The 72089-nt window shown below is 40.5% G+C and overlaps 1 protein-coding gene across 1 annotated transcript; it reads left to right on the top strand.

The window, feature by feature from the left end:
* Positions 1-31774: 31774 nt before the first annotated feature.
* T265_15548 (hypothetical protein) lies at positions 31775-65798 on the top strand (the record flags this gene model as incomplete). Its single annotated transcript, XM_009178578.1, has 4 exons — positions 31775-31887; positions 33590-33722; positions 35464-35505; positions 65721-65798. Coding segments are annotated over 4 exons (366 nt in total), but the record flags the coding sequence as incomplete, so codon positions are not given.
* Positions 65799-72089: the final 6291 nt, after the last annotated feature.

Below are 72089 nucleotides of genomic sequence, written 5' to 3'. Positions count from 1 at the left end.
AGTTGTTGAAGTTCTTAAGCTGATCTGCCAAAGCGTTCTATCGTATGTCGTGCCAGAAAAACAAAAGTTGATTGTGAATTTTAGATGTCACAGAAGCGTCAGGCGCAACGATCCCCACTATGGGTCAAAACACAACTGAATCCGCTGGTGAGTATATAATGTTTATAAAGTGAGGACCAAAATTGTTTGTTACGCCTCCAGAGTAGGAACAACTTAGACGCACAGGTTAGAAGAACACTGCATCTTCATGTTATAATAATCAATATTGCGTTACCGGTCGATGCTGGAACTTTGTTCGTTTTCTTTGGAAATCGTTTGCGCGATCGAATGTGTTTTTGACATCGGTAATCGGGGTGTATCTTTTGAGCATATATGTACTCTTTTGCGCCTTGCAAAACTATACCGAGTTTACAGCAGCTGGTATTTGCTTATAAATAAATGCAGCCTCAAGATTATTAGAACTTCTAGGAAACACTATGCCGAAACGCGTCCCAATGTATGATTATTGAACAAAAGAGAATTATCGGACAACAAAACTGCTCAAACATGTACTGCTTTCAATGAGATACTGATATTAGAAACAACGCAAATGTCCACCAGTGCGTTCCGCAACTTTTACTGATTGAGGTTTATTGATCAGAGTAGCCATAAGTCGACATGCTTATTTTTTTCTACGCAAGTCATTACTCTGTGCAGAATTAAAGCACGAGGCCGTGAATTTTAATGGCTGATGGTTAAATCATGCAACATGATGCAACTAATCCTTGGAGTACACAAGCTGCAGGAAATTAAACTGTGTTGCACGCTATTGGCGTTCGTTTTGTCTGATTCCAACAAAATCTTTAAGCATGCAGCCAGTATGGAGAAAGCGCGAAAACAATTGCGTTTACATTGGTTAGACAAAATCTGACAGTCATAATGTCAACGTCTTTGTTCATGTACTTCAGCTGTTCTGTGAAAATTGCATCTGATAACCGAACATATCTTGATTGATGAAACCTTGGTCTTTGAAGTACACATGTTTTTCCTTGGTTGTCTAGATATCGGCGTGTATTGGTAATTATCTACTCCTACTTCCAGGGCATTGACAAATACAGTGAAGCTTCCGAATTTCTTGTGATATCTGAAGAAGCCTGTCGATCGTTGAAGATAGTTTTTAAAATGTTCACCAACTTCCACATGTTGAGATTCGAAATGCAGAAAACCAAGATGCACCTGATTGTAGTACCACCTAGTACCATCTTGTCTCCTCAGAGGCTGTCTAATAGATTCACTTTGAACAAAATTAACACCGAATCAAATCTGAATTGTTTATCCCACGTAGATCATAATTAGGAATAATAACGATGAACCAAAAATAATTAAATGTTTATCGAGAATTGGTTTGGCAAAAACACATCGCTTGCGTAGTAAACATTTGATCACGTATGAGTTGTTTTGTACGCATCTGATTTGATTCAACGTCGCCGCCTCCATTCAAAGCACGTTGCGTCTGTGAAATATTCTTCTCTTCCACTAGAAGCGCCATTTGATAACTGTTTTCAGGGGGGTAAGTTGTTGCTTCGTTTACCTGCGGCAATTAGAAAGGAAATATACAAAGCTTTTCTTGAGATTGATGCATGATTTATCACCCTAAGTTGGCTGGGAACACTGTGCACTCAATAAAATTTAGTGTGTACAGTTTTTCATAGGCCTTGGGTAATTCTCTCTAGCATTTATTGTTTGCACTTCATTAGGTAACACAATCCATTCTTGCCACCAAATGCGTTTGCTGCGAATGGCAAAAATTATTTTCCAGAAATTACCTATTGCAAATGTAACGCACAATACCTATATATCGTGTTTAAAATATAACATCAAATATAGCCATAACATTAGTGCTGAAGGTAAACAGACGGCCTATATTGCAATGGACGATTTATGTTCGAACGTCCATGGACACATGTCGGTCGATTTGTCGATTTTTCCGGTTTAACAAATTGAACTTCACAGGTAAATCAGAATAGGTCGCTAAGAGTAACTCTGGTGCTTTAACGTGAACACATTGAACCATTAAAAGCGAGAATAATGTTCTATAAGAAACCTTTGGAATAATGCTATCCTCGTCTACGACACTGTTGTTCAGGTTTAGTATGGTAATCCAGTGACAGAAAATATGTTCTTTTATTATATCATGCGTCGCTCACGAGCAGCTATTTATGATAATCTAGAGACTGTCGATATGAGAAATCTTTTCAGATTATTTTCCGATCATAATGCCTGTAGAATGTTGAGGACACGGCCGATAAGGTTTGAGGGTTTTTCCTCTCTTATCAAGTAAGAAGCTAAGGAGTATTTTCCCACTATTATTTTGAAATTTTGCTAGAAAGTCATTCGTGTAAGGATTTGTAAATATTATTAGAAACGGTGGAAAAACTTTATGAGAAATGAAGGACTGTGTGGACGTAAAACAGTTTGTCTTGTCATACAAACTAATCAAGTGCTCTCATGCCTAAGAAACTGTAAGTAGTCTGTTGCTATGAATACCAATATGACCTCCACGACTTTACAATATTGACGATTTCGGTGTGAGGTTTTAACAATTCAGAGTAACAGTTAATATAACCTGCAAAATTCGTCTGTTGCCTATAACGTTGCAGTCCACATCGCAGAAACCTACATTATTTTATTGCCAAAAGTGCAGAGTTGTTCGGCTGTTATGCAATCAGAACATTTGCACACTTTCGTTTCTAGAAAACTCGCCATTAATACACCTTATTTTTTCATTGTCAGGTTTACTCATATATGCTTTACCACTAAATATAGGGTATTATTCTTTATGTTACGGAGCAGCAATAATGAATAATTATGGTAAACATTTAGAGCACTGCATAGACAACCATTCAAACTCCGTTAAGTTATAGAATTATAACAAACTTCTTACGCGTTCTTCTGTTTTTTAATGAAGACTCCGAAGAGCTTCCGGTTTTAAAAGAAGGTAAGGCCAGCTATTGCACAAAAGCAGCTCAGAGATAGCAAACGCTGAAGGGATTACGTTCGCTGGCAGATTAGAAAAACAAAGTCAAAACCAGGAGTTTTCCTACAACTTCGGTGTAAAAAAGAAGATACATGAGCGCTTCTGCTTGGCGTATATGTTCACCCGAGCACAATGGACGCAAAATGAACAAATTCACTGATGAAGCACAAATAACTCCCCTTCTGGCGACGTGCGTCCCAGCTTAACGAATTGCTGATGAACAATATTAGTGAAACCAATCCAGAAAATGTTTCTATAATGTAGCTGACTTTCATTTTACACCGCTGAGATCAGGGTGTTTAACGTCTAAATCAACTGCAAATAGTAAGAGCTAGCGCATTTCTTATGCCTAAACTGAAAGCACACCTTGTAGTCAATGGGTGTAGAGTTTCCAGGGACGTTAATGCTCGGATCCAAGTAAAACAGTAGAACCAAATATCGTATAAGGTTTACATATAACTTGATGTACAAACGTGATGCACACAAACTAATTATAATATGGGGTTTGCTCGCCGCCTAATAAATCAGTGAATAAGGACGCTTCCATAATGGTTTGCTTCCATGAACCCAAGTGGAAACGTGCGTGATGAAAAGTGAGTTTTTCTCAAAAGTTGTTTCCGTGATTTGCGAGTGGCCGGGCAAGTCTCTTTCAGTTTGTAGTCAAATGATATCCACATAAAAAGATTACTGTTTGTAGATAAAGTTAGTATATTATAACTGTAAAAATATTTTCATGTCATGGTACGTGTTTGCTCCAGAAATTGTAGAATGAAGGAATGGGACCAAAGGATGTACGATATGCTCGAAACAGAATACTAACTCAAATTACTTTTGCTAGAACTATCCGTGTTATTCGGCAATGCAAATGGTACCAGGTGGAAAGCAGTCTAAATCTAAAAACCAGCTCTGCAATCCCGGAAACCGAGCAACCTAAAATTTAGGGATTGGGTTGCACAATTCGGAGTCAACAATTTAATAAACCGAATTAGATCAGCCCAGATTGTGGTGACCAAACTATAGAACTGTGTACAACCTACAATAAAGGTGACAATAATTTTGGTCTACCTGACTATAGAATCATTGTCCGTCTGGTTTATAACCCCATGATTTTTACATCCACTCAAAATTCTACATTCTTAATATAGTATTGTTTACGCAAGAGTTCTTCAAATAACATTTTGACAAAATCCTCAAGGCCCTTGGGCTAATTACCCGTTTAACTTGTCCCTTGCAATAAAAGACGGTATGCTTTTAATAATTTTGATTTTTTTTTCTGGTTAGGTTTTGAATAGTTCAGCAGAACATAAAATTAAAAACGATCACGTGGGCAGAATGACGTCAACCCTCTCGTAAAAAATATTGATCGATTTGTAAATAGTATCTCTAAACTAAAACAATAATGTGTAATTGCTGAATATTTTGGCCAAAGATTCAAAATACTTTTCTCCTATATTTAAAAAGGAAATGATTGCAGGACCTATGGTAAATGTCAAAATACTTCTCTCCTATATTTAAAAAGGAAATGATTGCAGGACCTATGGTAAATGTTTCTTGTTTATCTTTCGTTTTGAAGCATTTTATCGCCTAAACGATACTCGTGTAATCATGGGATATGTATAAATCGCTTTGTCATACACCTGCCAATAAATCCCAACTAAATTCCTTCATTAGGTGGTGAGTTCTGGTTGTACCGGGCGTACAGAATACGAGCAACCATTCGAATTAAAAATAAAGGGGATGAAATTATTTCATTTCTATTCCTCGAGGACAGATAAGCAGATTAGCTCTGGCTCCAATGACCCGAGTGAAATCTTCCTTCACCTCATAAGGAACGTTCATTGGGCTTCCGGTATGTAGTGCTTGATAAAAAATTGAGCGTTGTTCTCTTCAGTTTTCATTACAGAAAACTTCTGAGTTGACGGCTGAATGTTACAAAGGCCACAATGTTTTCAGCTATTGAAAAATCAAGGTTTGCCATTGCGGCACTGTTATTCCGAATCAGATGTCTAAATTGCAACCCTTCTCATCATATTTATAATTACCTTCCTTAAATGTCCGAAACCACGCCGCAAATGTGCATACATTTTTCAACTATTTTAGTCGAATCTGTGACAATTTCACACCTGCTTAGAGAATCCGTCTCCATAGATCAGCAAATCTTGTTGAATTTCACCTGGCTAGACTTGCAAACGTTATTCATTGGTATTATTATTATCATCATTATTATTAATAAGCGCTAGCAATAACGCAAATTATTATTCTACGTCCCGAATTCGAAATTCAAAAACCATTAACCGTAACAAAAATTCCTCTACTTTGGCCAACTGATAAGGTTTTCCCTGACACAAAACCGTCAAGGACTAAACAATTCTGCAATTTGCATACATTGTTGTTTTATTCTAGTTGGCCAAATTATTAAAAAAAATTACATTTTCTCAAGTATACTTGACTTGATTTATCATCTTCTCACATATGTCGCTCACATGTCTCGCGGGGTCTCGTCGTTGCTCCTCAGTTTTGCTGTGTATTCACCCGACTGTTTCAAATTGTATTGTGCTATTCTTGCTTTAGGTTGACATATACATTATAATATGCTAAACGGGTACTTTGTTCACCAATCGGAATCCAGCCCGATTTAACTTGCATCCAAAAATTCATCTTATTTAGGAATCAACCCCGTTTCCCGAACCCACAACGTTCATAATTCATTTTCCCTGAACTTAGCATTGCGATCGTTTAAGACTCAATGAAAACGAATAGCCAGGACGATACAACATTATTATTATTATTATTATTATTATGTTTCGATAACTGAAACACAAAATGTAAATTGGGAAAAGAAACCAAAACCCTGTCACATGAACACGGCGTCTTTGATAATGTAACATTATATGGTACTTTCAACCAATTGCTGAAAACGCAAAAAGATCGTGAGTCCAACTTGATTGCTAAATGAATTGCACGACAAACCGTGTTTTGCGGTTTTGAGTTTTGTGGCAAAACGGTACAGGGTGGAGCAGTTTCAAATGAAATGAATTATTTTGTATTTACATACGTGATCCCTAAATAATGAAAAATAAACTGGAATGGAATGCTTTCATAAATATTCATGTTTATCTTCGTTTGGGATTGTCCACCAAAAACACTAATGATGCTGCAATGCGCGTTCTTTGCTACTCGAAATAACAGGGGAAATGTTTAAATACAATTATGCGAAATATTACATGCAAACAATGTGAAACGTCATTCTTATGTCGAATACGTAACTGTAAATGTGCCCTTTAATGCGTTCTTTATTGGGAAAACTAGTATAATGAAAATCTGTACAAATTGTTTCATACTGGCCCACTTTGAATAGAAAATGCGCTTAGGTACTTGGAAATATTCAAGAGTAAAAATCAAACAATCTGATGAGCTTTTATTCAAGCTAATTTATATTTAATTTTATTTCAAACTTGATCCCCAATTATGCTGATGTACACTACTGCACATACGTCCAAAGAACGTGTGTGTTTGGCAGCAGGTGGGTAATTTATTCACACAGATATGTACGAAAACCCCCTTTCCAAGAATGCAACTGTTCTTCAACCTGCGCTTTGTACGCGAGTTGTAAATGCACAATTTTGAAATATGTAACCACGGTGCAGTTTACTTGGAAGCAAATTTGTAAATCAAACACCGGGTAATGGATGTTTTGATGATAGAATGCAAATGGTGAATGCAATTTGTAGAACCGCAGAGAGATCCGCACAGTTTACGCAAAATATCGATCTCCACCATTTTGTTTGATCTGAAAAATTTCTGGAAGATATATACGGCGGCTCAAAAAGCCGTTCGTTTGCATTCAGTTTTATATTTATACTGGACAAACTATGAATTGGGGACATTATAATGATAAATTTGACATTGACACGGCGTACTTTCGCTGTTCTGCAATTAACAAAGCGGACGGTTTAAGTCAGTTAACTTTATGACTACATTACATATTCTGCCGTACTGTCGCCGTCTAGCACATCAGTCTGATCATTTCAAAAAGTTTGGAGGATTCCAACAAATTACAATGCATGCATGAAGCAATGATGCTGATTGACCCAGAAAGTAGGTTCCAAAACCTTTGCGGTTGAAAAGCATTGACATTCCGGTTTTTTGAGGCCACTTTTCCGCTTGTAAATTTAACCACGCATCCCTAATATCTGTGCAATGCCATTTGAACACTTCATGCTGGTCACAAAACAGTGCGTAAGTTTTTTAAATGTTGTACTATATTGCTCAAATTTAAATTCCATGAAGTATCCGCCTTCAGCTCTAAGCTCGAAAGGGTATTCCTTAGTCTCATCGAGTGTTGAAGTAAAATAATAACGTAATCAACCATCCGATTTACTTCCCAAATTACTGCACGCAAGTGGAGGAATGTCTAAGCATATGTGAGCCTTTTTCTATGTTTGCTACAAATGGTGACAGGCAAATGGCAGACATTGTTTGATTCATCTTTGATCCATCTCTTTGTAGTTTGGTTGATTTTTGGCAAGAAATTCTGTGCGCATGAGCTGCTCTTGCTTTGTCACCTGAACTATAACCAAGAAATTAGAATACCATTCAGGGTCGAGGATTACAGCAGTACTTTTTCATATCCGCTTTACTGCGTTTCTCATGAGATTTTTGCACGGCTTTTAATGTAGCGCAGGATTGTTGTAAGACTTTTACTAAGTAGTAAACATCACAGAAGTCTTGGTTATGGCGGGTTTTTTCTGGCCGTTTATTTTAATGAACATAAAACTAATAAGCAATCCAACCGTTTCCACTGTGATGATCTTACTGCGACATTTATGAAAGGCAAACCGCAGCTGTCCAGCCCATAGTCATCCGATTCACGCTTAGATTGCTATTCAAAACTCACGTTGTGATACAAAGCGTAAAATTTTTCAATATCGAATAATTTTGCAGAAATTGGGAAACACCTAAGCCATCGAATAACGTGTGACGATGCACAAGTTGTCCTTTTTCAAATCATTTCTGATGCGGATTTTTTTGTATTTACTGACACCAATATTAATTTTTCAAAAGAAACTAATTAATTTCCAACGCAAAATTTCTGCAGCGATCTGTGAATGTCCAAACGAGCCAAATATCGCATGACGCATAAAAAGCCAATAAGTATAGCGCATAACTAATATGTTGAGCAATGCTCCGGCAACCATAAATTCATCAAGACCTTCCCAGGTAATTGTCGGTAGTTTTCCACTTTCTGGGTGTCGTCAAATTTTGTACACTGCTTGGTTGGTGTAGGCGAAAAGTAAGGAAAATATAAATTTCACTACATTTCAGCAATTTCAGTTGTTCTAAATGAAAGAAGTTTAAACTGATTAATTTGCAAATCCAATTGATCCAAAACATGGAGCACGTAACACACGAAAATGCACGCTTCATTCGAGTAAATCTGCATCATATTATGATTCAACTTTGAACATTTGCCCCCAACTTTACTCAAAAAAGCGATAGTTACAAAGGCTAAAATTTCTCAATGGAATTGTGTAAATTTGCAGGGAAAACGGGTATTGATATATGTTTTCACCTGCTCCTGTTCACGGTAAACAGAACAGGCTTTCCGTCGCAAAACATGTCGCTTGAAAACAAACCCCAGATTATGTTATCATGCCAGTTTACGATTTGTCATATATATGTTAATTGTGACGCACTTTTATGAGCTTCGTCTGTTACTTCATTAGCCAGAGCTACGAGCATTATTTGTGACTGCGTTTACCGACACAAAGCTTCTGCGGTCGATGAAAATTCCGGACGCAAAGATGTCTTGGGTTTTAATGTATGATCGGGCAGAATATCCACCCATTCATTCCTATATTTAGCGGTTCGCCACTAGATGAACTAGTGATTTTAAACGAGCCAGCAAATGCTAGCTTTCACAGTTACACTGGATGGATTTATGATTAAAAAACTAGGTTAGGATATGATGATATTCTACATTTTTCAATCACGCAGCATTCAAAACTACACGTTAGTTAACCAAATATTATTTTGGTATCTCTGCACTGACAGCCGTCGTTGATATAATTCATTGATATCTAGCTAGGTTTTGGCTGCTCACATTATTCGACATTTATTTGACAAACGATAAGGCTACGCTTAATTACGGTAGAGCATTTCAATGTGCACACAACGCTGTCGTTTCAACGGTCTTTATATCATCAGGATACATTTGATCTCTGCGTTGTTTCGGTCAACATTTCTATAAAAAATAATATTATAATAATATTATAAGAATGAATAATGCTGAGAAAAATATATAATAATAATTACTGGTATAAACGTAAAAAAACAAATAGTGTATAAATAATATTAGATTGATATACTCACATAAATCACCTTCTATGATCTATTGTCCACCAAGCATTCAAATAAATTGAGCGCAGGCGCGCAATAATTCACCTGCAAAGTTTAAACAAGCATTTCCCATTTTATAATTATCATAACGTTTTTGGCTTCCCCAATCGCAAATTATATAACGCATTCTTTTCTAACATTGACGTATTCAGGCTTCGTGACAACCACTCGTGCAACAACCAAGCCTTCAGGACATGGTAGGTTTCGGTAAACATTGTTTGCGAAAGCTGCTCTTTGCATATATCAAAGCGGAATGGTGACCCACTCATTCTGAACGATATAAATCAAAGGCTCGTTGACTGGCAAATTGCATGGGATTCTACTCAACGAGTAATTTGCACCCAGGATGCGTACAGTAAGCAAAGTACACAATCATTTGTGGTTAACCTCAGATACCAGAAAACGTCTTGTTTTTGGACAACCCCTGCTTTTATGTTTATCACTGACGAAGAGTTACGTAATAAAGGAAGCAAATTCTGAATGTAATACAATTAAGATAGTTTCGGCACAGAGTATTAAATTCCGAAAATGACAACAATCAAAATGTGCAGATTTCTTCATTTCAAACGGAGCTTTGTTGCGTTTATTATTCAGTCTTACTAGGCTTAAGGTTGAACCAAAAAAATAAACAATTGAAGAACCGCGTTCTCACAGTTCCAGGAATTAACGCCTACACCTCTAGGACCGTTGCATTTCCATCTAAAATCTGTACTCATAATTGTGCTGAATTGCTAATGAAATGTTCTCCTGGCTATGGTCTTTTGACTAATTCGAAGCCATACGTTTCTCTGCATGATGTTGCTTTTTTAACCCAGAATCCCCAGTGTTCGCTCAATTGATTAGCTCAAACCTGCCTTATAAACTTTCTGTAATTCCAGGATGGCACTTCCAGGTGTGTGGGATAAGGACCGTTGCTCTCTCCTGGTTTGCCATCATGTAAGTTGAAAAGTGCGTTGAATCTGGCAGAACGACTTTGATTTATCATTACAAGTGACTACCGCAAAACAGTAGAGTGCATTCTGCTCGAAAAACCACAAGAAAGAAGCTAAGTCCCCGAATATTGTCTTTTAATTTCTTGAAAAGTTTAAGTGAAATGTTGTCTTCAAGATTGTTATCGGATATTCTCTTTTTGGGACACATATAGAACAACTACGAATCTAGAAACACGCAAAAAATGACGATTTTGTGAAAAAAAGATCATATTATATGAATCATGCTCTATGAGTACCGGTTCATCAATACTACCACCAAAAATTGGCACTTAATTTATAACAAACGGCAATGACAAATATGTATCCTGGCTCGTGAATACTTCAGTGCGCCTTTCCGGGGCGATCTAATCACTTAATGCAGAAAAAATCGATTTATTTGGTGATTCTANACGGTAAACAGAACAGGCTTTCCGTCGCAAAACATGTCGCTTGAAAACAAACCCCAGATTATGTTATCATGCCAGTTTACGATTTGTCATATATATGTTAATTGTGACGCACTTTTATGAGCTTCGTCTGTTACTTCATTAGCCAGAGCTACGAGCATTATTTGTGACTGCGTTTACCGACACAAAGCTTCTGCGGTCGATGAAAATTCCGGACGCAAAGATGTCTTGGGTTTTAATGTATGATCGGGCAGAATATCCACCCATTCATTCCTATATTTAGCGGTTCGCCACTAGATGAACTAGTGATTTTAAACGAGCCAGCAAATGCTAGCTTTCACAGTTACACTGGATGGATTTATGATTAAAAAACTAGGTTAGGATATGATGATATTCTACATTTTTCAATCACGCAGCATTCAAAACTACACGTTAGTTAACCAAATATTATTTTGGTATCTCTGCACTGACAGCCGTCGTTGATATAATTCATTGATATCTAGCTAGGTTTTGGCTGCTCACATTATTCGACATTTATTTGACAAACGATAAGGCTACGCTTAATTACGGTAGAGCATTTCAATGTGCACACAACGCTGTCGTTTCAACGGTCTTTATATCATCAGGATACATTTGATCTCTGCGTTGTATCGGTCAACATTTCTATAAAAAATAATATTATAATAATATTATAAGAATGAATAATGCTGAGAAAAATATATAATAATAATTACTGGTATAAACGTAAAAAAACAAATAGTGTATAAATAATATTAGATTGATATACTCACATAAATCACCTTCTATGATCTATTGTCCACCAAGCATTCAAATAAATTGAGCGCAGGCGCGCAATAATTCACCTGCAAAGTTTAAACAAGCATTTCCCATTTTATAATTATCATAACGTTTTTGGCTTCCCCAATCGCAAATTATATAACGCATTCTTTTCTAACATTGACGTATTCAGGCTTCGTGACAACCACTCGTGCAACAACCAAGCCTTCAGGACATGGTAGGTTTCGGTAAACATTGTTTGCGAAAGCTGCTCTTTGCATATATCAAAGCGGAATGGTGACCCACTCATTCTGAACGATATAAATCAAAGGCTCGTTGACTGGCAAATTGCATGGGATTCTACTCAACGAGTAATTTGCACCCAGGATGCGTACAGTAAGCAAAGTACACAATCATTTGTGGTTAACCTCAGATACCAGAAAACGTCTTGTTTTTGGACAACCCCTGCTTTTATGTTTATCACTGACGAAGAGTTACGTAATAAAGGAAGCAAATTCTGAATGTAATACAATTAAGATAGTTTCGGCACAGAGTATTAAATTCCGAAAATGACAACAATCAAAATGTGCGGATTTCTTCATTTCAAACGGAGCTTTGTTGCGTTTATTATTCAGTCTTACTAGGCTTAAGGTTGAACCAAAAAAATAAACAATTGAAGAACCGCGTTCTCACAGTTCCAGGAATTAACGCCTACACCTCTAGGACCGTTGCATTTCCATCTAAAATCTGTACTCATAATTGTGCTGAATTGCTAATGAAATGTTCTCCTGGCTATGGTCTTTTGACTAATTCGAAGCCATACGTTTCTCTGCATGATGTTGCTTTTTTAACCCAGAATCCCCAGTGTTCGCTCAATTGATTAGCTCAAACCTGCCTTATAAACTTTCTGTAATTCCAGGATGGCACTTCCAGGTGTGTGGGATAAGGACCGTTGCTCTCTCCTGGTTTGCCATCATGTAAGTTGAAAAGTGCGTTGAATCTGGCAGAACGACTTTGATTTATCATTACAAGTGACTACCGCAAAACAGTAGAGTGCATTCTGCTCGAAAAACCACAAGAAAGAAGCTAAGTCCCCGAATATTGTCTTTTAATTTCTTGAAAAGTTTAAGTGAAATGTTGTCTTCAAAATTGTTATCGGATATTCTCTTTTTGGGACACATATAGAACAACTACGAATCTAGAAACACGCAAAAAATGACGATTTTGTGAAAAAAAGATCATATTATATGAATCATGCTCTATGAGTACCGGTTCATCAATACTACCACCAAAAATTGGCACTTAATTTATAACAAACGGCAATGACAAATATGTATCCTGGCTCGTGAATACTTCAGTGCGCCTTTCCGGGGCGATCTAATCACTTAATGCAGAAAAAATCGATTTATTTGGTGATTCTATTTAGGCAAAGAATAAATAATTCCCAATGGAGACAAAATACGGAATGTTGTCAAGGTTCAACATCCTTCATATGATCAAATAAACAGACTGGCGGATTTCCATGTGTTAGGCGCGAGAGTCTAGTGACATGCTTAAATTTCGGACAAAGTATTCCTTTTTAATCCTGTGTCGTTTTACACGAGTGGCGCATAATATTTACTCTGAGCTTCACGTTCGTGCTCAAGATTCAACGATGCACCACGAAAAGCAACAGTAGAAATTTATGCTTCGATGAAATGGTTACTACTAATTTAAGATTTATGCTTTAAAAACCCTGATTTAATCGCCTTATGAAACTTTCTGAACCACAAGCATTTCCATAGTTTTTGGGCTGTTTTCAGTTTGACATGCTTAACTCTGTCCCGAAAGTGGAAGCGCAAAACGTATTTAGAATGGACATCCATGCACTATTCAGATACCCACCAATTTTGGCAAAGTTGATCATATTGATACTATTTGCGTTTTTTAGAAAATCAAGATATTCTTGAGGATTTCCTTGGAAACCGGCTTTTGGTGTCCGAAAACCTCCGTTTGTGCGCATTCAAGTCATCGGCTAATTAATAGATGTTTCACGCCTAGTTTGCTCGTCTCTAATGTGTTCTTATGGCTTCACTGTACCTCGTTTAACGAGTTTATCTCAATTGTTTCGGAACAATAAAAGACTGGTGGACGTTCTTCACCTAACAACAATTCATGTCTTGTTTTGCTATACGAACCCCGGGTTTTTGTAGGCTCAAATATTGTTTTTGTGTTTGATTGTTTATACTCAGCAATCACGATATAATATTCATTCTGCTTCGCGGTGATTGGCAAATTCATTCGTTTGGTAGAAATTTGATTATTTGAAGTTCCAAGGAATACAGTCAGGAATATGTGTATTAATTTTGTTATAATTAGCTCAACATGAATTTCAATAAATATGAGAGTCTTACTACCGAATAAATCTATACAAAGCCACGCTCAGGTGTTTCAGAGTTTTTCTATTCCCCTTAAGCCTTTGCCAGCTTCAGGTCACAAACGCTTTCTAGTAGAATACTACGTCGGATTATTTGTTGACGAAAGCTCATTGTAGGCAAATCGTTTATCGCAAGGAGGTGAACGGTTATGTTCTGGCATCAGATAGGATGAACGTATCGCATTTGATGGCTCAAATGCTACCGCGGGATGATTTCCGTTTAAATCTTAGTGGAAACGCTTTAATCACACTTGCCTGATTAAAGTAAATAAAAGCCAGCTGTGACAGGTCATTGCTGGCGAAGTCGCTGACATACGTTGGCGCTTCGGGCCACGCATTCACCAAGCGAGGATACCAACGCCTTTGAAGAAATCCAAAGTGAACATAGTGAGCAAATGTCACTGCAGTATCATTGGGTAGAGATGCAAACTTCAGTGGGCATGCGCCACGCTGTAAAACTTGCAAATTACGCGTTATTGAAGAAATGGTTCTGCGTATGCGGCAGCATTATATGCGAAGTGGAATCTGATGTTCCGAATGCACAACCTTACACATTGGGGTCTATACTATCCAGGACTGGGAGTCCCATTCGGTAGACGAACGCCAAATAATCACCAGGAATTTTATCACTAAATTACTAAATACTAATACTAATACTAAATTAGGGTGCACCAACTCACCGCGAACGTGTAATCCATCTACCTTACTTATGAGTTACAAGTGTACTGCTTATTTTATATCATACTAGGAAAAATGTTCTAGTACCAGAAAGCGTTTGCGCGGTTACAATATCTGTACAACGGTCTCAAAAGATGTGAAAACATCATATCTGTGCGCATGCTTTGTTGTTCATTTTGATGTTTAAAATATCTAAGACAAATAATATCCTCTCNCAAGTGTACTGCTTATTTTATATCATACTAGGAAAAATGTTCTAGTACCAGAAAGCGTTTGCGCGGTTACAATATCTGTACAACGGTCTCAAAAGATGTGAAAACATCATATCTATCTGTGCTCTTTGTTGGTCATTTTGGTGTTTAAAATATCTAAGAAAAATAATATCCTCTCGATAACTACTTAAAACACTCAGTTCCGAACGGACACCAAAGGGTTTTGAAGTACTGATTTATGTTCGTACCGATTTCTGGTGCTTAAAATCAATCCAAACAGTGCTTGTCGGTATCTTCAACTCAACTGCTATGATTCACACCCACCATAATCACTGTTTCACGTTTAAGTTGCCCAAAACTAATGTTAATCATTACCGACCCTCGTAAATTACATCAAAGTTAGCACATTTCTTAAGCGCAATGTTATGCAACTGACCAAATTAGCAAAGACTAATGCTTGGTAGTTGGAGTTCAGGAATGTTTTCATGGAGAACTCTCCCGGCTTGAATAAGCTGTTGACAACATTTATTAACCTAGTTAAATTAGGAGATCCGTTGTCGATGGTTTGTCGGCTTGAGCTAAACGTTGGTTTGTGTAGCATGTGTGGTACCCCAATTTTAACACAGATGTATACTCAAGTGGCAAATTGAATTTGTGTAGGCACGTTTATCGGCAGCATTATTGACATTTCTTCAAACACTTCGTAATATTGACAGAAAAATGTCTTCGTCAGAATACACACTTTGGCGTTAATATTATTTTCCTCCATTAAACGTTTGGGGATGACTCGATTGACACTGATAATCGTCACTCTTCCAAGCTGAATGAGGCACAGAAATTCCTGGTAGGTGAACGCAGATGAGAAAAATGTACTGGTTTGAAGCAAGCACTCCGTCTGTCACGCGTTCAACTAAGTCCACCCACGCATAATCACAACACCGGATGTGTGGCTAGTGCTGCACGAAATCAGCCTCAATTTTCGAATCGATTGAATGAAGTCCCTTCTGTTAATTAACACCTCATGCCGTCCGTGTATTTTTGCTTGTTTTCTTTCGTACTGCATATTGGTACTCATGAAATACGCACTAAATCATATTATAGTTCGGGAACGATTGTAGGAGAACGGAGTCAAGCATGAATAAATAAAACAAAAAGATCGCAGAACACTCAGATGGATGCATCTGAAATTGATCGTACCTCTTCTCAGTTGCAATGGGACGATGGTGCTAGCTAAAATTTGGCAACAACAAGTCGTCAGGGCGGTAGAAGACAACTGGGTCCGACTACTTTCCATTGGCAGAATTTGAAAACAGTCAAATTAAAGAATGCACCTTTTGGCACTGGGGAAGGGGCGTGTTTGGCGAATATAGAAATCACCATTGTATATACTTTCATCAAACAGATTTATGTTTTCTATTGAACAAGCATGCAAGATCCATGTCCCACAAAGCTTTCTTCAGCGCACTATCACCTCGATTACCATAGTTTGCGGAATACCCGATTCAGGTTTCATTTTACAGTTTTAATCACTTGCGTCTGATAAACCCTGATGGTTCAGAGCGCGTCCAGGTTAATTAAATGGTGTGATGGATTTTTGGGTTGCCCACCTTTACGCACTTCCTAACCGTCCCATTGCCGATAAATTTTGCGCCGCTTCAATTTTCGTTACTGTAGTGATCAAACCAGGGAAATTATGATGGACATATCGCAGTATGAATGCACAGACACACGCTGTCAATCTTGGTTTGGTTGGTCATATCCAAGGGTATTCAAGTTCTCCAGTTCAACCTGAAAATGGTCAAATTCATCCAACCTAAAATGAAAAACTAGTTTGTTCTTTAGACCGTTGACTTCGAAGATTTACACCATCTATGGTGGTATGTTGATGGTAAGAACGTCGCAGTCCGCCATAGTTTCCAATGAAACCTACTCTAACAAAACAATTTTGTTGGTTTTGATTACCATTCTAGAGTTGCAAAGGTGCTCTTTTTTCCGCTGTGGTTCTCCATCACTCCATACAAGGACCTGAGGCCATCTTGCTAGACAAAAAGTCTTTACTTGTAGGAGATTTGTTGAAAATTCAACAAAATGTCTAACGTTCACAGGCACTCAAGGTAATTTCTGAGATTTACCTGGCTGAATGCATCCGTGGCAGTTTGCCGCAATATCAAGTCCTGTTTATAAATGCGTGAAAATACAACCATCACTCAATTCGAGTCAAAATCTAAGGTTCCCAGGCCTGAAAAGCACGGGAATCTTACTGCCAGGATTCATGTCATTTGGGAACGCCTATACATTAGGTTCGGAATTAAAAACAGTGCGGCTACATTCAATGAAGAGTATACGGAAACTGTCTTATTATGATCAGCTTCAAACCATAGCTATCAGAACGAACTCAATATAGCAGGAGGCGCACACAAACGACAAATGTAGCGAGGTGAAGTCCAGTTTCCCTATTGTCTGTTGATATTTTGTAACCAACACATTCTCGACCGCATTACCCAACCGTGTGATAACGGAGATGTTCTAGAGGCACGATGTTTTGTGCTCGAAACCTGGACATCCGGCAGACAAGGAGATTCTCCATGTAGTGATTTGGAAGATCAAATGGCACGTATTTGTACTGCAAGATATTAATCAGCAAAGCTGACACGTTACTGTACACTGCTACCTCAATACAGTATCAGTTAGCCGCCTACACTCAGTCCTGATGCTAATGAAGAAAGCTCCTGGATCTTTGAACTTCAAATGCGTAATGTAAACGGGATAGCCCAAGTTGCGGATTATTCACATGATCACGCTGGGAAGGAACTACCACTGACAAAGGGTACGCGCCATTGCCTCAGAAAACAAACGATACCTGAAAATCATGCCTTAGTGCAGATGTTGCTCAACGATTACTGTGCTATCGATAATCCTTGATTAGGCAGGAAACAATTTTGTGAATGCCTCCGGAGCGGTGCTTAAAAGTAAACCGTGGAGAAAGCATCAAAATGACGTATAACGTAACGCTAATGCGTTTTAGATTAATCTTTTCCGTACCATCGAGCAGTCGCCAAAAACGTTTTTCGGTTATGTGTGAACTAGATATTCTGGCTACTAATTTGTTTTATGCAATGTGTAATGGGCTTTCCACCTTTCAGCAGGTAAATATATCTCTGGCGGTGTGTTCAAAAATCAAATCATCCAGCGGAATTCTAAACTCAAATTTCTAAGTGATCAATAATTCCGTTTCACTTGCTTGCGAGTGCTGCAGGGAAATATGAAATACTTTCACGTTTAGCATTTTTTTCTCGTTTAGTTCCATTCACTTAAAGCTGGCTAAATTACAACATATTCCAACGCCTTATAGGATGACCTAAATTCAGGATGTCGGTTATGAATTTCATTGCGCAATTCGTTAATTCATATGCAAATATTATCGGCCGTTTGGTTTATACTTCATGAAGTGAGAAGATGCGATTGCCGATTATCATGAGGAATTTCCTTTGAACCTTGAATTTGTAAATCATGCGTGCTTAACTTTTATTGGACGGCTAAATTCAATAATGCAAAATATTCTCAGGGCCAATGCTCGAATATATATATATATATATAATGTTTAAATAAATCTGCATCGATTTGAAGGAGAAAGTCTCGTGGGAAGCACCTTTTTCATTAGTGAATTTTAATTATTCTCGGAGGAATTCTGATCTGTTGTAACTCTCAATCTATGAATTATCTGCACAATATTGAACAATATCTTGATCTGGTTTTCGAAAATCCTGTGTCCCGTTTGTGCTCCGCAGGTAGGTACTCAGCGCTGCCCAACTTGCCCCTGTCAAGTAACATAATCGCAGGTGATATCAAAGTAAATTTCGTACCGAACCCACAACAGTAGATTTTATCCAAGGCATTCTTGAGCTAGGATGCCTGATTGTGATGCACATGCGTTCTGAACAAAGGGTTAACGCTTGAGAAGCTTTGGGGCGATTGGAGTGAGGTATATAACAATTTGGAAATTGAAGCTGCGCTGCCTCAAAACTCCGCGGGCCTTCTGATATAGCAACTGTTTTCCTCAGTGAAATGAATTATGCTGTCGTGTAAAATACTTTTGAATGTTTCCCTGGCAACTTTAATGAGGACCGTTGACTAGGAATGCTATGTTCATAATAATTACATTGATGGTATTAATTATAATGTTTATTCCCCCGGCGTGACAATACGTTTACAGTAAGAATAAAGTATGGCTGGGGGAACGGCGGGTACTAGAAATTGGACGAAAGAGAGGATAATGTTATTAACAATGAGCAATATCAGATGACATGGAACAAGTGGAATAAACAAAACAAAAATGAAATCAGATGTTGAAACAACAACATAAGTTTTATTACCCACCTGGTTGCAAACATGCCGAATGAGGCCTAGGGGAGCCGTTAAAGGCAAAAAGCACAACGTGAGGTGAGGTACCACCAACATGGTTCTAACATGGAAAGTCATTGCCATTGCGGGAACCGAAGAAAAAACTAAGATATTGTCTGCGAGGTCCGACGAATTCAAAGGCGATGTCATAAATTGAAAGCTGAAATCATTGTTGAACACACGTGACCTTGGGCGGTTCAGCAAATGACCAGGGTCTCGAGAAAATTGAGGCGGAGAAGAAATAGTTGCAAATGGAAGCAAATGGCAAGTTTTGTCTCGAAAGATGGTTTAACATGCGACTGAATGGACTAGCTGATGCCTGCTTTGTAGGAATTTCAGGTTCAAAACATAAGTCTGATGGCAAGATAATGCTAATGTAAATGGCCAAAAGAAGATCGTAAATAGAAGTTAACTCGTGAAACAACCAATCTAAATTGAGCGGAATAAAGGTTTATCGAGTTGAAAGGAATAGTTTCATCGGGTTAAAAATAACCCTTGCCAGAGGAGTTTGGACCAGGTGAAAAACGTGTTCGTAGTTGCAGTTAGGGCATCGAGTGGGCGAGAGCTTGCAGTCAAGATTCCCAAGTAGTTGCGAGAATACCACCACATCGAATATTGCACTGCTGGCCATGGGACTGTCAAGATGACATTTAATTTCAGCTGAATTTGGTCGAATTAAAATAACAAGACAAAAATTCCGGAACGTATAGCTTGATGAACAGGGATCAAGTGCACAAAATAAATGGATAACAATTCAAGATTTGAACGTCTGTGCCTTATTTGCACAATAGAAAATTAGATCATGCAAAGTCTTAATAATTTACCTATTCAGTTCTTGTTGCCCCTGCTCCCCGCCAAGCATGTTATATGAAGACAGATTACAAGGTATGTCTTGAATCTGAACTGGTGGTGCCGGAAAGGTGCCGGAAAGGAATTATCGTGGATTTTAAACGAACATTGGATGATGTTAATCCCTTATTTTTTCATGACATGGCCTTTTCTGATATAAAAAAGCATGTATCGCTCGCGTGTTATTAACACGGTGGTCGGTTAGCGCATTGGCTCTCGCAAACAACAGGACGCCTTTGGTCGATTTTAATGACGCAAAAACATAGTTGGAACTGCACGGTTCATTTGCAGTTATTAGGAAAACTTGGTTAAAAAACGTGTTTACTTGATCAGGTTACGGTGATACGTGTATGCTGTAATTCCGTTGTTATAATTTATATTGGGCATTGGTGTTTAATTGATCTGGTCCCTCCGCGAAATTACTTACAAACGACGGGAAACGCATTTAACTAAATGGACCAATAGTGTTATGTTTATGCTAATGAAAGGCGAGGACTGCAATGTGGAATCTCACCCAACATGCAAAGTTCTGTTCGACATTTTTGAAAACCTGTAATGTAATTTCCCCATAATGTAACTTGTGCGAATTGCATGACCAAATGCCAACGATGCGGTGCTCAAATACGGGTCAGGTTGGATGGATTTGAAACTCCAAATTATGTGGTTTTCTATAATACAACAGGTGCACAACGTCCTTAGTCGCTTAGCTCAGAGAAGCGTCACTCGCGAAAGGATATCGCTTAAAATAGTGGAATATACTACTCCTATATAAGAGCTATTAAGGTATGCCGTGTTGAGTAGGAGCAGCAGCGTCTGGCTTAAGATAACGCGCAGGTTCACTTTGGTATTTATCATCTACTACCTTGCGCGTAGGTCTCGCCGTTATATGTATCACGTAATCCTATTTAATTTACCAACCGGATCCAATGGATCAGAGAAGTATGCGTGTTACTTGGAAATATACCCTGAATTCGTGGTTAAACTTTGCTGACTCTCATTACTTCCAGAGTTGAACGATATGCGCCTGTTTTTTAAAAAAATGCTCTATCAACATCTTTAATATAAGCTCTGGTTTCATGTGTAAAATCGAAGACGAGTGGCATAAACCTGAGTCGCTTAATTAGAGACAGTGTTTTCTCAGGTGCACTTCCAAATATTGAGTGTGATGGTTCCTTGTAAACAATGTTAGTCGACGTAAATTCCCGTAGTTCGAGTTCGAATAAATAGGTGTGGTGGGCAGTTTTGGGATGTTATGAAACCTGGCTTGACATCGGGTTTGTTCGTGCAGCCCTGCTTCTGTCCTCACGCAGTCATTCGAATGGGTCCACATCAAGGAGACCTTGGTGCTGGAATACATTTCTAATATTGTTATTTTTAATAAAATCCATCAGCAGCGTACTACTGATGTCTATGCCAGAATTCCAACTCCACACATCAGAAATACAAAACAGGCGTGCTAGCATGACTCCAACAGCTCAAGGTGAAATCCTCTGAAGTTGGATGTTTGTGGATGGGATAACTTTTGTCAACCGAAATGTGGACGAGCATATAGCAGTCTTTGGTACTGTGGATGAAATATTTTACTGGAGAAGAAATTTTCACAACGTTTGTATTATTATTCAGTCCCCAGGTAAGCTGTTTTGTTCAACAGATTTGATTACAGCCAAAAATACCAGCACGCACTAGGAGGGAACGCAGGATACCATAAGGATTCGGCGACATGTGGAAAAAAGGTCAAAGGTCTTTTTCAAAAAGCTGACTACATGGAATACAGTAGATGAGCTGGCATTTTGTAAAACGCTGAATCGCTGTAAATCAGAACTCCGCCAATGGAACATACGAAAACGCGCCATCAACCTAGACCTTGCTCAAAAAAACAAAGCCGTACTGTTCAAATACATGATAAATCGCCGCAGCTGCGTTGAATGACCTTCCTCCGACGGTTGCCCACGCTCCTTCTGAAACCTAGTTCAAGGAAATACTTGAAGTTTAGTTACGTGAAACCTCGCGCTGGCAAGCATACCGCCTCCCTGGGATCATAAAAATCAGCGCTAGACCGTTTTCACATGTGCCTTCCAGGGGAACGGCAGGCACTGACCGACAACAAGAAAACCGACCCCGGAAACTCAGGCAAAATCTTCGATCCTGCATATTAATCTGTGAACCCGTGAATCATTCGTACCCGAAACCATCTAAAATAACTAACGCAGGTATGCGAGGTATAAGGGAATATCTAGTATACTATACACGGAGTTCATTGGTAACCCCGAAAAATTGCCTAGTTAAATTATGTTTACCAAATACTTGGCAGCCGTGTTGTCCGATGTCATACGATTTTTGAGTGCACGTGCAAATACTTTAAATAAGCACTGTAATCTAACAATCCAAGAAGTAACCGTTATCACCAATAATGACTAGATTTGAATGATCCGTATGTGAATTAAAGTGTGCCGTCAGTTTTGCGTTCTTGAAAAACGCAACCGTCATTTACCTATCATCATAAAACAAACCGAGCCCTTCTTTAACAAACAAGTATAATGCATTTAAATTTCAACGCGCATAAAGAGTATTTGCTGAGTAGGTAGAAAACTTACTCAGCGGCGAATGCAGCATCGGTTTTACGTTTGTTCCTTTTCAAGCAAACTCGTGAAGCACGTACTGACTCTACGTTTCAACCCAACTAGTGGGATAGTCAAAATCACCGATCGCGTAACCACGGAACTTGGTGACAAGCACTAACGTTGCTCTTTGCTTCTATGAGGGAAGCAAACACGAGATACGTGACAAAAGAATGTCGCGACACATTACAGCTATAAGTACTTGATGCAACGCCCCATATATTTCAACCGGATGAACAATGATGTACAAAACATTGTTTGTTCTGCTCTTCGTTTTTGCCTGTAATATGTGTTGATTTCGTTTGATTAAATTTCCGTGGTCATTGTCGTTTTTTCTCTGACACTACACTGAGTTTTATGGTCCACTTTTGAAATACACTAGGGTCGATGAACGCAATATAACGCAACCAAAAAATAAGAACCGACCTTCAATATAGTATAGAGCTGTCCAAGTTAGCTGACAAAACACGTATTGTTTCACCTAAAACGGTAGCGGAAAATCAGATGCAATCAGGTGAGTGTATACACGTTATTCCTTTCAAAATGTTGTGCAGGTAGCAAGACGTATGAAAGTGTGGGAACACTAGCGACAACCAAAACTCAAGGGCATAATGTGGCATTGTGAAACAAACCGAGGCATGGACGTTGACGAAAAAGGATATGTGTATGTGTTTGAAATATTTGAGATGTGTACTGGACATGGCAGAGGGTAACTTAGTGACGCAATTAAAAACGCTTCTCGAAATATTCGAAATTTTATAGCCACACGTCATCTGAGAGTAACTGCGTATATCAGGGAAATGATATCGTTCTACGTAAACGTCGATTGTCATCACAGAGTTTGTTAAGTTATCTAATATTCTAAGCATGTTTGATGATAATATTGCACCCTAGTTCCAGTTATGATAACCGATTAAGGCCAAATGCGAGCCGTTTCTTTAATAGATGGGACAGCTTGCATAGGTAAGCTGTCAACGACGAATGTCTTGTCAATATCTTTCGACTGGCTTCAATCCATTGATAAAAGCCTGATGTCATTAGCTTCCGCTGTGTATCCCATGGAACCACCCAGTTTATCAATGTTCATAGACGTGGGTAGCAGCCTGATCCCATTTTTCACCAAAAGGTCCCGCATTACTAGCATTATGTTGGACCCAGCATCTAAAACTGCATACGTTGTAACCTTTCAAGCAGGACTGTCAAGCTTGACAGGAATAACTCCTAGGCGGGCCGGAAGCCGACTACCTCGAGTTAAGGCACACAAAACCTCTGCCTCTGAGGACGTCGAAACTGTGTTTCCGGGTGGTGATGTATGTACCAAACTATGATGTCGTCCCCTACAACCCCGTTGGCCGCATCGAACTACTCGCTTACAATCCTTGGCCATGTGGGAGTCTCCTAAACAGGCAAAGCACGCATTATGCTCCCGTATGCATTTCCATCTCTCAGGAACTTTCATAGACAAAAGGCGATGGCAACTGGAAATTGGGTGGGGCTGTGAACATAATGCGCATGCACTTGGACGACCGTCTGCTTCTGGTATGATGTTGGCTAGGAAACTGGTATAACCATCCCGTCTAGGGGTAAGGTTGTTAGTAGTCGGTCTTACAGGGGGCGTCTCACGTCCCCGTCTTGAGCTATTTGCCCGAACCGACTCCTTGCAACACGGGAGCGCGTGTTCACAAACCCCGTCAAGTCTGTGAACTTTGGGTCCCGGCCACTCACCTCGGCCCATTTATGCTGGAATGGCGAGGGAAGAGAACGCACAATTCTCTCTACAACCGCTAGTGAATGCAAGTCTGAGACGTAACACATTTGCGTCAACGCGATTTCACAACTGCGCATTTTTATACACAAGTCCGACAAAGATTTGGCTGCTCCAGTGGTCTGTCGTGCAAAACGAAACAGGCTTTCTAGTAGACAGCGAGCGATAATATGAGGCTGACCAAAGAGATTGCGTAGGACCTCCCGTGCCCTAAAGTGTGCTACTTCTGGCGGGAGCATCACACATTCTTCAATGGCCGCCTTCACGTCGACTTGACAGTAGTGGATCAGATAAAGGAGCCTCTGACCGGCGCCGTGCACCTTGCTCTCAATGTATAACTCAAATTGGTGGGTGAACCTCCAGTAATGACACGGATTCCCATCAAAGTATGGTAGTTTCACTTTTGGTAGGTCCATAGTGGCTGACACTGGAGTGAAGGAAATGGCCGGTTTTGGCCCTGGGGATGGTCCTCTGTCGGACATTGCTTCACGTACCACGCAAATCGTTCATTTAGTGCCACTGGTTCCCAGACTTCATCTAGTGAGTCCTCTTCAGCCTCTAGCCCAATTTTGGCTAACTTAGTTTTGCCATGCGCCTCTAAGGTAGCCCGCTGGATCTTGACCTCCCGCCTAATCCGGTACTCATGGAGCAGAGCAATCGTTAAAGCTTTCTTAGCTACACTACTTTTACGACTTGAAGCACAAAGTGACGTACAAGAACCGGGGCGCGAAGCAAACTGCATTGCAATTGTTTCCTCCGCAGCTTCAATCGTTTCCGTGTCCATAGATCCGGTTTCCTTCACACTTGTTCCAAAAGTTGACATCATTACTTCAAACAAGACGACGTAGGATGTCAAGTACTTTGACGGTCGAACGGTATCTTCGAGTGACACGTAATACCAGAACCTCCGGATAGGCAAAACTAAGTCGGAGCTAGGTCTCTATACGGTACTATTAGGGTAAGAGTAGTTCACAATTTGTACAAAACTCGACAGTACATACGCGTCCAAAACAACAGTCCGCTTGGACTACAAAAGTGCAAAGCAAGGGAGCAAACAGGCTCCAACGTGCGACAGTCACACGTGCAAATTCAGATACAAATAGCCGGATGACCTCGAGGCCAACTGGGTGAATTGGTAAGGACAAACAAACGTCGGTTCATGTATACACCCTAGGCATAAAAGTGGGGCGGAGGTTACGAATGGGGACAGTATAAACATGAGGAATTTCATTGTCAACATAGCAGATGTTAGAGGCACCATCAATGATTCTGCCTGGACCGGTTGCGCGGGTCAACTGAAATAATCTTCCCGCATTACCGCCCTTCCGACCTCCTTCTATTTTTTGGCTTCATGCGTTCACCCTACTCCACTCTCGGATCACAAGCTCACATTCTCGTGAAGTCCGGTAGCTCTTCGCACCAGGTTATGTGCGTATATTTCTTCGAGAGTGAAGTAGTGCCACCGTTTGGTCTGATATTTAGTGCTTTGTTGGGCCGTTGCTTGTTTGAGTCGTGTTATAGGCGAAATTTCCAGCAACGTACAAATTGGTTGCAATCTCCTCCCAATATGACTTCACATGTGGTGTTGGATCTTTTAAAAGAGACTCAACAAGAGGGTTTTGGGAAGTTTGTCTATCATCGGGGTCTGCCAGTCTTACGGTTTCCAGACAATTCATCCGTACCTTACGCGGACTCGAAAAACGTAGGCAGATTAGATTCCGGACGGCAGCGTTCTCAAAGCCCACAAAAGTGTTCCAAAACGACCGGCAGTTAATTATTGATAAGCACCATCGGCAACTGATGACAGTGTGGTAGATTTGATTTGGTGGCTGGCCTGCCGTTGGAGAACATCAACTGACCAGGCGAGTTCGGATGATTTGGAAGTTAGCACTGCATAAAAGCAATTTGCACATAGCCAAAGCAATCGCTCCCCAATGCCCGTATGAACCGAGACCAGTCCATATCTAACTCCTAATGGCCACTTGCCCATTTACATCTCCGGCAACTATCACAATGTCTGAGCATTTAGCTCGCCACAGCAGGGCATACAAGGAGTCGTAGAATCCATCTTCGACGGCTTCGGAACTACAGTCAGTTGGGGCGTAGGTACACATGATATGCAGACATCTATTAATTAGCCGCTTGTGAGACTCCTTCACAGACGTTGCCCGACGGACCGCACAGAAACACCAACCAACATGTATCCAGTAAGGTAAGCATACTTCAGCTAGGTCACTTAGCACAATACCAACACTTGCATATCCCGCTCCAGCAGCCTCTGAATCATCAGACGTGCGAATCCGGAAGTAAGCGGAGACTGAAGGGGCGGCTAACTCAATCACTGCGCTTGCATCTCAAATTCTAGTTTTTGAGTCAGCACACATCAGTGACAATCGAGTGCAGTGTAGATGCAAGTGAAGCTTGTTCTCCTGCTTGCTTCAGTGTGCAAACATTGAACGCAGCCAGAGAAACAGGGTATCGAGGCTTAAAGTCAGATTTGGAGGTACCTGAAGAAGTTGGCACCATAATCAGCAGGCGCTGCACGCAAGTCGGATGTATAAGGATTGGAGTCGTCAGTCCTACGTGCTCCGAATACGAGGAGAGATTTGTTAGATGGGGGAAAGAGGGACGAAAACGCATGTGGCATAGAAAGAAGCGAGGCGTCAGCAGTAGCATGTTGTTGGTTCCTTCTATTTCTTATACTGTATAACGAGATTCGCCTTTCGTCATTTTGGTGTGTGCCACCAATATTGCTTTTGACCTGAACATAAACCGTTCTTCGACCTTGTCATCAGACGTGTTGTTTAAGTTCACACGTGATTTCGCTAGTTATTAAGCATGTGGCTCCGAGTCGGCGTGGATTTGAGACCCGTTGGGAATTAGCAGTTCCTAAACCGGTGTGTAGAAGCCAGCATAGTCCCAAGATTTGAGGTTTGTAAAGCCTAATCATTTTATCATTGTACTTATAATACCGCATTTGTAGGCAAACCTCCATTGGAAAGAATTGGCTTTTGGGGTTTTGCGCGTAACTCGATGTGGTTCAACAGATTGCTGGAATCAATCTATTGTACTAAAAATCCGGAAATCAAATTTCAATTACCCGGTGGATCTCAGACTTTCAGCCGATTTGGATTTCGAAACCAGAACAAGAATTGGCAAGTCATTCGAAATTATATCGAACCCAGATCTTGCTAGCGTTTTGAACAATATTTCTGATAACGCTGTTGATAGCGATATTTGCATTTCTCAGCTTCGTTTATTTTGTGAACATTCTCCCCTAAGCCTAGCGTATCTGGTTATATGAGCTCCAGCAGGCACGTGGGTATACAGAGAATTAGGTTAGAGAATGAGATACTTGCAATAGAGATGAAGGTGCTGGAGATTAGTAGGCGCAGCTTAGCGTCCCGCAAGCAGGTGCTGTTGCCGTATGACTAATCTGATGATGAAAACTCGACATGCAGTGACTGTTAACATGGGTTTCCGTCCCGTGATCCGAAGGCCGACAATTTCGTAATGAATTTTTATTCAGATGAAACGGAACGCACGAATTTATTTACTAATCGGCCCAGAAAAGTTGGCGCAGCCGGGTCTCGAACCGCGGCGCATGAAATGGACGGCAAACTTGTTGGTCCCTACACCACAACGCCAGGGTTCAACCTGCCGAAAATAGAAATAGATACGTTCAGCGGGAATCCGATAAAATTCTGGAATTTTATAAAAACGTTCGAAATGAGCTTAGCTCATCGGCTGCTTGACGAGAGCAATAAATTCATGTCCCATCTCCAATACTGCTGTGGGGAAGCCAAGGAGGCCATTTAACACTGCCTGTTCCACCCTGGAAAGACAGGCTATCAAAGAGCCATGGATATCCTAAAGACGCACTTTGGAAGGCCACACGACATTGCAGTCGTTCATGAACGAGCTTCTGACTGGAGGACCCACTGTTCCCAGAGACGTCGATACCTTACGAAGGATGATAAGGAAAATGATGAAATGTGATCTCGCATTGAGACAGATGCATTACATGGCGGACTTGAATTGCTCCAGCAACCTCAAGCATATAGTGGAAGGCGTACTTCAGCGTCTGCAAGAAAAGTGAGCTGAGGCGGCAGATGACGTACTGCTTTAGGGGTCAGAGCAGGAGTTTGATCATTTAGTATCCTGTCTTAACAGAAGTGTATCCATTGCTTCAAACTGCTATGGTGTTATCACGAGCACAAGAAGATATGGTAATCAGATTGACAAAGTAGGCTTAGAACGCTCACCTTGAAAGGCCCGCATCAACGTCGTAGCTGTAAAAGCGAGCGTGACTTGTGCTCGCTGTACCCTGGCTCATAGCCTTCCAGACTGTGAAGTGTTTTGGCATTCTAAACCAGGTCAAGAAACTGAGTATGCTTGGAGGCCTCAAGTTATGCTTCGATTGCCTGGAGCCTAAACATAGAGCATTTGAAAGTCGCGTCACTCTAGGCTGCGCCGTATCGAATAGCAACCAGCGACATCACCGTCTGCTACACGACACGCAGCAAATGGCTATTAAGGCAAGAAAAGCTGCCAACGTCAACTCAACGTTAGTTGGAAGGCCCCGAGACCACCTTGGTTTCGTAGCATTTCGGCACATTGGTCCAAAGGGGACTTTGCTAACTCATGCCTTGTTAGACAGTGGATCTGATAACAGCATACTAACAACAGACGTGGCAAAACAATTTGGAATAGAGGGCGTAGCACCGCGTGTAGACGTATCCTTGGTAAATGGCTCCGATATCAAGGATACTATGACCGTCTCTTTGCCAAGCAGTCTTTGCACCACGGGTATGTTGTGAACGTCGACTGCCCCCACACTATCAGGGTCACTTCCATCGCCAAGACTTCCGTTCCGGTTGATTCGCTGCTGAGCGAATGTACGCATCTAGCGGACGATCGACCCACACGAATTCCTGGGTAAAACGTCTCGGTTTTAATAGAAACCAATGTCCCAGAAGCTCATTGGGTTATCGGGCAAACTCGGGGTCCTTCAAAACATCCTTACGCATATCTCACGGCCTTGGGATGGGCTATTTTTGACCAGCTCCTCCTGCAGGATCCAAACAAAATATTACAGGCACTGTGCAAGAAGAAAGCAGCCAGGGACGAACGCATTGATACGGCCGTGGAAAATTTGTGGGACTGTGGCAGTGAGACATACTATGAGTTGAGGCATTGCAAATCCCTCGATGACTCCTGCCTACTGGATTTGATGTACACCACACAGAGCTGCATATCTCCTGCGACGCCTCAGAAGTTGGATACAGATCTGTTGTTTATTTACGTTGTATACGCAGGTATGCCGTAATATTCTCTGATAATCTCCTTTGCCCCCATGAAACATGTTGCAATACTCCGACTGGAATTACAAACTGTTGTCTTGTCCGTAAGTTTGAAGAGGCTCATCAAGAGGGAACCGAGTTTGAAAATAGACAGCATATAATTGTGGACCGACTCTATGGTCGTGTTTCATTACATCAATAACAGAAAGTCCAAATATAGGATGTTGGTCGCTGATAGGCTGGAATTCATTCATGAAGATACCGAAATATCGAAGTGGATGTATGTGCCAACGCAAGAAAATCCAGCATGTCAAGCACCAAGAGGAGTCTATGGTAGCCGCATGGATGTTTAAGACATTTGGTTGCATGGTCCCGCCTTTCTACAAAGCCCAGAACACATGGGACCAAAATGAATGATAACAGCAGAATAACCACTAATGCAATACATGCAACAGCACGCCTTTCTGCATTTATGTAATTCTCTCACCGGAAAGTCACGTCCCGATGAGACCCAGAATGTGGCTCCTGTCGCTATGTTCGTTAGCCGTGCATGGGATATCCCTGTCAGCTGGGATGGGCGGACTTGTCAGAGGGACATGATGTCAGCGTTTGAAAACAGGCTTGGCCGTCGCGCCTCAGGTGATCGGAACTCTCTAGCTCAACTGGTTCGTTCACCTGACTGGAATGATGAAGTGAATCGATGGGGCGAAGAAACTCAAGACCCTTGGAACGCCGGAATGAAGCGCTTTCGGGAAGAAACGTTCTCCCTTGTGCTCATATCTCACGGCCTTGGGATGGGCTATTTTTGACCAGCTCCTCCTGCAGGATCCAAACAAAATATTACAGGCACTGTGCAAGAAGAAAGCAGCCAGGGACGAACGCATTGATACGGCCGTGGAAAATTTGTGGGACTGTGGCAGTGAGACATACTATGAGTTGAGGCATTGCAAATCCCTCGATGACTCCTGCCTACTGGATTTGATGTACACCACACAGAGCTGCATATCTCCTGCGACGCCTCAGAAGTTGGATACAGATCTGTTGTTTATTTACGTTGTATACGCAGGTATGCCGTAATTCTCTGATTGGCAAATCTCCTTTGCCCCCATGAAACATGTTGCAATACTCCGACTGGAATTACAAACTGTTGTCTTGTCCGTAAGTTTGAAGAGGCTCATCAAGAGGGAACCGAGTTTGAAAATAGACAGCATATAATTGTGGACCGACTCTATGGTCGTGTTTCATTACATCAATAACAGAAAGTCCAAATATAGGATGTTGGTCGCTGATAGGCTGGAATTCATTCATGAAGATACCGAAATATCGAAGTGGATGTATGTGCCAACGCAAGAAAATCCAGCATGTCAAGCACCAAGAGGAGTCTATGGTAGCCGCATGGATGTTTAAGACATTTGGTTGCATGGTCCCGCCTTTCTACAAAGCCCAGAACACATGGGACCAAAATGAATGATAACAGCAGAATAACCACTAATGCAATACATGCAACAGCACGCCTTTCTGCATTTATGTAATTCTCTCACCGGAAAGTCACGTCCCGATGAGACCCAGAATGTGGCTCCTGTCGCTATGTTCGTTAGCCGTGCATGGGATATCCCTGTCAGCTGGGATGGGCGGACTTGTCAGAGGGACATGATGTCAGCGTTTGAAAACAGGCTTGGCCGTCGCGCCTCAGGTGATCGGAACTCTCTAGCTCAACTGGTTCATGCTCCTGACTGGAATGATCAAGTGAATCGATGGGGCGAAGAAACTCAAGACCGTTGGAACGCCGGAATGAAGCGCTTTCGGGAAGAAACGTTCTCCCTTGTGCTCATGGACAGATTTGGAGTCAGTCCAAGTGCACTCTGTAATCAATCACGTGGAGTATCGACTTCGTGCATCGACTTACACATGGAACAATAGACCAGTCAGGCTACACCAACAGAAGCAGAAAAGTTCGTATCGATGGCTCTACGGACCAGCGGCAGCTCGCTTGATTTCCTCAAACACGCCTATCAACTTGGTGAAGAAGACCGAGTACATTTCAAGGTTACATTCGATCTACAGGGCTATGGGACGTGTATCATATGTTATGTGGACGATCAAATTCCCCATGTTTATTCTGTCCCCATTCGTAACCTCCGCCCCACTTTTATGCCTAGGGTGTATACATGAACCGACGTTTGTTTGTCCTTACCAATTCACCCAGTTGGCCTCGAGGTCATCCGGCTATTTGTATCTGAATTTGCACGTGTGACTGTCGCACGTTGGAGCCTGTTTGCTCCCTTGCTTTGCACTTTTGCAGTCCCAGCGGACTGTTTGTTTTGGACGCGTATCCACTGCCGAGGTTTGTACAAATTGTGAACCTCTCTTGCCCTAATAGTACCGCATCGATTCCCGGCTCCGACTTTGTTTTGCCTACCCGGAGGTTCTGGTATTAAGCGTCATCGTTCGACCGTTACGGGCCGGATGATATCAAATTGTCCACATCTGACAATGGTGTGACCGTACAAGGTCCCAACCTATCGGGCTTTAAGCGGTCGAGAGTACTCCCAAGCAATTGAAACACACAAATCGGTTGACAAGAATCAACTGGAGTGCCATGTTACCGAAGACGGTGTGTTAATACTTGAAGCCTTGGTGAGGACGGCAGACTACCGTTAGAAAATTTCTTCCGTGATCGCTAGGTAATCCTCAAACCAAAGGTGCATTTGCAATCCAAACAACTGGTGTTCTCTGACCGACTGTTCTAAAGGACGACAAGTCTGGAGGCGAAAATTTGCAAGTGGAGATCCCAGTCGACATGGAATTCACTGAAGACGATATGTGCGTACAAATGGACGCAAACCGCGTCGCGGTATCCGGTAAAAAAGACTGTGGACAAAACTTGCAATTCGAGTAGCACCTTCATTATAGATTTTCCACTTTCATATGATGTGCCACCAACGGTTGACACGTTCTCTTTCAATGCTCAGCTGCAGGGAGGGGCAAACTGCTGGTAAAAGCAACCTTTTTGCTTATTTCCACTTCACAATAAACACATTTAAAATTAATCAATTATCATTCATAAGACTTCATTCTTTTGCAATATATCCTTGTGTACTTGAGAAAAATCTGCCTGCTGGAAGGAGTAGAGGAAAGCTAGTTGCTCACAAGCCTAGGGGCATGCTGCAGATTGACGAAAGCGTTTCTGGCTAGAGCAATCGTATCCAATCTCGGTGATAGCTTTCTTCCATTCGGTGGATTGAAATGGTAGATTAGGGAAAATCATGCTGGATTTGGGGGGCGGTCTTGATTCCTTTCTTCTGTTTCTTGTATTGTAAAACGCGATAACCACTTTTTGTTATTTTGGTCTGTGCCTATGCCACCTTTGTTGTTTTTGACCTGAACATAAACCGTTCTTCGACCTTGTCATCAGACGTGTTGTTTAAGTTCACACGTGGTTTCGCTAGCTATTAAGCATGTGGCTCCGAGTCGGCGTGGACTTTGAGACCCGTTGGGAATTAGCAGTTCCTAAACCGGTGTGCAGAAGCCGTCCTGGTCACGGACTTTAAGGTTTGTACAGTTTTATTTTTTTATTATTGTATTTATAATACCGCATTCGTAGAAACATCCATTTGAACGATTTGGCTTTTGTGGTTTTGCGCGTAACTCAACGTGATCCAACTGACCGCTGAAAACAGTCAAGCCGTTCGCTGTGAAATCCTCACTCGGTTGTATACTTCTTGAGCCGTTAAAAAACGGGACGTTGCAGAATTTCGTCAGTCATCGTATAACCAGGTGCAATCAGGGCATCCAGGAGCATTTGCAGCGACTGAACAACTCGGAATTCGCAGACACTGCAGCACCGAACACTAGTCTCTCTTTAGAGGATCAAAGAGCACTGTTGATAGCAGAGACCGGTGCGGTGCGAGTAAGTGGGCACTAACAGCTGACGCTTTCATGGAGGGATAGGGCACTTATCCTACCCGATAACTTCCAGGTGGCGTGCAAGGATCGTGTTTTACATGGAACGTACAATAAGTTTCTTCGCGCAAACACGCAGAATGGATACATTGAACGGGTGGCAGATGCTCCCACGTTGTCGTTAAATTCAAAGCAGAGGTATCTCCCACACCATCCGGTTATTAGCTCAAAAAAGCCAGAAAAGATTCGGGTTGTATTTTGCTGCGCTGCCAAATGTCATGGTGTGTCCCTGAACTATCACCTGTATCCAGGCGCTGATTTGACCACAAAACTTGTAAATGTTATGCTAGGCTTCCGTTTAGAGCAAGTTGCTGTGGCAGCCGACATCGAAGACATTTTGCTACAGGTCAAGGTTGACCCCTGTGATAGAGGTGCGCTGAAGAGCCTTGTAGCACAGGCTGACCGACGGGAGGGAATTGATGCCATGTGCCCACTAATGTCCCGGATCTCCTGTTGGATGAAGCTACGTGTCGTGTCTTGGTTACTACGTTACAGGCAATATCTATTGATTAAGACGGGCAGAGCGAGATAAGGGGCTCTACTTTCCGGTGTTATCAGAGTATCCGAACTCCGCCAAGCACGTAATTGTTTGATGAAGATGGTGCATTCCAGTCACTTCGCTCAAGAGCTGCATCAGGTTAACGCCTCTATGCTGGATGCGAAGCGTTCCGGAATTTCGAGATGATATAAAGCGGTGGAGCCAGAGTGAATTATCACATCTGTCTTCGACCATGAATATGCAGTGGCACTTCAATCCATCAGCGACTAGCCATCGTAGTGGTGTGTGGGAGCGTATAATCAGGTCATTGAAACGCCCATGTAGGGAACTATTTTTGACTGATGAACAACTGAACACGCTCCTTATACGGGGACAACGGATTCTAACTAACCGACTTCTAGTCCCGCTTTCACCAGCCAGCAACTAGTTGGAGCCGTTTGCTCCAAATAGTGTGTTGCTCATACGGTGCTGTCCTGCAGTACCCGGCCGCGACGGTTTGGCCCCGCGATGTCATACCGGTTGCAAACAGGTCATTTATCTCGCTGGTGTGTTCTGTCGTCGTCGGATAATGGTATATCTGCCAACGTTGCAGGTGTGCAATAGGTGGCTCAGAGCAACTCAAGAATTGAAACGAGGAGACTTGGTTCTGGTCTTTGGTAAGGACTTACCTCGTGAGAAATGGCCTCTAGGGGTAGTGGACGGTAGTGAGGCGACCCCAGGTGGCTTAGTAAGAACCCTGCATGTTAGAAATGCGTGCGGCTTTATAAGAGAGATATTAGAAAGTTGTGTTTCCTGGAGGGACGCGATTAGGCATGTACTCCAGCGAAGTCGGCACTTGTGGCAAGAGTGGACTCGGACCATTCGTATCAGTGGCTAATGAGGTACCTTAGAATGGAGCTGTGCATAGCTAGAAGGCAAGAACCGGGGCGCCCGCTGAGTCAACGTGGAGAATTTGGCGGGCGATGTATCATCCATTATGTTGACAATGAAATTCGGCACGTTTATTCTGTCCCCATTTGTAAACCCCGCCCCACTTTTGTGTCTAGTGTGTATACATGAACTGACGTTTGTTTGTCCTTACCAGTTCACCCAGTTGGCCTCGAGGTCATCCGGCCACTTGTATCTGAATTTGCACGTGTGACTGTCGCACGTTGGAGCCTGTTTGCTCCCTTGCTTTGCACTTTTGCAGTCCCAGCGGACTGTTTGTTTTGGACGCGTATCCACTGCCGAGGTTTGTACAAATTGTGAACCTCTCTTGCCCTAATAGTACCGCATCGATTCCCGGCTCCGACTTTGTTTTGCCTACCCGGAGGTTCTGGTATTAAGCGTCATCGTTCGACCGTTACGGGCCGGATGATATCAAAGTGTCCACATCTGGCAATGGTGTGACCGTACAAGGTCCCAACCTATCGGGCTTTAAGCGGTCGAGAGTACTCCCAAGCAATTGAAACACACAAATCGGTTGACAAGAATCAACTGGAGTGCCATGTTACCGAAGACGGTGTGTTAATACTTGAAGCCTTGGTGAGGACGGCAGACTACCGTTAGAAAATTTCTTCCGTGATCGCTAGGTAATCCTCAAACCAAAGGTGCATTTGCAATCCAAACAACTGGTGTTCTCTGACCGACTGTTCTAAAGGACGACAAGTCTGGAGGCGAAAATTTGCAAGTGGAGATCCCAGTCGACATGGAATTCACTGAAGACGATATGTGCGTACAAATGGACGCAAACCGCGTCGCGGTATCCGGTAAAAAAGACTGTGGACAAAACTTGCAATTCGAGTAGCACCTTCATTATAGATTTTCCACTTTCATATGATGTGCCACCAACGGTTGACACGTTCTCTTTCAATGCTCAGCTGCAGGGAGGGGCAAACTGCTGGTAAAAGCAACCTTTTTGCTTATTTCCACTTCACAATAAACACATTTAAAATTAATCAATTATCATTCATAAGACTTCATTCTTTTGCAATATATCCTTGTGTACTTGAGAAAAATCTGCCTGCTGGAAGGAGTAGAGGAAAGCTAGTTGCTCACAAGCCTAGGGGCATGCTGCAGATTGACGAAAGCGTTTCTGGCTAGAGCAATCGTATCCAATCTCGGTGATAGCTTTCTTCCATTCGGTGGATTGAAATGGTAGATTAGGGAAAATCATGCTGGATTTGGGGGGCGGTCTTGATTCCTTTCTTCTGTTTCTTGTATTGTAAAACGCGATAACCACTTTTTGTTATTTTGGTCTGTGCCTATGCCACCTTTGTTGTTTTTGACCTGAACATAAACCGTTCTTCGACCTTGTCATCAGACGTGTTGTTTAAGTTCACACGTGGTTTCGATATCTTATAAACACGTGACCCTGAGTCGGTGTGAACTTTGAGGTTCGCCAGGAGTTGCGACACTACTCGATGATATATGCGTGCTCGCATGTGCTGAGGACCAGTTTAACTTACTTAAACAATCAAACCAAAGTCACTTAGAGCTTCGCCAACTCAATGAGCTCGAGGAATTTTCTGAAAACAATTTTGCAACAAAGGTCACAATACAAGATGAATCAGTCTATACATGTATTCGCCGAAACCTAAGCAGGAAAGTCAGTCTTTTTAACCAAAGTCTTTGGCTCAAAAGCCTAACCACAGGGTGGCATATTTGGCAAAATTTGATAAAATACCCCACCATTTCTACGGAACACGTCACCACATAATCCATCCTCCAACCTGGAGTGCCAGAAGACTGTGTTCGTCAGACCTCTAGCAATTGAACAACCTGGTATGTGGGACATTGTGAGTGTCGCGGGGCTATTTTACAGGAACGTTCAATGGATCGCAAAGATGCGCAGACCGTTACACCACGGTACGGTTCAGTCCATTCGTGACGGAATAATTCTCCTCGTGACCTACCTTCTCCAAAAGTTTAGAAGGAAAAAAGTCAGAGCTGATTGAGTCAGAGTCAACTGACTAATTCCGATGAAAAATGTCTGGAAGAATTTCGTTAGTTGTAACCTCATAATCATTGTTAGTGAGGTTTTCGTGTTACACACGTCTTACTTTTGTTGAATATACCTCAGTTTACCTTGACAGTTGTATCTCGGCAGCTTAAATCCAAATAAGAGAACGTATATTCGCTATCTTATACGAGTAATTCTCTGCATACTAGAATTTTGCTCTGCATCTGTACATTGCCGGTCAGCGTTTAAAGATTTTGAGGTTGATTTTGCTGTCCATGATTGAATATAGATTTTAGAACAAACGCCAACATATACACATGTTCATAGTCAGCCTGCGATATGATAAAAGGACACCACTGCGCCGTCAGTCGTCACAAAAGTGTACATTTTCCTTTGTGTATATTATATCGGTTGTTTTGGAACACCTTGTTACTTGTACGATCCTAAAACTGTTCTCGCTGAGCGTCCCACGATTTGATACCCAGCACACCGTCATCTGCACGAGGTCTTAGAATTTCTTATGAATTTTTTGTTCCTCTTTTTCAGCAATTATCCGTAGCCAGGCTATCGTCTAGGAGTGTAAATGAATGCATATTTTTAAACAAGGTTAGACTACCGTGCTTCTAGCATCACAAAACTAGTGATGGCGCAAGGAGTGATGCCAAAACGTTAGAATAACCCGACCCATTTTTTTCAATTCTGTGCCTCTTATTACAACAAAGATTTGAAATTCCGAGGCTGAACTGTGCATAATAGTTAAGTGAGCTTAAGTACGATTTATCTTATTGCAAAAGGAAGGAGGTCTTTGCTACGGAGTTAGTTATTAGAAAACGCTAATTGACCAGTCCCAAACTTATGGAGAGGGAGTCGAAAACTTCATATTCATATTGTTTACATAGAAAATGAACACCCATCTTCTCTGGAATGCATCTTCCCGAACTTTTCTGTACATTCAATGACTGTTGTTTAAGTTCAAGCAAACGCTACGAAGTAATTCTATAAATTCTTCAATGGATCTGTCTTTTCAAAAAAAAACGCGTAGCCACTTTACACCAAAATAACTTACTGCCCACTTGCCTCCACATCAGTAATATCACATTTACACGTGTATGATGGATGCGGACGAACCTGAAAAGTCGCAATAAAATAATTGTGAATTACATGTATTTTGGCCTGATTTCATCTCCCTTGTTTAACCTGAAGTGACCCGTAATAAAGTAGAAGTGGCAGAATGCCAACGGTGTAGATGTACACTGGTGGGTACACATGATCTTATACACAACCAGAAGGCACGAAACTTACCATTCTGTTCGTGACATGATAATGACATCAATTCAGTTGCAAAATTGCACTCCATTAGAGAACAAATGGATGCAGGGTGATCGGGTAAGAGAAACCGGTAATCTTTGTCACTGTTAAGCTATCATCTTTGAGTGGTTTTATAGTTTACAACAGCAATTTCAAAGTTCCCACAACGCTCCGTTTCTTTTTCTGGAGCGAAATCCGACCCAACAGCGAACTTGCAGTCAGATTCTGCACATTATGCGCTTCTTTGCGTGAGGATCGTTGAATGCTGAACGTTTCTTTGTCAGTAGCACCGTCACGAGAACATATCAAACCAACAAGTCAGTCAGGGGAAAGACACCGCCGGGGAAAATAACGTTTTAACTGTCAGACAAAAATTCTCACAGATGACTGATACTTCACCATTGGCCGGGATCTTCGCTTCACGCATCATCGCGTCCTGTTAGAAGGGATATTTTCTAACTAAGGTGACTCCACGTCAAGTATGTGGGTAAAGAATTGGTTAGCATAATGATCGATTAATTCGGGAGCATCATACGCAAAGCTGTGTCACGTGGCGCAATATATTCTATACGCAGACGCTGGTTACTATGTATAATTATATTCAAGATGGCGGAAACCAAATTAGATACTACCGAAATGCAACAAGTGGTTAAATTTCAGTGACTCTTTTTGGGAAGTGAATGGAATAATTTTCTTCTGAGCTTCTGGGTTTTTCAAACAAAATGAACTATTTTGCTTTGTCTAATTATTTGTATTTATAATCAGGATCTTCATTGTATGCACATGATATGTTCCTATAACGCACTCCGCCAACTGATTAGCCATCGTTGTTTTGTTATTATTGGTGAATCCTCCAGAGATTCGCCTAAGTGTCTATCCCTCAGATGATTCCAACATAAGAAATATTTTGTTAACCAAGTGTTTCACTAATAGGGTTTCATTTGTTTACATGTGGCGCTCACTTTTGTCTTTTCGCCTTGTCAGGTGCAATGCGTTTTTATTTGTTTTAGGGATAGCTTGCTGGCAATAGAATGTTAAGGTTTATATTCCATGTGTCACATCGTGCAACTATTGAGTAGCGCCGCAGTGTTTTCTTCCTGGCATTCGGCTGAACGGCGGTAGAGTGAACGCAAAATAAGTAAACGTTCGTCGTAGACGAAGGAGCGCCGCTCCTGATCGAAAAGGCGAAAATGGTGTCCAACGGGAAAATAATGTCAAGAGGATGTTGAAAAAAGTTGAGGAAACAAAATTGGTCAAGTTTAAAAGGCTTCTAGGTAGGTCTGTTCATGGCATGAATAACACCAAGCTGCTGTATAAAATGCTTGTGTTTATGAACGTGCCCCATTGCTAAAGAGAAAATAACCTAGTAAAGAATTAGGCGGGAGAAAACAGCAGAGTCTATATGTTGAGTGCATGAGGTTATAACTAATAGATGCGCCCCGATAAAAATAATTACGGTACATAAGCTTCAAACGGTGAGCTTACAATTTCGAGCATATATTGTAAAATTTTCTGTAAGTCTGTTTGGACGGAGGTTCTCTTGTTTTATTTCGAGGATTAACTGCCACCTATATATTGTATTTCTGTAAGTCTGTTTGGACGGAGGTTCTCTTGTTTTATTTCGAGGATTAACTGCCACCTGCTTCCTGGTTTCTGTTATCTATCTTGTGGAGTTCTGATGCTTTCCGACGTGATGCGTGTGAGTACTTGTCCCTGTTCGGTCCTCATGTGTGTCGTTGCAATAATTGAAACCAGCAAACGACCATGTGTAATCATGCCTACTTGGGAATTTCATGGAGCTGGCGTTATTCTTTTATCGAATTGTTGTTCCTCAAGGCCGTATTCCTGTCACGATACTGACGCGTGATTTTGAGCAAGTGTAAACATGATGAGGATAGAAGGCGTCCATGTGAAATTGATTCGGCTCAGTGTTACCGTAGTGGAATTATCCTTAGGTCATGACATATCGTGATCAAAATTTGGGACCTGGTCGTGAAATCGTAGAAAGCCTCAAATCAAATCGGGTGAAGCAAGCGAATCGAATGACTTGTCCTTGATCAAAACATCAGATTTTCGCTGGTGTTCATGAGCTGAAACAATGTGAATTTTCTCCGTTTGCACTTATATTCATCTTTCATTCATGGATAATTAGCTCTTGTTTATTAGACACATGTTGATATGTTTTGCGTTAGCTAGCTAAGCCCAGTTCGACACATCGTTACTGGTATGTATGTGGATATTCCGTGAAAGCTAAACAAGAAATATTAGTGGAAATCTGGCTTTCTTGGAAATGTTGTTATTTGCGATACAGTACCTAATAAGAATACAACTTGAACGGTTTAAAAACTTGCAGATATGGTTGCAGCGTTAGTCGTAGTTGGGCGCGTGCATAAATTGTCCTCGTTCAACGTAAACTGTGGATATGGTACTTTTAGTTAATCGCACGATACAAATTTGCTTAGAATACGGTACTCTGAAATTCAAACTGTTTTTGTCGATAGACAAATACAACAACCCAAGCACCGAATAGTCGATGTCGTCCGCTACGGTGGCCAACAGATTCCTGAAATGACGAGCTTCCGAGGAAACGCTTCGCATTTCTTAGTGGTTACCGAATTTGTAAGTTGAATGAATAGACAACCCTCGAGCCTCCAGGGCAATGTAGATGTACTCGAGTTGTTTCTCCTGGAGATAACATCTGAACGAATACACCCATATATTATCCTTACAAGTAAAAATGAGCACTCCGGCGAGGCCAAGATTCCGGGTCTCCAAAATCACGATGATTTCCCTCCAAGAGGTTACAAGCCGCAAAGTGGCGCGTGCCACAGTGCGGAATGTAAAATTTTAAACCACATAATTTGGTCACACACGTTCTCAGCGTACGAGTAGATCAGGATGAGGGTTTAAAAGTTGAATTTTATATAGGACAATACCATCAGCGTATGCCCGGTTTCAAAAGAGGCCGGATCGTTTTGTCAGTCCTACGAGCGCTTCATATTACATCAAGGTCGGGATTTATATGTTGTTTCGCATTCAGCAGTTGTGAAAAGAACGGATCATGGCATAGAACTTTGTGGTGTTAACAGTTGCGAACCAACTATGGGTGGACTGCAATTGAGTCATTCGGAATGACTGTAAATTGAACGTAAGGAAGCCGCAAATTTGACGAGGGACTGCATTTCACAAGAGATGTTTCGTATCACATATAATTCATGAATCAAATTTGGTATTAAACGAGGACTATTTTGGTTACCTTGTAGGCCGATGATTCCAGAAGCTTCATGGTGGCAATTTTTGGGTTGAGTGGTCAGTACAGATGCTCGACCCTCCGAAATACTGTTTACCAATTCAGTCCTCAACAAACATTGTGCTCCGAGCATAAACATTTGCTAGGCCGAACACGCTTTGATGGAAATTCAACAGTCGCCTAATCTTCAAACCTCCGAAGGAAATTTTCACCGGGTTTGAGACTATTACTGCATGTACACAAATTCATTCCCGAATTTATCTTAAGGTGAGGCATGAATGATCAATTCAAGTTAACTCCATTTGACCATGTTTGGTTTAATCGGGTTATATGAAAAAGCCTCTAATTTTGTGTTTAGTAGTTTTACGCTGCTTTGACTTTAGCATACAGAATCATTCTGGAGTGTTCATCTCAGATAATATATAAACTTGACGTCAGTGTACAAGGAGAAACTGATTGTGTCGTACTTTTTTGTTCAATTGTCCGTTGAATTAAGCGAGCTTAAAAGAACGCTTAATATTATCCAATACTGATGAATTGCATTGAACTGAAACTACACCATTTTGGAGTTAGTTTGCCTGAGAAGTTTGTCTGACTCTCGCAATGTCAAAATGAATGAAAATCCAATTATTTTTAAATGTGCATGGTGACTGCAAGAACGTTGAAATTGGTGATAATGCTGGTCACCAAAATTCTTTTTGGTGTCAACGAATAATGGTAGTTGCGTTAAAAATAAGAAGGATCGTTGAACTGGTTCCCATAATTAAAATGACAATTTGATTGTGGCAACGTTCTTAATCGTTGGACAGCGGTATCTTCGGGGCATTGCCCGGGTCTGTTGAAATCACCGGATCAGCAATCCTGAAGTACGCCGAGTGTTACTCAGATGAAATACCTCACACACGAGGGATGACATTTTTACCCTGCATAGTTTTCGCTGGCTTCAACACTAATTGCTTGTAACAGTCGACCAAATTCCCTTCTCCCACACCGGGAAGAGTAAAATGAGACAGAGGTGGTCAACGTTTGTTGAAATACAGATGAAAAAGCATGCTAAGCTTGCAGCCTGTGGAAGATGGCAGTGGATATTTGTAATTTTGTGTATAGTTTAAGCTCCTTGATAGGTGACTCCTATTAACGTGGCCGCTTGCTTTTTGGACGAAAACATTCGTTTATTTCATAAGCTGAGCAAAGTCATATATTTTTTCACACCATTGTTACGCGATATTTCAATGAGATTGCATTCCGCATTTAGCGAAGCGACTTCCTGAACTAAATGTAAATGATTTTTTACTGTGAAAAGCACTGAATGGAACGTCGCATTACTTCCAAGAAATAGGTGTGTTGTTCTGTATCATTTTCAGCGATGAGCGAGGTGCCTTCTTATTGAAATCTGAACAGATTATCTCAGTATATTTTTGCACTGCACGTATTACGCTGGCGTCTGGTAAGTCAAAAAAACAATGAGGCCAAAGACAAAGCGAAAGTACAGATTGATGCATAGCTACGTTTTCAAAATGAGAGTTGTGGAGTTTTCGAAAAAGTTTGTTGACAATCGGTAGATTTATTGCTGGGCAAGTGACTAGGTCCCGACGTTGGTCGAGACGTAAGGCAGAAGGAGAACCAATCAGCTAAGTCAGCTAAATCACTTTCGGGTGTCGGCCGAGCAATTTTAATATGTTAGAGTAGTTTCAGAGCTTTATGCGTTGATATTTAAATCACAAAGTATCCAAAATTTCGGTGGATTCAGCCACCTGCATTGAAAAAAATTTCTTCTTCATTTTTCACGATAATTAAGTAGTGAGTAGAGGGAAAAGATAGGCAAAAATCATCCATCTCTGAAATTCTTCTGTATACCAAAACAATGCACATTTCGTATGAGCAATTGAGCACAATTTGTTCGTTTCCAAATGGATATTCAAATCCGACTGGCCTAGTGTAGTTCTGATTGCAGGGCATCTAATCAAGAGTAAGTTGTTTTCAAAATTGTGGTCAAATACGTAGGACGGATTCGCGATGCTGCTTATGAGCCTGCGGAAATTCGCCAATTTTCGTTATGTGGCTAACAAAAATTTGAGTAAATGACGCGTAAACCCACATTCAGTATACATTACTTGACAACAGGTTGCTTGAAGTTTCCGGCTAGATAAGTGGTCTGTGTGTATCTGGGCAGCATTTAGGCTTACTCAGTCACACGCAATTCATAATGCCTTCATGTATGTGTTTGTTCGAAATGTTTTTTGTCTTTGTCGGCAGGTTAATAAACCCGTCGGATCAAGTGCGATTTCCTGCATTTTCCTGCATTCTAGTTTAATTAAAGGTGATAGTTTCCGAGTCACATCCGGCTTCGATTTTGGACAGGTTTACTATATCACATACGCCAGTGGTTGATCTCTTTATCATTCTTCTGATGTTCAGAGTTGGCTGGGTTATATTTCGAAAGGAAATAAGAATTCGGTTGTTGGTTATCAGTCCCATCCATATGGGAGTTACCGGAAGGTTTCCCAACTGAGAGTACTTGGTTTGGAATGTTCTGCAAAAGTACATATTTGCATGTAATTTTTGAATAATAAGCAAAAGCTTTCCAAAAGTTTACTCAAACTAACCCGAACAAATTGCCTGACTATAAGGTTATCCTCTGCCGTGAAATACATGATTTGTACCATAACCTCAAAATCTCACGGGAGGCAGAGCTCCTTCCATTTGGTGTGCGTGGCGGACCAAAATTTTTGGATAGAAATATACGTCAGTGTATATTTGGATAAAAGTGACAGCAAACCATTGTAAGTGCATTACGTTATTTTGTTTAATTGTTGCTGCAAAATCTGTCATACGACAACGTAGGGTGACCAAACGTGACGTCAAATGCGCACACACAGAAGACGGTCCACTGTGCGGCAGATACATCCACAACATGCGTACGCAATTTTATTGTTGCGGCGATCACATGCATTCAATTGTTTTGTGTGCTCTTATCCAAGGGGGTGCCAGTAGCATCGATCGTGACTGCCAGTACTCATTAGTGTTTCAAAATGGAGACAAATCTACTTGACAAAAATTGAAAATTATTATGACACTGCATTTCAACACATGGAAAGATTGGAAGGCTTCAATGTACTGGATATGATGATGATAAACTGAAGGCATTTCTTTCGCAAACTACATGAAAGTCAACTCAGTTGGATGAAAGGTCTATGTTTTAGTTTAGGCAACCTGGCCTAAGATGTATTTCTAAAGTGGAATAAGACGGGACAGATTATTGTACTAACATGCACAAGCGCATATTCGAACGCGAAGAATCGATTTTACCAACTCATTGACCTTTTAGGAAAACAAATTGAAGAATAAAGGTTGTCCTTTTCCGTGTTCAATAGACCCTCAGCTTGACTCCTGATCTGGAATTGACAATATTAACAATAATACCCTATAAGGAGAAATACCGCTGATGCCTTACGTTATGTGTCCAATCAACTGAGTTTTTCACTCAGAGAAAAAAAGCTTTATACTAGTGAAGGAAATCAAACTTACATGCTTACTTAATTAGGCTGTTGAATAGTCATGTTCCCCAGCTGTTTTCAGTTTTTAGCCGCTGGACGTTGACCGATATGTTACACAACCAGCGGATTTTGCGCAACATACAGATTTCAAAAGGGCGGCGGTCGAGGAATCTGTCTTTAATTTTTGTCCTTGATCTTCCTACTTTTTCATATAGCAAAGTGTGAAGAGGTGTCACTTCATGAATACAGAAAATCTCACTGGTCCAGGAGTACTCATAGCGCTTCTGTGGAATGAGCCCTTAGATGAAACAATATTTAGTATATCATTCTGTATTGAAAATAAATTGTTCTTCCCCACAAACAATGATATGTTCTATCGGGACCAATGCGGTACTGTTATACATTTGGATTTATCAAACATCGGACAAATGTTTTCTGAACAGCTCTGCCATTATGAGGTACAATTAAGCATGTTGTCGCTCGTTAATACAAAGAGTGGCCCTTTCATCGAATTGAAATAATCAAATATTCAATAAGAGTGAAACATCACATGTCTCAGGGAGCCTACTACCAGCGCAACATTGGCCCATTTGATGTGGCTTTCGGATTTCCTAATTTGGGTTATTTTTGATAGATTTAATTCGTTTGTTTGCAACAATACTGATCCAATGATTCAGGTATCTTGGTTAATTTTTGGGCTGCATACTATTTGCGCTTCACAGATGACCCATTTTCAAAAAGGCTTGCGTCGCTTTCGTACGCGCAACTTATAAATCACAGCCCCACATGCATCCTTTAACTGGCTCAATGAGGTTACGGTATAGAAAGAATCAGCGAAATCAAGCTGGAATATTTAATGCAAACCTGCACCATGCGATGCACAAAACGATGTTCATAACGTTCGCATTTAAAAAAAATATATTTCCAGCACCGCCACAACTGACGTCAATGACAAACTTGTCCATGGCAGAAGGTTGATTATAAGAATGTCGAAGTTGCTAAATGTTTCCCTTGAAGTCTTCTCCACGTACTTACGGCCATGCTTTAAACGTGAGGTGAGTGGTACAGGCTCTGTCACCATGAGGCATATACTTTTCGCAGAATTAGAGATTTACCAAGCAAGGTTTCTTAACGTGTCCATCCAATGGGCCAACGTATTTCTTATTAGTGTGATTAGTAACGAATGTTTTCACTGTGGTCTTCTCCAGTATAATTACGTGAATGGCTTTGTAATTAAGCGATATCTACGCTGAAACCACTCCATTTTGCTCGCTTGTCCTCCTATTCTAAAATAGTCATTCGGGTGGGCACACGCAAAGGGAATTTGAGCACAGCAATGGAGCTTTTTCTTATCGAACCTCATCTGTATTGCGAGGCAAATATTGTGTTTGGATTCCAAACTCAATAATCTGATACTCGAGCCCAGCTGATTGCAACCAAAAGCAAACATAAATATCGTGCTCTGAATGTTCAGGTGTGGAGTTCAGAGAGACACCAGCGAATGTCTGAAGAATTTGCACCGGTCAACAATTACGTCGATCAACAATTTCAAGGCTGAAAGCCATGCATAAAGTCCGACAGCAGGATTACAAAACAATCAGTTTCCAGACAGGATTATTGAGTAAAAAGCGATAGACTCGTCTCTAAGGGCGCCTTTTAAGTAAGCAGGGATTTCTTTATTTAACGTGCATTCAACACAGAAGAAAATCGTTTTATAGTATCATGCATTTCTCCAGCGCTAAAAAACGGACCTTCGAAGAACACTTCAATTATAACGGAGATCTTTGTGGGTAAATCCTTCGCATCACGTCAACCAGACCCCCTTTTTCAAACTGGAATTTTGGAATTAAGAACGAGCTTTCTTCTTGCCACTGATGCTTGTGCGATCCCCTTTAAATCATATGTAAGATAAGGTCTCTATTTTGGACGGGCGTACCAAAGCATTTCTGATAGAAATTGAAACGAACCAGCGCAATAGATAACAACAATATCCATGAGCGTGGATAATGTGATAAGTCAGTATACTCTGCATGCACAAAATTATGGTGTGCCGTAAGCTGCCATAAGTCGAGACATCCGACAAAATTCGTCATCAATTCGGAAGGTAACGTGTAGATGAAGTGGTTTGCTTGGTACAAGAAATTTTGTCGGTAGCTTACTTACGGATGGTGTCTTTGTGCATCCAAACGGGTGGAGCTTACGCCATGCATGTGCAGATTAGGTAGAACAGTTAACAGTATTGATCGCCTAACTAAGAAATTTGGTGACAAGCATTAGCTTGATCTGTGCATGCACAACAGTTGTAAATACGCCATACGCATGAGAGAGACTATGGCAACAAAGGAAGCATATAAGTAGTTGAGGAAGAGCGGTATGCTGCAAGGCTGGATAAACAATGGCATACAAAGTATTGACTGTTCTGCTCTGCGTTTTCGAATATTCAGGTGAGGAAATTCTGCCGAAGTGCAAGTCTCCGATTTCATGCTGAATAAGTTTAAACATCTTTTCGTTGTCACTATGACTTCCATGTTTGAAATCACTCTGAGTGTACAGGTACAGTTCGAGCAGTACCGGCGTAGCACACTAACACCAATGAACGTGATCTACTTCATACAAACGTCAAAAATTGGGTTTAGGCATAGTAGCGTTATGATTATAATTTGTAATTTAGCTGATGAAAAATATGTTGCTTTCACAAAAAGCAATGGCCGAAAGCCGGAAGGAACCACGTAAGTGTATATTCATTTGTTTTACTGAAAATGATAAGAAAGTAACAAGATGTTTAAACCCGAGACCAGATCTAATACCTTGTATCCAAAATGACAGCGTGATTGCGTAAAAAGGAGGCAAGAACATTAACAAAAGTGAATTGACACCTAGCGTGTAAATTAATCAGGGTTTTTTTCTAGAAGCGACCGCGGATATTTCATAATCGCAACATCAGAACCTCTGCCATCAGGTCAGAGGTCTGTGAGAACGTTAGATTCATAGACGGTTTATTCATGGCAATAGTAGTTAACCGTATTCAGTTTTGAAAACCAACTGGAAATGATTTTTTCTGATTTTGTACCTCGTGGTTATAAACATTAGAATGTGACTAATAACTCTGAAGACTGTTGTATGCAACCGATAACCAAACGTGAAATACCTGGCCGGTTAGCTTAGGTTAGCGCCGCCATTTATGGGAAATTTGGAGTCTACATATACATCTCGTTTGAAAAAAGCGCTGCGTCTTCCGCCGTAACACCCAAGTGAAAAAATGTTGCCAATAAATTCAATCAATTATAAATGGAGTGCGTCGACGTTAACAAGAATTTTGTCGGCCAAACAATGAACGGGAACCTTTGTGTTTTCGGTATCGCTTTCGCCACTGTCGGTTTTCCTAAAGCACCATGCTGCTTCGATTATGGCCTCAGGCTGATGATGTGTAAAAATCCACCTGTTTTTAGCAATCGCAAACAGAAGGCTTACATCCTCCTCCAAATTAATGACACTGCCATTTTATTCTCCTTCAGAAGCTTTCGGTTAAAAGTGATTCGGGAATTTATTTTAGGTCGTGTGTTCTTTCGAAATATTTAACAACATCAGGTCCGAAAATGTGTGTTTTGCGCTTACCTGAAAATGCGCATGTTGTCAACATCTGGGCTCTCACATGTGTTGTTTCTCACAAAAAGCGAACTGAAAACAAAAGGATTATTGGTGGTATTGCCAGATTTAAACTGAGCGCGCTCTGCTCATCTGAATTTCCGGCTATAAAATACGGGTTATTATTGCGATTGGTTTAAGCAAGCAAGTTATCGGACCTGAAAACACTACTGAAAATCAAACGCTACCTTTAATTTTGCCCACATACATGTTAATCGAAGCTGAAATTACAGATGTTTTCTTAGGACAAATCCATTGTCGCTGTCTGACAAAATTTCATCGATAGGAATCATACGATTTATTATAATCACAGCATTAAAACCATTGTTTACGTCACTTGCGCACACGATCAGCGCGTAAGTACTACATTTGAGTCAATACCTCCATTACTGACCAGGTTCCACGTGATCAAACACAGCAAAATGGTCCGCTGCCTAAGCGGATACACCGTATATCTATTCAAGTCTGCTTTTCTTCAATTTATTTATGAACAATATCCTGAATTCACAGTCCCTTATATCTGACATACTCAAGTGGAAGAATGTTTGCATGAAGGTGCGTTTCACGTCACTTTTAGTAGTTGGTGGTTGATATCGTATTAAATGATGCAAGAAACAGTAGTTGGGCATTATTCTTATGTTTATCGCGAATGTTAATTTAAGAATAACACAAAATTTTCCGACTCATTCTTCGGCTACCATGATAACACTTAGGACACGTAATGTTCAATTAATGAAAAACTTTAAAAAAATGAAAATGAAACGAATAGAGGAGGAAAAATGGAATAACTGAGCTTCAGAAGCATTAAAGTAATATCCCTGTTTTCTACCAAGAAATACGTTTAGGTTAACAAATAGTTGGATGGCTTTTTTGTTACTTCTGTCATCGGCCAAATAGCTGTTATTGTTAGATCAGCCCGTTTTACAGGGGCATTACAACTTTTACGTGCAATGGCATGGGTAAAAATGCTTATAGATCTAAGGTTTATCTCTCATTTTCTTCCGAAAAGACGCTTTTGACTGCCAAATCTTCAACAGTTTATCAGGTGTAATTCCTCAAATTATTTCTTGGGAAATTAATGAGCATCCAGACCTTATGCTGACAAGCAATGTTTTATTGCTGGAGCGCGATTGTGTAAATGTTTTGTGATGCTTTACACTGAATACGAGCATTCCGCTATTTCTCACGATTTCGTTTAAACAACACAGCACGTACGTTAAGGTTTTTTAAAAAATCAAATATTTTGACTGTGCTTATTCAGGTTTCCGATTTTTAATGCAACTCTTAGTTGTATTCAGTTACTTTGGCGCTCATCCCCTTATTACATCTTTTTTCTGTCCATTGCATTTAGTGGACTTATGTCCTGCTAGTAGTAAGTTAGGTGATTTCCAAAAAAGGGATAAAAACACGTCCATTAGGTGTGGTATGTACGCCACTCTAAATAACATTGGCTGGCAAAAGACCGCTGTCTTTCGGAGCATTCAAAAATCCCACAGGCTAAGGACGTTGGTGATTTTATTACGTTACCAGTGCTTTTTTTCGGTACCCAACAATTCGCAACATGCACTTGCTAAAAATTATAGACAAATAGGAAACATCCCCCGGGACAAATCACCAGTATCTCCCAGTCCCTACTATTGATCCACATGGTTCTTCGTTCGTATTTAAATTATAATCAGGTCCTGATTGCAACAGTGGCTAAAATCGACGCGCGGCACTGAAGGGTGTAAGCTGATCTGACATACCTTCAAATGTGCACCGAGACGGGAAATTAACCCTGTTTGCGGATTTTGCGTGCTGATGGGGCAACGCATTCAAAACTTTTTCCACGCGTTATTCACCCCAATATAAAGGTGAAGTAGGCCGCATTTGTGGATATATAGTTCTTTTAACCTGTTCACTAAGCGACAGCAGGTTATATGTAACAATTGGAAATAACCTTGCCCGCAACAACCAGTGAATACCGCCTTGTATAAAACCATTGAGCAGTAACCTTCGTTAAATTGTAGGTCACTCCTAACCTAAATATTAGCAGCGGTAGCGTTGAAAGTTTACTTCAGCAATCACTCATTTAATCGACCGACTTTTTGAAATCACCGTCATCTCGGTAGATCATTTGAGGCTTTCCGTATTCCCAACCCATGCTTATTGCTATGCCCGTTTCGGGCTTTCCGCGGTGTATATGCCTTTCTCATGTTCCACGTGACCAGCGTGATTCACTATTTAAGACCCGTTACGTTAAGACCGGTTAAGTTGTGACTCATATTTGCAACCATTAATGGTGTCGCCGTTGACTGTGCACAACTACGTGGAAGCTTACGAGAACACTGCTTTCGCACCCTCGTAAAATGACCTGAAAATTTTCAGGTTTAGTAATTCAGGCGACCTGCAAATATATGCCCACTTCATTAAATTTGCACATGAAGGGTGGCATTTCCGGGCTGTTGGTTTGCCACACTTTCTGATGCGTTTGTCCACTATTTAAGTTTGTATATTTTTGCTCAGCACTTTTGGGAAATACTGTGATTTATTGAACCACCAGCAGGGCACACGTGACACTAATATCAGTGGCACATTATAACATACTGCCGACATCCATGTCCATAAGGCGGTAAAAAAGACTAAAAGCTAATATACTTATCCTTAGACTTGATCGGTGAAGGCTGAACTTTTTCAACATTAGTATTTAATAACATCGGAAGTGATGCGAATTCCTGATTTGACGTTTCGAAATACATTCAATTTTCTTTAATTTTTACCCGCGTTAGGTGTCAGCTTCAATGTTCACACATGTATATCATATATATATATATATATATATATATAACATTGATAACAGAAATAATGACAAGCGAACAGGGTGAGTTTCGCATTTCCCCTTCAATGAGAATCAATGATCAGACTAACCAAAATCATTTATCGGATTACGTTTCCACACAGAACGTTGTAACGTTTACGATGCTAAAACTATGTACAAGGCTTGTCTACATGTAGTGTTATTTGTACGGAAAAATTGCTTTTAGGCGATCAGCTCTAATCACGAATCTCCAACTATACAGTTAAACGACCAATGGTTCATTGTGATGCCCCTGAATGCTGAAGTAAAAATGATGCAGGAAGAGTACGGTAAAAGTAATCCTTCGGCATCCAGTTTAACAAGTTCCGTCGAAAAAGCCTAACATGGGAGTGCATAGTTCAAGAGCAACAGCAATTCAGATTACAATGGCCGAAAAATTCTGCCAGTCGTAAAACCGCTGTCGTTCCTTTATTTTAGCAAATTCTTCCAAATTCCATCATATAACCATTGATGCCCGAGTTGATACAAACTAGATTTCCTTTCGATTGAACTTGGCATTTTGGAAACCGTTTACTTCTACTGAGAACAATAACACAATATCGGAGGAACGTTAGCTTGTTCAACGAAGTTTGGCCAACATGAACGCGCTTAAAAGAAGGGCGATTTTCTACCCTAAGCGATACATTCCTTAGATAAATGTGTTTCCACATTTGTTGCATTATTAATCTCAAATGGAGGGCTGCATTCATTTACTGTATTGGCCATGGTATTTTAAAGTTTGCGTTATCAGTAATAAGTTGCTTGCTAACAGAAACACATGTGCATGATCCACTTACGGTGTGGCATGGGGACCCGAGGTGCGTTATCAATCTTATCCCAGGAGAACTGGAGTTTCTTTCAGGAACCTCATATACTGAAGAGAGCACTTTCATATATGTGTATCGGCTGTTTAGTTTATGTGTTTAGCTTATATTCCTTGCATAGACAGGCATCGTTCCACCTCAAATCACCGCTCAAATATATTTCGGATGGTCATGCCAATGTTGCTCTTCTTTAATGAGCTACAGTACAATGTACGTGAGCGATTTTGTAAGTGCTCCATGGAAAATTCAGCCAAGCAGCAGACCTTTCCGTAGTCGGGCTTCGAAATGCAGCGCGCTATGCGTCACCTGATCCAAGCATTACATACTTAGCTGGACATTCCGGTTTTTCATCATCAGTGATGGCTTAATAATTCACATCAAATTTTAAATCAACCCCAACGCTGTGCCCCGCATAAGAGTTCGTACATCGAAGCGTTCGCCAAAAAAACTTCCACAGAAAAGATATTATTCCCGTGGTACTGTTGTTCCTAAAGCCTTTAATATTACCGGGTACTGTTGTTCCTAAAGCCTTTTACCATTTATGCTTTGTGGTGTATAAATTCCCGTTAATCCGTCATCGCCGCATCCATTAAAAATGTATCATATCCTCCGAATCTTTTTTCCCTTTCGTCAGAGTCTAAAATCGATCAATGTTTAATGTCTAGTAAGTCAGCCCCTCAAGTACTCGCGGTAAACAGGGGGAACAACACCTAAATGGGAAAATGGACCTTTTGGCGCCGAAATCAACGCACCATGCATGTTTCGTCAAAGTATTTCATTCTTCAACGTTTCAGTTTAGCAAAATCCCTTCAGAAATTCAAATGTGTAAAATGTACCCTCTGCGCGCAACTGTCTGTGAGATGAGTAAAACGCCACAGTGACGCATTAGAAAATTATCCCAAGTACAAGCCAACCGAAATCGTCTGTCAGGTATACTTCCCATTCTTTAGTAAGAATTCTTATCGTTCATACAACGCCTTATACATAAGTTGAAGCGGTTGTAACAACGCCGGTGTTGTTTTCATTCTACTCGCCCATGCATTTTACTGATGGAATAAATGTTCATTGGTTTGGTCCTGAGTATCTTCGAACAGATGTTTGTGCCTCTTGTGATACTGGTGATAGGAGTAAGCTGTTCGGAATTACTTGCAACAGTATTTCTTCCAGGTCTATTAGTATGACAAACATCGGAGTTAGTATGAGTAATTGTACCTGTTAAATTTGCTCCAGGGTGCCTGGGTCAATCATGAAGAAATGTGAATATTTCATCAGAAAAACTGAAGAAATGAGAGATGATTGTGCGAATATAAAACGTCATTTTTGTTACTCACATCGAAAAGTTGCAGCATGCTTACAAAACCGTAAGTAGTATTTCGCCGTAAATATAAAAGGGACAAGTACGAAAGGACAAAACTTTCTTTTTTGTGCGAATTCTCGGTAGCCCAGACTTAGCGCAAAATGGCCTTTAAGCTTATTTTATGCCTAAAAATAGAATCAGGCATACCGTTCCAATCGGTCATGTACCCGTAAAACACCAGCTGTCGTTTATTTTACTGGAATCTAGATTTCATTGCCTTAAAGTTTTTCACTAGAATTACAGATTTGAATGTTTCTGTGCAGTCAAAACATTTTGGGCCATTTTGCATTTAGTAACCTTCAGGTTACCGCCATTTAATTAGTAACAGTGTCGCTTGCCTTAATGTATGCAACTCTACAGAATTGATACCGTAATTCAGCAACCGAAGTAAAAGAATTAGGCAGGACGTTTCTCTACTTTCTCCCGTGCTTTTCTGTTGCCCTTTCGCATTCGTCGCCTGCGTTCACTATTTATATTCAAAAATAAATGATTACCCTTAGCAAACTGTTTGATTTTCTGTTGTCCTACACTATAAAACTGTATTTGGGTACGACTACTCCTGTTTCCAATACAGATTCCGAAGAGATTCCGCATTCGAAAGAAAGTACGTCTAGCCATAAACTGGCAGTAAATTGTAGGTAAAGAACTGGTTAATACCACAAGATAAATACATATATCTTAGTATCACAGGCGACAGATTTACATAGAAATCCCGAGTATAATATAAAAATGTTTTCATTAGCTCAATAGAATAAACTTGAATATTTTAATGAGATGCGCACGTACGTACAAACATTCTTTCGTTTGTTCCGTGGTCAACAACAGACAAGACATTTGATGTCGTTTAATTATTATTACCAAACGAGACCACATAAACGTTTTCATGTAACCCGGTTACGCACAGGATACATAAAATATTGGGTTTGGTACGGACCAAACAATTGAGCATAGAACAGATGTATGAACACGCTTTCCAGAATGTCTTGCTTTATTAACACAAGTCCAACTGTGCGTGCAAAAAAGTGAGTTAGATTCAATATTCGTCGCCATCTTTCTACCTGAGAGTTCCGTTCATGTTCATGCGATGCGTGCAAACAAGCAATGAGTTCATTGTTTCTTGTTCGGTCGAGTTTATTTTCCTTTCCGGACATTGTATGATGAAATACAAATATAAAAATGTACAATAAAAATGTACAATATGCTACAACTATTTGTGCAAATTATCACCGCAAAACGGTAAATTGTTGCGAAAGCTTCCTTAAAATTTCATCCAACTGTGAGAAAAAGTTTATTCCATTAAGCCGCCATGTATCAGGTGAAGACAAAGTTAGTAGAACTAGGGTTTTCGGCGCATACTTGAAATTTGTAATTCAATAAATCCACACACCAAGTTCTATGTTAGTCTACAGGTCTGAACAGTAGCCATAAGTACGTGTGACCAAGACTGGTAACTGCATTCTTTTCACACCAAACGAAACCACATTACTGTTAACCTTCCTTTAATCTACGGAAGGTAATCTGAAAACGCACTAATTAGAGAAAAAACGCAGCAACGTTGTAAAAGTCTTTTAAGATTACTGAACAAGTGCCGTTTTCCTTTAAATTTCACTGATTTGGCGTGCACAAAAGACGGTAGGTTTTCAAACTCTCTGACGGGTTTCAGAGACGTGAAATCACAAACGGACACTGCAAGCGAGTATCGTAAATAATCGTGTATCGATTTTCGAAATTTTCTTTGTAATACATGCTGTTATCACGAGCCAATCGTGTAATACTAGCGGGTATCTATCCAAGAGTATCGCATCATCTTTGTTCTTATATTGACACAGGAAAAGGTTGCAGGGGCTCCCGTAAGAATCTCCGCTTCCTAATATCTTTTTTCACAGCCTTTGTTTGTGTTTACTAAAACCCTCACATACTTCCATGGCATGATGCAAATTTTCAACAAAACAACTTCAAAAGCTGGTGAGTTCTGATCGTGCCAGACGTACTGCTTATCACCAACCATCAGGAAATCAGCAAAGATGATATATCTACAACAGAACCCTAAGCCTGATATAATTTTGAAATAAATGTAGCGGTGGTATTTGGACGTGCTTTACCAATTCGCTGAATACAACGAGGCGGAATGTTTTCTACCAAACACAACTTCAAACGACTACCATTGTGTTATCATAATTCAAACAAGGTGCTCACTATTCCTATTATTATGTGACGTAAATCAACCGGGAACTGTTGCTGGACGTTACATTATCAACTTTTGTTCAGGATTTCATTTGTTGTATCGGAGAACGGTGGAGCAGTGTTCCTTCCTGTGCCTGTTATGTTGAATTACTCAGCTGACGGTGAGAATGTTGCAAGGTACCAAGGCGTTCCAAGTGAAACGTTTTAAGCTCGACATGACACCTGTAAACCTACATTTGAGATGATTTGCGAAGTGAATGTGGTCCAGTGAAAAGGATTTGCGCCTAGAACATGATGTTGAAAGGTGATTTGTAAACTTCATGTGCGAGCACATATAATGAAGACAATTACGAAACTGACGATTAGGCGCATATTGTATTTTTTCTGGCATAAATGCAATTACTTCAGCTTCTACAGATGTGTCAGTTTTGGATTTGCTTTTCCGCGATGTTGTGATCTTCACTGTGCCTGGTTGGAGACATTACAAGTATGGCTGCCAACCGATGTCAATGGCGTTCTTGTTGTCAGTTTCCAGATTGTCTGAGTGAATATCTGGAGGTGTAGGCACTTCAGAATGATTGTGTTATGCTAGCACTAAGTCCCTCCCACATCCACCTTTATTCATTTCTTTACAATAAGGCTTTCAAATAAGTTATGGTTTCATGGCAGCGAAGCATCGGTGTTGAACACTGATGTCATGCTGTCGATGATGATGATGATGATGAATGTGGGGTTAATTGACAATGTGAGAAAATAGTCCTTGCTTGAAATGTTTGATTTTTTCATTTTCAAATTCACTTTATTGTGTCGGGTTAAGACACGCAGTTGCGCACCGATCGGATAAAAAACGGTCTTTTGACTAAATTTTTAAAGGTATACTGTAAATGTGCTCATTTAATTGAGTAATAGGTTACATTTCTGAATTTACGTTTTACCAGACATGCTGTCAATAAACGGAATTGTGTCACGGTGATCATCGTCAAATTCTGCCACAGTAAATTCATCGGCCAATGCACAACCACTTCTTGTACATTCTAAATTACCGTTTCTCATAACTACACATTCCGCAGGCAAATCAACCCTCCTTAGCAGCATCTGGCTTGACTGTGCGCTAACCCTTTTCTCAAATTTAGAGTCATTGGTTTGATTTAAACGACTGGATTCCTCAATAAATAAATGGCCTCAAATGTTGTGTTATGTGGTGCGCGTTGGCTATATTGCAGCCAACGTGGAGCTGCCATTTGGATGTCTAAATTACCCTTACGCTGGCCGGCAGATGACCTGTCAAGGGTAAAACAACCCTTACGATTTTGCACAACTTACTTTACTTGGGATAGAACGATCATCAAAATACTTCTCTTTATCCAGCCTGTTTTTCCTGTTTCCTAATTTGGGGGATTTTCATGTTCCATATTCCGGTGGAACCTCTGAGTACCAATATTGTCATGCAACGCTCATGCCGTTTGCATACTGAATCGCTATGTTTAATTTCAAACATCTTTCTAATGCCTCGGAATGTCTGTATTCAGTTTCGGTCTCTGTTCTCAATATCAGCCTATTTGGACAATGGCAGTGTGTGAATGAGTCATCAATAGTTTTCGAGAGTGTGCATGGTTTTGATACCATTCCCATCAGCAATTTTTTCTCATGAATCTACCACTATGATAATATCTGTTCCAAATTCACCGAACCACTAGTACACATTTTTGCTATTTTTAAAACCGACTCTAAACTGATGAAAACCCATCGATAATATATTTGCCGCATTACAAGTATACCGATTTTGTAACAAACCAGTATTTTGGGATATTTTTCAACAAACTTTTAATGAAAACACCCAAAGGCCGTGAGTTCAAATTTTTCACTGAAGATGAGAAAGTGTAAATTGCTCCCTAACAATAACCACTTTTGTGGGCACCACTGCTGGCCATTTTAATTTTTCGTTAAAAAAGATTAAAAAGATTATAGCCGTTTCAAACGTAATAATAGAAAAGTTAAACGAATGGTTTTGTAAATAAACGTGATGGTTTTATTCAAACATACCCACCTTAAGGGTTTTGACAGTGCTGTAAACCGGATACTCCCTACTAAACCATACATGGGGATGCTTATGGGATAAACGCCAAAATCGATCTCTTCCTAACAAAAATTAGTAGAATGTGGAACATCACAAAAGGTAGCAAATTTGTGAGAATACAGCTTAAGCAATTAGCGATTATTAATTGTATGAAACTGAAATATTGTTCGAAATCAAGTTACGGAACCCAATTATAATAGCTTTTAATTAGACAGTTTTGAATTAAATCTTCGTCTCCTAATGAGCTGATTCATTTTTAAACACGATATTCAAGCACGATTCTGCGTGGCAGACGGTGAGTAATTTATTGTCATGACTAATACAGTAGCTTGGAAGCGGTACTGTCCAGAAAGTTATTCTAAAAACATTGTGTTAAGTTCACTGATTGGCACGATGTCTATTTGCACTCTAAAGTTAAATCCAACTGTCCTCATTCAAATAGAACTTTGCTACCAAATAGTAATCCGACAGTACTGAATATCTGACAGGATTATGACGCATACTAGTGATAACGTCTGATCTAGTTCACAGCGTTGTTAATTGTTCTGTGGTGCATTAAGATTTCCCGAATTAAAAAGCAGGAACTGTCTGTGGAAATGCGGGAACGGAAGCTGCGCTGCACACGATTTAAAACAGTGATCATCATATATATAATTATGTGAAGCCACTACATTTCAAGATAAATATTGAACACTCGCTGTCGCTGCATCGTAGTGTGGCATATTCATCCATTAATTTGGATATGTACGGACAACTACATGAATAGCGCGGGGAATAATTGGTGTATATTAACTTATACACTAGCTTCCCAAATCTCACTTTCCATGTCTTACATACTTATTCCCGTCCCGTTCGGTGTGCAATGCCTGTTGCAAAATATTCGTGTGGAACAAAAACAGTGCGTACGTGTGTTTATTAATTTTATTATATTATACATCTTCCGCTCCACCATCAATGCAACAACCTATATGCATGCATCAATGAGCTGAGCACGAAATTTTTAGTGCTGATGAGAATTTCGGCTCGAATTACACTAGAAATAAATACTAAAATATCCATACAATTTACTGCTCAAATATTTGCTCACAAGTGGACGGATGTTTGAGGGAAGGTGAGGCTTCTTCCATCCTGACAATTATTCGAGAGCTACTCTACAAGATACATGGAACGCAGATATCACATGAAAATTTTTTCATGCGGCATTATATTGACCTTGGGTTTTGGATGACAGTGTGAGGTTCTATCTACTTGTCACTCCAGCGGTATCCATTTTGTTAGGAGTGTTGCCGGTTTTCGTGTTCCCAGGCGTAGATTCTCAGCATCGTTTCGTTATCATTGTTATTAGTTTTTTTCGAAAGCGTTTTTTTCTGATTCGCATAGTTTTTAGTTTGATGCAGTGCTTTTGTTTGAATTTCTTCCACCATTTAGAATATTATGAGTCCTCTCCTATGGGTGAAATTTGAAACTCCTTGGTCAGCAATATATCCATGAAGTCAGATGCCAATACCGTATTTTATGAGAAGACATATGTGACCAACGGATAACCTTACCATTTCAGTTGAACGCCGTCTCAAATCACTTAAAATGTAACTTGGATCCCAACATAGGAATATGTAAAATATCCCGTAATGGTTAAACCAGCAGAACTCTATCAAAAGTGCTGCAAGATAGTCCAAAATTATCAACAGTTTCTTTGCGGAAAATTTCAGGTTCGAATAAGTTTGAACGTGGTTGAGTATATCCTTGTATAACAATTACCAAATATATAATGCAACAATCATCAGGAATCTACAAGTGTTATATAAAAGACACATGCAGCGTGTTGATTNTTGATTATATCCTGCAGATCGCTCTATGGACAAAAAATTGAACCCGGTTGTAATTGTGATGGGATCAAAATAGCATTTCCTGTTTCCGATTCCTGTTTATTTTGCGGCACGCCACATATTCCAGAAACTACAACCTTGTAATTGAAAAACATCAAGCGCTGTAATTTTTATAATCACATATTGTATTGTTATCACTATATTATTATTATTACTTTGCCATATTAATGGCATGAAAAATGCTCAATCTTACAGCCTATGCAACTACAGGTTGGTCATATAAACTTCTAATTATATCTCTACACTGAACCGCATTCCTAATATTAATAAATGGCTGGTAGCTAAGCAGCTTTTATCATTGTTGGGTGCTCTGTATTGAGCATACAATATGATTTTAATTACTTAATCTGGTGAAAAATGACGTCATGTTAATGTTGGTTGAATTCTTTGTATGGCGACCGCCGGAAGCTTATGATTTCATTGGTTATATTATTTCAGCTCAGCATGATGGAACTTATTCCGTTAATGGTGTCATTCACGTTGCTGTTTTATTCCTCAACGTGTTGTCGCGAATTACTTGATCAGTTAGGACGGCTTGCGGTCCTCGTGTATAGTGGATGCGCTAGTTAAATGAAAGCAATATTTCGGACGTTTGCAGGTCTGAGTGCACCAAATGCACCCTGATATTTCATTGTTTCCTCAATCTAACATTGACGCATTCAGTTATCATGACAACCACGCCTGCGACGACCAATGTTTCGGGACATGGTATGTTTCAGCAAACATTGTCGCGTGAGGTGCGCATTAGCGCTGTCATTTCAGTCTACATGACCAATTAAGTTGTAGACTGGTTCATTTTATGTAATTATTTCAACCAGTAATGCGAGCTCAATAAAAGCGATATGAATTTACTCCATTATCAACAATTCAACTGTGGACAATTGTCGCTAACAGGAAACGTCTTGATACTGTTAAATAGAATTTATATGTTTACTAAAAAGTGTGGCCATTTGACAAAGCAAAACAACTGTGCAGTACAGATTACCAGAATTTTATCCATCACAGGCGCTTTATGGGTAAAATGCCAAACATTTTATTCGCATCCGATAACAGTAGTTTTAAATACTTGGGGATCCGGAAAGTACCCATGATATGTTTTTGCCTGCTCGGCGCGAATCTTTCGTATAGCGGTGAGGGCTCCTACCTAAGGTTTCCCTGCTCATAATGTTTGCCGCCAGTGTACGTTCACAAAAACCTAATCACCAAGTCAAGCATAACAGTCCAAAATATCGCCATATTAGTTTGCTTAGTCAGAGAGTCAGTCTTAGTGGAAATATGGTACGTTACTTTTGAAGTTAAGGGACTGTTGAAATTTTCGAATTTTGGTTCGCGTAAGCGTTTGCAGTGACAGATAATGCAGGAGCATAGATTAGTATGGTCGCCGTCTGATAGTATTTCCCGGCTTTCTTCCGACTTATTACGAACCACGTAAACAAACTGGAATATATATATTTATATGGGTTTACATACAACGTGATGCAAAACCCAATAATTCGTTCTTTTGGCGTTTCATTTTGCCTTCCCGTATCTGAAGACATCCAGTGATGTCGCCACATAAGCTGGACCGTACAATGATGAAATATATTTCGGTATGCAGTGTCCATTTTTCGGAGAAATCTCTCCTGGAAATCATGATTACCAAAGTCGGATACCTATATTTCGGAACAAACGTTAAAGTGCTACTTCAACTGGCGATGAATATTATCATTTATTACAGATAGAGGACAATGGCAGTCCTATCTGTTTAGTGTATCCTTCATCTTCTGCAACAAGAAACCTTTGGGAAAACGAAAAACCACATTTTAGATGTCCTTGAACCTTGGGGTGTCAGGGGACGTTCGACTATCTGCAACGGAAATTCTGATGAATATTGCATGCAGCAGTGACGGAATTTGCACTAGGCAGAATAAAATTTGTAGATAGATTTATTCCTCTCAAATTTTCTGAATGCATACGTGATATGTGTTTCTAAGCACGTCTTTTGTAAACCAGGCGAATTCATTGACGGACCTTTTATTTAGCGGAACACTGGAAGGTTTCCCATGTGTCAAACATTGCTGGATGAAACATAGGCATTTCCTCTCCATCCGTGGGTGAAATTACCAGATTGTTGAATTTACGCCATGCTACCTTGTTGTTGTAAATGGAGGAAGACGCTAATTTGCGGCAACATTTTGTGATGCGGAATCTATGTGACGCTGCATGTAAATTGTTGACTCATTATTTATTCATTATAGAAACGGCCAAACGGTGGGAGAAAAAGATGTAGATCATAGGTCGCGAGGCTGCATTGGTCTACAGAGAATTGACCATCTGAACCCTTGTTTAATTGGGCGTTGTATGCCAAACTAAATATACCATTCCTGTTTCAATTCGTCAAAGACTTCTCTAAGCATTCGCAATATTTTCGAAATCGCTTCAATACATTCCGTCTTACTCACCGGCTTATAACCCTGAATTGGTCATTAACGAGTAAATTTAATCAAAAAACACGCTTGTGATAAATACTAGTGTTCAAGTTTCCTGACTGAATTGTTTTTAAATTTGTAAAAAAAACTAGTAATACATTTTTTCGAGGGTATGCGTCAAATCCTATTCGAAACAGGATCCCTATAAACGACTTCCTGGGGAAACCCACATCAAGTTTTGTTCGTTCTTCACGTCCATGATATATTAATAAGCCTTCGGTTCGCACATCTAACTAGTGGGCTTCTGCGTTGACCACTTTCGTCAGGGAAAGTTGTGTGGGTAATGAGAACCAGAGACAAAAAGCCGACTTTGGTTGTATCGCATAACGGGTGTTAATTGGTATCAGCTCATTCCAAAATCAGTCAATTTCAAGGCACGCAATCTTTTGAATCTCAATTGTAAATGACCCGGCTGAACCTGTCTTATTAGCTTCAAGCAATAAATTTCCATCTCAAAGATGACTTGGGATATAATTATTATACGTCTTTTGCTCCATGCAGCTTTTGAAACTACAGGTAGTTCCGTTAATCTGTGTATAGTTTTATCTACACCAAACACCATCCGCGATTAAACGGTTAATCGGCTTCCAGTAATTTGAAAGTGTCCGATTTATTTGCCTTGTATTTTACAACCAATACGATAATGCTAACTTAATGTAGTGCAAAATGACGCAGCGTATTTATCCAAATACCTTTCTCCACGGGAATAAGACAATTGTGTGGCCACCGCTGGGGGGCACACGATGACTGCATACACGTATTTCACTGGCGTGAACAGCGCAACCGACCCATCCGTTCATGTTAACAAGAGTGACTTGATCTCTCAGGTAGGGTTTGCGGTCGTCACGTAAGGGTCATGCGCAACTTAAACGCCACCCAGCATACAGTTGGCCTATTTCTGGATGATTTAGCAGTTAGGAGATGAAAAACCTCTCGAACAGTTAGAAACTCAAATGTTTTCCATATTTATTGGCAATAAATATATTTCCTTTAGAAGACGGTAGAATAAATGCCAAATTCCATCACGCGTTTGTGTTGCACCGGGCTACCTATAACAATGTCTCACAGTGCGCAAAATTTTTCTTCAAAACATTCCAAAACCTTCATCCTTTCGGGATTTGTATGACTCACTTTTTCTTGTTTCCTCAATCGCAATTTTATAGCGCATTCTCATCGAATGTCAACATATTCAGATATCTTGACAACCATGCCTACAACAAAAAAGCCTTCAGGAAATGGTGAGCTTCACCAGGCATTATTGCAGAAGGCGCTCCCTATAGATGACTGTGAAGTTCTTACTCGTAATCCCCGATTTTAACACAATATCCCGCCGCAAATCTCACAAGTGTGCGCTACGCCTTGTTGTTGCAGCTCCACACCTTCACATGCATTGGTTAACGAACCTGGGCTTTTTAGTCGTTGTCATCAAGTAAGTGAAAAAATATATTCAAAGTTGCAAATAGCCTATCGAGCTGTCGAAAAAAACGTCTGCTGTCCACCACAGTGAAGTAAACCACATACAATTATTAAAAAAATCCGGAAAGATCCAAGTGATGATGGTGTTTCTGAGAAGGCAGGTGAAAATGGACAGGTATGCTCACTAAAAGCAATTTTACTTACGTTATGGGGTGTAGAAGCTGATATATATGCGAAGTGGCTCCTGGCCCGATATGTAAGCTCGAATGGTCTCACGTGCTCCATTCTATCTAATCAATAGAAGTTCAAGCCATACTTTCATGGAAACTTGTCGGCTATGCATCTGCGCACAATGATTCGTGAAACCATCATATACCTTTCACTTGTGTGTTTCCAGGACAAAATGATATGTGCGAGGTCGTGGATGAAGTCGTAATGAACCTTTTTGAAAACCACCGTTCAAACTAACCTCACTAGTTGAAAAATATGCGTTGTCTACTTAAACAGCTTGCTCTTTTTTCGGCTTTATTTAACAAAATCTTATTACAAGTTTTGATACAATAACAAAGACGTTCTGAGACTTCATTATTTCGCGCCTTGTGTTTTGCGAGGAAACCCATCGTTACAAATGTAGCAGAAGTTCATCCGATTTTCCGATGAACTCAATAATCAAGACTGTTTTGTAGGCTGAGGAAAAGAACGTTGTAGTTCACTGCTTCCGTTGGGCAGTTGTGATGCAATATTAAATATGAAAAAAGAAATTATATTGAATAAACGAGTTTTCACATATAGGTCACCGACTTTTGAATGAAAACAACTCATATGCGAGTCGTTATTGAAAATGAAAAAATCCGGTTATTACCACACCCCACCTGGTATGGCGGTTAAACTTTACGATTCATAAGCTGACAACTGTTAATGCTGAAGAAGGACGCACACAATGTCAAAGTTGTTAAAATGTGTTTAATAGGGAACATTTGCGGTGCCATCTGGTATTATATTTTGTTTGCTCCATTTTGTTAGCCAGACTATTCACCTTTTATTTCAGCATTCCCGTTGAAGAAAAATGATAAGATACATGGGAACAAGTGGTCGAAAGCGCCACAACGTTTCGTCTGACTACCTGACACTACATGATGCATATTTTGTTGACAATATTTTAAGCGTCACGAGAAATAGCTGCTTCTTCAACGAATTTTCAGCGTTAATCTATAGTTTTATCACTTGCAAATATTAACTGGAGCATGAAGTCACTTATGCAGAATAAAACTCACCTTGTCAAACACACAAAGAGGGTTTTGGTCAATCACCTTACGACGTTTCTCGGATTCGTGATAAGAAAGCGCAAATTTACTATGACAAGTGATTTGTACGCAGATTCTCACATTGCTTCCGAAAGCATGACCTTTAGTTGCAATGATGGAACTCATTTTATTCTTGCTATATCTACATTTCTTCTTTTTTCCTTAGAGCGCGGAAAACTTCCGTAGCACTGTGCGAGGCTTTCAGATGATCTCAAGTGATCAGTTTATCAGGGTTTCTTTGTAATGAAATATGAATTTAATAAACGTAATTCCCTCGTCTTAGTTGGCACGCAGAACCTCTCTGGGTATTAAAATAAACGAATAATGAAGTAGTGGATAAAGAAATCAAAAACAAAGGTTGAAAACACAGGGTAATCCTAAAAACCGTGGCGTACATTTAAATGGCCGTCACATGGCAGATGTGGAGTTTTTCCGCATTAATTAGTTTTTCAGGGTTTTCGAGACAAACTGCGCCCTACATTTGTGTTAGGCGTGTGGACGGAAGTACCGAAAAGTCCCGTGACATCTGCTGGTTAGTCGTTTATGCAGTCAACGTGTGTTGCGTGACGTTCAATAATAATGCAGGTTTCGAATGCTGTTATTCAGTGATTACGTATCAAGCCAACTGCTTCTTCATTTTGGTCAGTTTCATGGAGCAGCTTTTCCCTGACTTGCAAAACCTTTGACTGGAAAACTTGGATTGTGGTGACATTTGCTGAAGTTCTATGCAATGTTCCGAACACGTAGACATGGCCCACTGAATCCCAAAATTTTATTGTGTTCCTTCAACTTAGTGGTAAACTTAAGGTAAATTTTATTTTCTATAATACATATCCCGCGATTTTAGATACCCGTCAAATGCGTCGGAAAAGAGGATTGCAAAAATGAACGGTGTTTTCAACGGCCTTTGATGCTATTACGTAATGTTCAAGTAACTTTTGGATGTCCTCAGGAATGCGTCATCATTTTTTACTGGTCACATTGGTCACATGCGGTTAGTTGAGTTCATGTTTTATCACCCTTGTATTGGGCGATGTCTGTTCCCAACATGCACAATACTATTCTTAGGGGAGAAAACATATCACAACCTGAACAAAAAATTTGCAGGCTGATATGCTCTATTTTTATCAAGAACAATATTCTTCCTAATAACTCGTAATGAAGGGCAAATTTCTTATATATTTCACTCATAAGGAAACTAATTCACTTGTGTGGGGACCACGCGCGAATCCATTTTATTCGCCGAAATCATGTACGCGCTGCACACATTTCTTATAGGAGAGCAAAACCTATTTCACATAATGTGTTTTTAATTAAAAAATGTCAGGAATACGCCAACAAAATATCAGAAACAGTTATTTTGCGATCAGTGTTCAGGATCATAAATGTTGACAGCGGGCATGGATGAATCGCTCCAAATAATAAACTCCCTTCAATAAGTCAATTAGATAAATCTTTTATGTGAGCGTTCTTAGATACTTACCTCATAACAAACCTGAGGTGATCAGGACTGCGTGCGTCGCAATCTGCAAACAGACCTCTATTCACCATTCGCACCACTGCTCTGTCACTGACTGCGGTAACAGCGGCGGTGAGAGAAACTTCACGGTTTCTCTGTGTGTGTGTGCAGTCTCCGGAACATTTCTGTACTGTCTTCATTCATATAATCAGGTATCTGTCCATCGGATAAAGTAGCTGCAGGTACCACGTAAGACATTAACCGATAGTATCCAGAGTTACGTAGGTGTATTTCAAAGGTGCATTTAGATAAAAGAGCTATAAGCCAGTTTAGAGATAACCTTACGATGCATACACATGAAGAACACCTTGTGAATCACAAATAAAAGCAGGGCTTGTGGGGATACCTCAAACCTTGTTTTCAGGCCGTCTTTCTTGTCTATAATGCATTCCATATTTTCGCATTTCGGCATCCGTCTGCGGAAAACCTGTCTCGTTCTTGAGAGTCTGGTTTAGCAAAGTGCAAAATCAGAATCCAATAATTTCGAAATCTTGTCTTATAGCTGGCTGCTAGAACTTGCGAATGGCCCATAAGTTTTATCCCAATAGTCTCTGGGTGACCTCAAAGATTAACAATGTGAAATGTTTTGCGGAATAACAGAAATACATTTGACAAAACGCTAATGTAATAACCGGAAACCGCAGATGTTTTGCGAATAACAGAAATACATTTGACAAAACGCTAATGTAATAACCGGAAACCGCAGAAGCAATTAGTCCTACCCAGAAAATGGGCATCCCGTTGGTGGTCTAAGCTAGATATATTTGTGCTGAGTTTATGCATCGAACGTACATTACAACTGGTGTAATGTTTCTCCAGCGAATTGAAAAGAATTCTCCAAAGTGGGGCGATATTTATATGTTCCGCTTTTTGAAGTTCAAGTTAACAAACTAGCATGTGACGCCGATGGCGTTTTCAAATCTTCGATCGCAATCCATCCAACTGGAAATTTCTTTTGCGTAGCGGATGGGCTTGATTCAAAACTCACCTCGTTTTGCATATGCCTGACTTTTCAATGTTTTATAAGAGTTTTCACAATAACAACAGCCACTTCGGCTGCAAAGTAATCAGGCAAGTCAATCTTTGGTGAAATGCTTTGAGCATTTCCGGGACGCAACATCTTGAACACACCCCAGGAAGGTGGTGTACGCACAAGCGCGTGATGTTCCACTGACTTACCAATTATACTATGGCCTCGATACCCATCGGGGACGTCTCGACCGAAAATAATAAAGAAGAAATAACATGCAATGACAGCAGTGACCGTGAACGCCACTGGACACGCGTAAGAAACAAGTTTTCCGGTATTCCAAACGGCCATGTGTGGTGAAAGCTGATCTTCAGCAAAGCTGTTTCTCACATTATTTTGGTTGAGTCCGCAGTTAAAGGAAACAAATCACCGGCATTCTGATCAACCGCAGTTGAAGTGAATGTATTCGTGCCAGATTGTATTGTACTAGCTTTTAATTCGTGAGCAACCATTCGTCCAAATATTCCTATTAAACAGTACAATCTAGCGCAACAAATGATTAGTGATAACCAAATACATCTTAATCTGCCAGATTCCCTGATAAACCTGATATAACCGTAAGTCTTGTTTGTCCCTCGGAAATTGTGTGACCAGTACAAACATATGAAGTCCTTACCCATTCCTTTAGAGCCTTTCTACAAATCGGTGACGAAATCCGCCGATCATGGAAAAGCCACCTGAACTCTCGTGGATGGAGTAAAACGTTTATCAGCTGCGAAACTAGGCTAAATGATGCCTGAAACTGCATTAAAAAGTGCTGAAAGTTCTGAAAAATCACTTCTAGGTGATGTATGACTTATGGTAATGTAAAACCCTAAATCATCTATTTTTCAGAGCCAAAGAAGTAAAACTGAGATCAAGAAAATCTGTGAGATTTGCAAACTCATATAAAGTTTAGTGCAACAAAAGGGCACCACTGTTGTTGACTGGAGGGTAAAGGAAAAGCAACAGGAAATTTCAGTCAACTCATTGCTCGCCTTCAGTTCCAGTAGTTCAGCCTCATATGGTAGTGTGATGCCACCGAAAGGAAATTTTCAAATAATTCTAGCAACTTTTTTTGAAGTTTAATGGCAATTTTCTTCTGTTGCAAACTTTATACACATTACTTTTATCACCCGAATGCTTCTCGTGAGAAAGAAAATTAAACCAACCCGGCATGACAAATTTACAAACGGTTTAAGCAAAAAAATTTCAGATGATTCCACAGTGGTCACTTGGACAAGTGACGTTGTGACAATTGAAATCCAAATCTAGTTCCTGGGACAAAAACACCTTTACTTCTGTAGCAGAAAGCTATAGCAGTTTATAGTAACTTCGTTCACCAAAATCGATTGTTCCGCAACCCATGAAAGTCACAATCTTCCGGGCTCAACGAAGCCCATTGCCAGACAGTTACCTGGTGATTCAAAGTGAAAATTCCCACAAGAGTGTAGTCCGATCGAACCATCGTTCGAATTATAAGAATTATCAGTTATCACGAGGAAACTCTCCACTTCTCACATGTTGATATAATTTGATGTCAGAATGCGTGATTCATCAGAGGCACCAAAGATTTTGCTTCAGCTGCAAATTCCAAGTTACCGGATAATGAATCCGGACCATAAGAGGCTCAGTTTCGGTTTCTGTTGCCGAAAGTAACACAAACCTCACAGCACTGAACGCCATTACAGCATTCAGAAACCTGTGTCCTATCAACCGCGATTGGTTTCATGACAAACCTTGAGTTCATTGTCATCATGTGCCGACGAGGAATCCCCCAAAATTGTTGTCCACTTTGCTAAGTCCATCAATAGGCAACACTGTCTTCGTTTATGGAAGGATTTCCATTCAGCCGTCTAGCTATTGATCGAGTTGATTTTAGCGGTTACCGTTTGCTTGCGACCTTTCAGTGTCAGCACATTTTAGTGAAGTCATCCTAAACCCCGCCAATTAGACACAATAGTCGCATTCCGTTGACACAATGAGCCTGATCGCCAACCTTGTCATGGTTTTCGGGCTTCTGTGCTGCAGTTTTCACGCGGATCTTATAAGCTAAGGCCTAATTTTACAAACCCACGGGATGCAGATAACCAAAACAAATGACAACGAATATCCTCCGGACCGCGGGCTGGGAGCTGGCCACGATGCAAAGCCAAGCGGTCCTTTTGATAAGGTGTCAGATGTTTCCTTGGTTCAACCAGAGTGTTCATAGCGATGGAGAGCTTAATGCTGTAAAATTGTGGCTGGAAACTGGAACTCCCAGTGGTCTGTTGGTTTACCTCGACCGCCTGTTTATTATTAAGTACGATCGGAGATCTTTTTTAAATTCAGCTTGCCTGATTTTCCTATAAAACCGCTTGTTGCTCCTGGCAGCATTAGCAAAGATAGGACGAACCCATAATACCAGATCTGTTTTCCTTTTGCCTTCCCTGGCTAGTCAGACAATTGAGGGAATGGCCTGTGTTAGCGTCACAAAATAAAACCTTACATTCGCCCATCGTTTTCTCAGCCAGAATTTTTAATGAGAAATCTGTGTGCTACCCGAATGAACCCCAAATTTCCGACGTGGGCGACCGCAATGTACCAACTTTCGTTTTTCGATGCCCCATAGGCCTTCTCGCCAATAACAACCGTTGCTCGGTTATTGTGACGTCCGTTAACTGGTGAGCGGAACCAATCTATCCTCGCTCTCAAGTAACTTCAAACTAAATACAACCTTGCAAAATTCACTAGATCGATGGCGAAAAAGTCTTTTGGACTTGGGAAGCCCGAGGGAATTAGAGTCTAGCCGCCACCTGAATCATTGCTTACTCGTACGAAATGCCTTTCGGAACGATAGGAGCAACGGCCAGCAGGGCGATATTGGGAGAGATGGTTCGTTGATTTACTCGCAAGCATGTCAATTAGAAACGTGATCTTCAAGCTTTGAAGAAGAATTTTGGTGTGCCCTGCAACACCGCCTCTGGGAATAGTAAACAGTAGTCAATAGAATGATCTAATGGATAGTATTCGGTTGCTATGAAAAAAGAGATCGATTCAAAGTGACGCGTCCAAGAAAACTCATTTGTTCAATTTCCAGGAATATACCGAGTACAAGCGACACGTTTAGAGTTAACACAATTTCTTTTATTCTAGGAAAGGAACATAAAGCCACAAAATATACGCCGTAAGAGAACGGTTCATTTCCTGAAGACGGCACCGATAATGAAGCCACACAAAATCATTATTAGGCCTTTGACGTGTCTACAATACAGCTTGCCCTCAGGGATTCATGTTAACTGAGATGGTAGTTGGTGACCGAAATCGGTTGAGCTATATGGAGTTGTTAGGGTACTTTGCCATATTATGCCAATTGTTTCAGTGAGATCGTGATTCACAAAATAGCGCGCACGGATTTGACTACTATGAGTAAATCGATGCCCATATGCAGACTGTTTCTGCAGAAGGACACCAATGAACTTGTTGTAATATCCGTTGAATCCGGTAAATGGGTATTCGCACTATCAAACCTGTATTGCCACAAGGCTCACGAAGTGCGTTCTCGGCGAAACTTGAGCGTGAAATAAGATGTTTGTTCACTTATTATTCGGCCGGTCAACCTAGGCTGAAAGCAAGCGTCTATAAGTTAACACCCGCCAACAACGGTACTATCATGGTTTGGCATACTTCACTTAATTAAATTTGTGCGCACTCTATTTTCTTGGAAAATCATTAAGAGGGGAAACGACAATCCTAAAGTCTATCACTTGCTGAGGTGTGAAGAGGCAAGCGTTGAGATGTTTTTTGAGGACTCCTCGGTTATCAGAAGCTCCCACCCAAGAAACATTTATTGAATCCAATCATCGGCCAGAATAAAGTAAGTTTGAGGAGAATCTTCAGCTAATACAGAATAAGTTCCACTGCTCCGTTCAATGTGGAGAATATAGATGTTTTGTCTTCTTGTATGTGCAGCAGTTAAATACCTGGCATCCTCAATCAAGCTGTGTCTGAACAGGAAAGTCAGCTGAAAGACGTTTGCTGCATAAATATTTGACCATCGTGCTCATTTCGGTTCATGACTGGTCACTTGTTTTACCATGTGTTAACTCGGTCTCCTATGCGACTCCCCTTAAGATAGTGGATTGAAGCGTATTCACTGAATATTTTATGGGAAATCCAGATTTTTCTACAAAACTTCACGTAACAAGTGTGAGTATTGAAGCAGGATATCTAGCTCCCATTTGTTACCGATACCAAAATTTACGGCTACATTACATCTTTGGTCATTTTACAATGTCGTGCGATACAAGCATGC

Source organism: Opisthorchis viverrini (assembly GCF_000715545.1).
Source record: "Opisthorchis viverrini unplaced genomic scaffold opera_v5_591, whole genome shotgun sequence".
Classification (NCBI taxonomy): Eukaryota; Metazoa; Platyhelminthes; class Trematoda; order Opisthorchiida; family Opisthorchiidae; genus Opisthorchis; species Opisthorchis viverrini.
The sequence above is the reverse complement of the archived record's forward strand: the minus strand, read 5'-3'. Positions and strand labels throughout refer to the sequence as shown.